The sequence below is a fragment of the Cherax quadricarinatus genome, unplaced genomic scaffold (assembly GCF_038502225.1).
Source record: "Cherax quadricarinatus isolate ZL_2023a unplaced genomic scaffold, ASM3850222v1 Contig1623, whole genome shotgun sequence".
In the NCBI taxonomy this organism is placed as follows: Eukaryota; Metazoa; Arthropoda; class Malacostraca; order Decapoda; family Parastacidae; genus Cherax; species Cherax quadricarinatus.
In genome coordinates, this window is record NW_027196649.1 from 1 (window position 1) to 72089 (window position 72089).

Consider the following 72089-nt stretch of genomic DNA (forward strand, 5'->3'; position numbering starts at 1 on the left):
ACCCTACATTAAGACTACAAATATTTTAAGGTAAGTAATGAGTGAACTGTATATACATTTTATCGCTCTGGGATGCTTAAATATCATAGAATAGTATGTGTGGGTGGGGAGGCCTGGTAAGGTAGCCTGGCTATTACCATACATACCACACTTGATTTCTTACAATAAATACTACTTGTCTCACCCTAGATTAAGACTATAAATATTTTATAAATATTTGATGAGTTTGTAACTAAAATATTCCTGAAACATTAAACACTAACATGTTTTATCTCTTGAATGAACTTGTGTATGTTTCACAAGATGGCTTTTTTGATTAAAACATTTCAGACACTCAGAACACTGATATGGTTTATCACCTGTATGTACTCTCACATGTTTCACAAGACTGCTTTTTACACTAAAACATTTCAGACACTCAGAACATTGATATGGTTTATCTCCTGTATGTACTCTCATATGTGTCACAAGACTGCTTTTTTGATTAAAACATTTCAGACACTCAGAACATTGATATGGTTTATCACCTGTATGTACTCTCATATGTGTCACAAGACTGCTTTTTTGATTAAAACATTTCAGACACTCAGAACATTGATACGGTTTTTCTCCTGTATGTACTCTCATGTGTGTCACAAGACTGCTTTTTACACTAAAGCAGTTCAGACACTCAGAACATTGATATGGTTTATCACCTGTATGTACTCTCATATGTTTCACAAGACTGCTTTTTACACTAAAGCATTTCAGACACTCAGAACATTGATATGGCTTATCTCCTGTATGTACTCTCATGTGTGTCACAAGATTACTTTTTTCACTAAAACATTTCAGACACTCAGAACATTGATATGGCTTATCTCCTGTATGTACTCTCACATGTTTCTCAAGATTACTTTTTTCACTAAAACATTTCAGACACTCAGAACATTCATATGATTTGTGTTCTTTATGGTTTTCCATATTTTATAAATGAAGGTATTTCATTTAAAATATTTTAGTCATACAACAGTGGTATAGTTAATCTTCCTAATATACTAACATTATTATTATTATTATTATTATTATTATTATTATTATTATCTGCTTTTGTGTTTCAACAAATTTCTCTGTATTCTTTTATTGGCCCTTTGAGGGTTCAAATCCCCAGTCTGAAAATTCCCCACAGGGTCTAAAAAATATTATTTTTTCTTAGGAAATCATAATCTTTTTCTAAATGTAATAAAATAAAATAATTTTATAAAGAAATGATGAAGTTATACTCTTGTAAATTTTGCTGTGCCAGATATATTTATGCATTGGCAATTTTGCCCATTTTGAGTCATGTTTTTTGCCAATTACATAGTTCCATGAGACCAAATTCTTAGCTATTTCACTAGTATGTGTTCTATATTATCTATTAAGCACATAAAATTGCCCAATTCAACTATTTCAACTTCCCAATAAAGTGATTGGAAAGTGGTAATATGGCCAATTTCACACAAAATTCAAAACATTCCAATTTCAAAATAGGATCCAGAATAATCAATGTAGGCAACCTGGCACTAAACTAACATTTCTACTACTTATTAATTATATTTGTAGGCTTTGCAGATGAATTTCATTTTGATTTTTTAATTCAAAAATTATTTTTATGCACACCAAAAAATAGAAAAGTTACTGTTATTCAATATTGTAATAATTGTATAAATAATATCAGTGCATTCAGCAGCACACATAAAACCCACCAGCTGACGTGTATTGGACACGTGATGTGGTTGTTTACCCTCTAATATTAGCAAAAACAGAACATTTCTACTACTCCGAACTCAATTTCAAGCTATTTTCAGTACTAAAATCCATCAAAGTCATTTCTGTAATACATCTTCTATTCTATCAAATGAGACCAAGAAACAGTAAATGCTACTATAAAAAACATATGAAAATACACCAGAAATTTTCTGTTTTAATCCAAAAACACAGTTGCACGTTTTTTTTCTCATTATGCACTGCCTGCTGCAGGATTTGTTTTATATAGTGCACACTTACCACACAGATGCATTCTCTCATATTTAGGCCCAAATTTACTACTCAAAGCTTATCTGAGTAAGCTGAGCTCATGATGTAGTAATGCAGCTTGGACCCCAGCTTAAAAGTCATAGAACTACAAAACGAACCCTCAAAGAATTAACTGCCATGAATTTTTAGATAGAATTCCCAGTATCAAACGCAAAATTGTTTAATTAGTAACAGCTAGTTAAAAATCCTCAAGAAGAACATCTGTTGCCTTTCTTGAAGTACTGAAGATATAGTGTCTGGTAAGACACAACCTGGTAGTCCTCCACAAAATACATCTGCAACAGAAACATGAGTCAGTATAGTACAATATTCCACAATTACCAACACAACATACTCAACCAATAAAGTTTTTTTCTCTATTGTCACAAGCTTCACTAAATAAAATTGTCACTTAGCCCTTTCAGGGTTTCTGACATACTAATACAGCTTATGCACTAGGGTTTTTGATGTACAGTGGACCCCCACCTTATGATGGCATCGCGTTACGTTAAATCTGCCATCCGATGCATTTGAATGCAAAAATTTTGCCTCATTCACGATGAGAAACTCGCCTCACGTGATTCGTCCGGGATGCGTCCCACGTGTGGCCTCAGCTGCCCCGTGGGTGCCAGTGTTTACAAGCCAGCCAGTGCAGTCGCATCTGAGCATACATTCAGTACATTTCATATTATCACAGTGTTTTGGTGCTCGTAGCTGCAAAATAAGTCACCATGGGCCCCAAGAAAGCTTCTAGTGATAACCCTGTGGTAAAAAGGGTGAAAATTACTATGGAAATGAAGAAGGAGATTGTGAATAAGTATGAAAGTGGAGTGCGTGCCTCTGAGCTGGCCAGGTTGTACAACAAACCCCAATCAACCATCTCTACTATCCTGGCCAACAAACAGGCAATCAAGGAAGCTGTTCTTGCAAAAGGTGCAAGTTTGTTTTTGAAACAGAGATCGCAAGTGATAGAAGATGTTGAGAGACTGTTATTGGTGTGGATAAACGAAAAACAGATAGCAGGAGATAGCAACTCTCAAGTGATCATATGTGAAAAGGCTAGGAAGTTGCATGACTATTTAATTAGAAAAATGCCTACAACTAGTGGTGATGAGAGTGAATTTAAGGCCAGCAAAGGTTGGTTTGAGAGATTTAAGAATTGTAGTGGCATACATAGTGTGATAAGGCATGGCGAGGCTTCCAGTTCAGACCAAAAAAGCAGCTGAAAAATATGTTAAGGAATTCAAGGACTACATAGACAGTGAAGAATTGAAACCTGAACAAGTGTTTAACCCTTTGAGGGTTTTGGTCGTACTAGTACGTCTAACGCATAGGGGTTTTTGACGTACTAGTACGCATAAATTCTAGCGGCCTCAAATCTCACAGGAAAAGGCTGATAAGCCTAGATGTGAGAGAATGGGTCTGTGTGGTGGGTGTGCGCAGTAGGAAAAAAATCTGGGACCCAGTGGTGCATTGTGGGAATGCCATCATAGTACACAATTTCCACCGTGCCCTGTGGTAAGAAGTTCCTCACTCCTCGGCGAATTGGGACACTTTTGTTCCCCAGTGACAGTTCTAATACAGATGGAAGTGACAGTGAAGATGAGTTTCATGGTTCTGGTGAGGTTTTGACCGAAACTAATGACCATAATATGGGTAATAGTGAGGAAAACCCAGACAACCCACAGCCTTCCACCTCTGGTGCTGGGCCATCTTGTTCACGTTCAGTTGTACCAGAATCAAAGAGGAAACTCCTATTTTCCAAAATCCCAGACTCAGATGTGAGCATTGGTGATGATAGTGATAGTGATTATGAACTACAAGCTCTTCAAACTTGTTCCAAGAATGGAGGAGGAGGAGGAGGCGGAGGAGGAGGAGGCAAGAGGAGGAGGAGGCAGAGGAGGAGGAGGAGGAGGAAGAAGAGGAGGAGGAGGAGGAGGAGGAGGAGGAGGAGGAAGAAGAGGAGGAGGAGGAGGAGGAAGAAGAGGAGGAGGAGGAGGAAGAAGAAGACTACGTAATGATAACAATAATACATAATAATAATAATACATAATAATAATAATACATAATAATAATACATAATAATAATAATCATAGGTAATAATAAATGTTCACCCATGACAGTAACAAGATAAGGGGAGATAACATCTGATAAGTGCTGACGTTTGATGAGGGTAAATGAGGGTAGAGCTGATGCCAAAAGATGAGATGAACATCGCCCTCCCTTTGTTTTTGCTGGTATACTAACATTTCTGTCTGTCTATTTGCCTGTCTGTCAAGCTCCCTGTCTATCCGTCTAGCTCTCTGTCTCAGAGAGCCACAAGACTGCGTCATCACTTTTACTCACATCTTCAAGCAGAGTATAGCACTTTGTCTGGGTTTCTTGGGTTATCCTAGGTAATATATACTATGTATACTTGTATTTATGTGTACCTGTGAGACAGAGATAAAAAGACAGATAGAATGAGGGAGAAAGATAATTAGATAGAATGGAGGAAGGGAAGCAGCATCCGACCCCATTGTTTTGACAGGCGGGAGGGGGGAGTGAGTAATGAGACAATATGTCATTTTGACAGCTGCCGACTCCTGGTAATTTACACTATGGAGGAGAAGGAGAAGGAGGAAGAGTAGGGGGAAGAGGAAGAAGAGGAGGAGGAGGAAGAGGAATAAGAGGAAGAGGAGGAGGAAGAGGAATAGTAGGAGGAAGATTAGGGGGAAGAGGAGGAAGAGGAGGAGGAGGAAGAGGAAGAGTAGGAGGAAGAGGAAGAGTATGAGGAAGAGTAGGGGGAAGAGGAGGAAGAGTAGGGGGAAGAGGAGGAAGAGGAAGAAGAGGAGGAGGAGGGTGGAACACTAGTACACTGGTACTGGTACACTAACATTTCTGTCTGTCTATTTGTCTGTCTGTCAAGCTCCCTGTCTATCTGTCTATCCGTCTAGCTCTCTGTCTCAGAGAGCCACAAGACTGTGTCATCACTTTTACTCACATCTTCAAGCAGAGTATAGCACTTTGTCTGGATTTCTTGGGTTATCCTAGGTAATTTATACTATGTATACTTGTATTTATGTGTACCTGTGAGACAGAGATAGACAGACAGATAGAAAGAGAGAGACAGATTGAAAGAGATAGAATGAGGGAGAAAGATAAAACACCATTGTGTATGACACCATGTTTCAGAGTTCCACAAGCTGCAGAACTAATAGGAATATGTTCAGTGACTGTATATTGGTATTATTATTATAATAAAAAAAGAAGCGCTAAGCCACAAGGGCTATACAGCGCTGCAGGGTAGGGAAGGAAGCAAGGGAATTGGATGGCAGAAGGGAGGGGGGGTGATCAGCAGGTTACAGAAAAGAGCGGGGCAGGGGATAGTACGGGGGTAGAGGGTAGCAAGAGATTGAAGTAGAAAGGGCTGAAAGTATCAGAATTTGTGAAGTAAGTCAGTTGTTGTCAAAAAGTCAATGAGAGAGTCCGGATGAAAGGTGGGTCCATCAGTGAGAAGGGAAGGTAAAGGGAGAGCAGCGGAGCGAAGACGACGACAGAGGTAAATTCTGCGTGCTCGTTGATAAAGTGGGCAGTCCAACAGAATGTGGCTGACTGATAATGGAGCTTGGCAATTCTCACAGAGAGGAGCAAGACGCCTCTCCATGAGATATCCATGAGTAAGACGAGTATGGCCAATGCGAAGACGGGAGAGAGTAGTCTCCCAACCTCGACACTGGTGATAAGAAGACGGCCAGTAACCTATACTTGGTTTAATAGACTGAAGTTTGTTGCCGAGCATAGTAGACCAACGTTGTTGCCAACGGGTGTGAAGGTGGGAAGATATTACAGCAAAATAGTCTGTAAATGGAATACCTCTATAAGAAACTGGTAGGTCATGTACTGCTGACCGCGCAGCAGTGTCTGCCTGTTCATTGCCCTGTACATCAACATGACCAGGGACCCAACAAAACACAATATCTTTATGCTTGGTAAAGATGCGGCTTAGCCAAAGTTGGATACGGAGGACTAAGGGGTGAGGTGTATCAAATTTTTGTATAGCCTGTAAAGCACTAAGGGAGTCTGAGACAACCACAAATGATGACACAGGCATAGATGCAATACGGATAAGTGCTGTAAGGATGGCATATAATTCAGCAGTAAAAATACTAGCCGAAGATAGTAAATGCCCTTGTACGACGCTGTCCGGAAACACTGCTGTGAATCCTACGCCATCAGAAGACTTAGAGCCATCTGTGTACACAGCAATGGCATGAGAATGACAGTGAAAGTGGTCAAGAAAAAGAGAGCGGGAAGCGACCGTAGACAGTTGGGCTTTCGAGCAAGGGAAGGAGAAAGAACAGACTCGAACAGCTGGAACTTCCCAGGGGGGTAGGGAAAAGTGAGATGCTACATGTACATAGAAAGGTGGTAGTTGAAGAGAAGACAAGAGCGAATGAAGGCGAAGAGAGAAGGGACGGAGTAAACAGGGGCGGCGAACAAATAAAGAATGTCTACTAATATCAGTGACCATTCTATAAATGGAAGGATTGCGGAGATCATGAGAGCGTACATAGTAGCGCAGGCAATGGGCATCACGGCGATCGGATAAGGATGGAACGTTCGCTTCTGCATAGAGGCTCTCGACAGGGCAAGAGCGGAAAGCACCAAGGCATAAACGTAATCCTTGGTGATGAATGGGGTTAAGACTAGAGAGAGTAGCAGGAGATGCCGCTGAATAGATCTGGTCACCATAATCAAGTTTCGATAAAATAAGGGTGGAATGTAGGCGAAGGAGGGTTCGACAATCAGCTCCCCACGAAAGATGAGCAAGGGTTTTAAGAAGATTCAGCCGGCTGTGACAAGTTGCCTTCAGAGAGGTAATGTGAGGTTTCCAGGATAACCTACGATCAAAGAGGAGGCCCAGAAACTTGACTGTATCACGTTCAGGGATACGGGAGCCATAGAGGTACAAAGGATGATCGGAGATGACAGAGCGTCTAGTGAAAGTGATTTGGTGGGTTTTAGTGCTGGAAAATTTAAACCCACGTGTGGTGGCCCAATTGGAAACACGGTCGACTGCATGTTGGAGAGAAACTGTAAGGAGGTGACAGTCAGCGCCTGCACAGGCAATAGCAAAGTCATCAACATAGAGTGATGACCAAATATTTGATGGAAGACTAGAGGCCAAATCATTAATAGCAAGGAGAAAAAGTGTTGTGCTCAGAACACATCCCTGGGGGACACCTTCAGCTTGGATAAAGTCCGGGGAGAGCACATTATTAACCCGAACACGGAAATGCCTGTCAGTTAAAAAGTTCTTAAGGAAGGATGGTAGATTGCCTTGAAGGCCTAAGGAGTGGGCTTGGGCTAAAATATTATACCTCCAAGTTGTGTCATATGCCTTCTCAAGGTCAAAAAATATGGCAATAACTGAGTGGTTATTCGCAAAGGCATTACGAACATACGTATCCAAGCGCAGTAAGGGGTCTATGGTAGAACGTCCCTTACGAAAGCCATATTGACGAGTGGAGAGACTGTTGTGTGTCTCTAAATACCACACTAAATGTCTATTTACTAGACGTTCCATTACTTTGCAAACTGCACTGGTAAGAGCAATGGGACGATAGTGGGAGGTTTCATGTCCCGTAGTGCCTGGTTTGCGGAAAGGGAGAACAATGGCGGATTTCCACAGCTGTGGAAGAACTCCTTGTGACCAAATAAGATTGTAAAGGCGTAATAGGACTGCAAGGGCTGACTGATGTAAATGTTGTAGCATACGAATATGAATGTCGTCGAGCCCAGCTGCCGATGATCGACAAGCTGAGAGTGTTGCCTCCAGTTCTTGAAGTGTAAAAGGCACATTATACTGTTCTTCTCTGAGAGAAGAAAAGTCCAAGGGTGCTAACTCTCTGGCAGACTTTGAGGAAAGAAATGAGGGGCATAGATGGAGTCCCTGAGAAATACGGACCAGATGATTGCCAATTTCATTGGCAACATCTAGTGGGTTTGCTATATCAACACCGGCAACCCGCAGAACAGGAGCCGGGTCAGGAGAATATTTATGACTCAGTTTTCGTACTTTTTTCCAGACTGCACTCATAGAGGAAGCAGAGGTGATGGTGGAGACATAATCTCGCCAGCAAGTGCGTTTAGCGTCACGGATGACACGGTGAGCGATCGCACGCTTCTGTTAAAAATCAAGGAGTCGCTCTGTGGTTCTATTGTACCGGTACCTGCCCCAAGCAGCGCGTTTCAAACGTACTGCACGAGCACAAGCAGGAGACCACCAAGGCACGCATTTCTGAGAATGCCTGCCCGAAGTTTGGGGTATAGAATGAGAAGCTGCGGTGAAAACGGAGGATGAGAAGAGGTGTAAAAGCTCATCAATGGAGGACGAAGAAGGAACCTCTTTAAAAACAGTTAGGTGTGAGTAAAGGTACCAATTTGCCCGATTAAATTGCCAGCATGGGGTGCGAAGAGGTGGCGAATATGAAGGGGAAGTAAGAATGATTGGGAAATGATCACTGTCATGTAAGTCCGGGAGAACAGACCAAGTGAAGTCTAATGCGGCGGAGGAAGAGCAGATTGAGAGATCGATGCAAGAGAGAGTATGAGTCCGAGGATCAAAATGGGTGTGAGTACCTGTATTTAAAACATGGAGGGGGTGGGTGGCAAGAAAAGCCTCTAACTGAATTCCACGGGAATCACAGTGAGACCCCCCCAGAGGAAATGGTGGGCATTAAAATCACCAAGTAACAGAATCGGTGGCGGTAATGACGAAACAAGGAAGGCAAAATCCAGAATAGATAATGCCCGAGAAGGAGAGAGATATAAAGAACAGAGCGTATACCACCTATGTAAGTGGATACGGGCTGCTGTGTAATGCAGCGAAGTATGAACAAATAGCTGAGGGTACGGAATATCAGTGCGGAGAAGAAGGGCACTTTCATTAAAGGTCCCATCAGGAAAAGGATCTGAAGAATACAATAAATTATAGCCTGAGATGTGAGAAATAACAGCTGAGTGTAATTTTGGTTCCTGTAAGCAAACACCAACAGGGGCAAACTGGGAGTGTAACATCTGAAGCTCACCCTGATTACCCCTGAGGCCGCGTATATTCCACTGTAAATAGGCCATGATTGGCAATGATAAAGATACTTGAAATCTTCAGGTAAGGGTTCCTACGGACTAGAAGGGTTAGAAAAGTCCACGTGCAGAGGCAGTGGAAAATGTTCAAGCAGCGAAGGAACCGTGCGCTGTGAAGAAAGGAGTTGCGCAGATGGAGCAGAGGAGAGAGAAAGAGTGGAAGGTGGATCAGTGTCCATTGATGGTTTGGTCTCTGCAATATATTCAGAGATTGCTTCAAGTGTTTCGGAATTCAGAGATGTCGTATGGGAGACAATATTGGGAATGGTAGGGGGAGGATGAGTAAAGATTGGAACTGTATTGGACTGTACCAAGGTAGGGGGGGGGCGAAAGGGTGGAGGGAACTGGAGAAGCGTGGCAGGGGACAGAAGAGGCAGGAACCTAGGAGGTGGCAGAAGAGGAAGAAACTTGGGAGGGAACAGGGGAGGAAGGTACATTACGAGGAGGAGGGTGAACCTCTGCACTTGTAACTGAGCCAGTGAGAGGGGAAGAACTAGGGACAGAGACAGGGAGGGTAAAATGAGGAGGTGGAAGATGGGTAGGAGGTGTTACCGGACCTTTTTTTGACTTTTGAGAAGTAGAGGGACGATTGGGAGGAGGTGTCGTACGAGGTCTCGTCGATACTGAGGCTTGTGAGAGAGAACTCGAAGAAGCGAGATTAGACTGAGGCGTTGAAGTAGGGACGTCTGAGCCGAGGACAGCAAAAGGATTAGATACAGGAGAGATTATGGGAGAGGTAACCACAGAGGTGGGTGTAGAAGATGGGATACCAGAAGTGGGGGGACGTTTTGAAACATGGGAATAAGAAACACGTGGGAGTCTCCCTTGGAGGCGGAGATGAGAAACTGCCATGGCATAAGGGAGACCTTCTGTCTCTTTGAGGTAACGGATTTCCCGCTCGTTTAAATAGACCTGACAACGGCGAGAGTACGAAGGGTGAGCCTCATGACAGTTAAGGCAAGAGGGAGATCGATTGCAAGACATATTAGAATGGTCATCGGCACCACAGACTGGGCATTCGGTGATAGATCTGCAATATTTCGCTGGATGGCTAAATCGCCAGCAATTTCTACACTGTTGTGGTGTAGGGATCACCTTTCGAACTTGTAACCGATGTCCTGCTATATAAACTGAGGATGGGAGTTCTCGGCTGTCAAAAGTTAAACGAGCCACATTGCTAGGGTATCGTCTCCGCCCACGGGCAGGAAGAACGTAAGTGTCTACCTTGAGGATTGGGAGAACTTGGAGTTCCAGCCGTTCTAGAATGTCAGTGCCACATGTCTGGAAATTTTGTTGAACTATGGTATGGGGCAGAATGACGGTACCACTACAAGAATTGAGGGAATGATGTTTTTCAAGAGTGACAGGAACAGTATCGATATGGGAAAGACGAGAGAGCTCATGAGCCTGGGTAGCATTCTGTATGGTAATGATGCACGTACCGCTCTTAAGAGCATGAAAAGAAATATCTTTACCAACATGGCGTAGGAGTGCCTTGCCAATACTATGGTCAGAAAGATAGGCAGTAGAGGAAGTTGGTCGTAAAGTGAAGAATTTAGTCCACTGTTCAGTCTGAAACTGAGCGTGGAAAGGTAGTGAAGGACGTGTCGATCGTTTCTGAGAAGAACGAGAAGGTGGAGAAGTATCATCAGCAGGTAATTGTCGTTGGCGTTTAGGCGTGGGACCAGAGTTGGTCCGACGTGGAACGGGTCGGCGATTTGAAAATTGCCGCACCGTAGAGGGAGAGGCCGGAAGCATAGTCAGAGGAGAGCGAAGGTCCGATAAATCGAAGGAGTCAGTCGAGGCCTCAGTACCTGAAGCGGGTGAGGAAACAGCACCAGCAATAGGTACAGAGGCATGAGGAATGTCTGAAGAGTGGTCCAAAGACGAGGCGGGGTCAGAACGGGGTGCGGTATCAAGAAGGGGCCCGGGGGTACCAGGTTCATGGACTAGGGCTGCCATGGTTAGGTTACTTCTTTCTTTTTGTTTTTAAGAAAAAAAAGAAAGAAAAGAAAATAAAAATAAAAAAAAGAAAAAAAAAGGGGGGACCGGGGAGGGATAGGTCCTAGGAGGAATGAAAGGGCCAGAAATCTCCCTCCGCGCCCAAGAGGACCTCAGCACCGCAAGTAGCACAGATGCAGCATGGAACCCATGCCATACCCTACCCATCATGCTAGTAAACTAACAATCCGAGATAGCAACCTCACATCTGCCGAGCTACCTCGGTGGACAAAAGAGAGGGCGGCCGGATATCCGCCACAAAGCATACCTCCTTCGGCCACCACCCCCAGAATCCGAAAGGTGGCTTCCAGAGATACATTCGTCGCCCGAAAGACACCCAAAGCTACTCCGGGATACCGGAGAGGGATCGGGACATCCCCAGGCGATCCAGATTCCACGGCAAACTACGCCACCGCTAAGAACCTCAACGGAATGGGATGGACCCCGGTATCCTTTCCTCTACCTAGGAACTAGCGCGCCTGTGGGAGAAATCCCAAAGGACAAAAAGACGAAGGGTAAAAGGGAGGGGTGGGGAGGGGGAGGAGGAAAGGAAAAAGGGGAGGATGGGGAGGATGGGATAAGGGAGGGGAGATTGGGGGGTAATTAGGTTCGGTCTGAGGAAGAAGACCGATAGGTCTAATTCCTCAGACCAAGAGCTTCTTCACCACGCCAAGGAGCCCCCCTTGAAGAGGTGTATATTGGTATATATATTATAGAACAATAATAATAAACAATGTTTTGTATTGTTTGTTTTTGTAAACAAGTTTTGTAAACAATATATTGATAATTATGTTTTGTGTGCTTATTGTGTTGTATACAACGAGTGTATATATGTACATTGCACCTTACTTTGGTCTCATAGGCCACATAAGTTATGTGAAAAAATAAAATAGTGAAAAAAACAACAAACCTTCAAATACAAGTAAACTAAAGTTTACCGGGTGAGCGGCAGTCGCCGCTGTTGCCATACGCGGCTCATTTTCTGCAAACTTCATGCATCCATATCTCCGTAAGTATTGATGGTAAATTTTTTTTGTTTATCCTATAATGTTTAGAAAAAAAAACTCTATTTTTTCATAAGAAAAAATAATTTTTTTTTTTTTTTGAAATTTGGCCGACCCTGAGAACGAGTTTCGGAGAGGGCCTGTCGACCCTCAAAGGGTTAATTGCAACATAACGGGCCTGTTTTGGAAGAAATTGCCAAGCAGAACCTATATTACTCAGGAGGAAAAGGCACTCCCAGGACATAAGCCTATGAAAGACAAGCTTACTCTTCTGATGTGTGCTAATGCTAGTGGTGATTGTGAAGTGAAGCCTTTATTGATGTATCACTCTGAAACTCCCAGAGTGTTCATTCAAAACAATGTTCTCAAGGCTAATTTGTGTGTGCTGTGGAGGGCAAACAGTAAGGCATGTGTCACTTGGGACTTTTTCTATGACAGTTACATATGCATTTGCCCACAATGTGAAAAATTGCCAAATGGAAAAGAAATTGGACCTTAAGTGCCTCCTGGTATTAGACAATGCTCCTGGTCATCCTTCAGACTTGGCAGAGCGACTTTCTGGGGACATGAGCTTCATTAAAATCAAGTTTTTGCCTCCTAATGCCACTCCTCTCCTGCAGCCCATGGACCAGAAGGTCATTTCAAACTTCAAAAAACTCTACACAAAAGCTATGTTTCAAAAGTGCTTTGAAGTGACCTTAGGCACTCAATTGACTCTAAGAAAGTTTTGAAAAGATCACTTTAGTATCCTCGGATCTGTAAACCTTATAGGCAAGGCTTCATAGGGAGTGACTAAGAGGACCTTGAACTCTGCTTTGAAGAAACTGTGGCCAGAATGTGTAGACAAAAAGGATTTTGAAGGGTTTGGGACTAACCCTGAAAAGTGTATGCCAGTTGTGGAATCAATTGTGGCATTGGGGAAGTCCTTGGGACTGGAGGTTAGTGGGGAGGATGTGGAAGAGTTGGTGGAGGAAGACAACGAAGAACTAACCACTGATGAGCTGCTAAATCATCTTCAACAGCAAGAAGCCAGACCTGAGGAAACTGCTTCGGAGCAGGGGAAAGAGAAATTGAAGAAGTTGTCTACTTCAAAGATTAAGGAAATGTGTGCAAAGTGAGTTGAAGTGCAAACCTTTATGGATGAAAATCACCCTCACACAGCTATTGCAAGCTGTGCTGGTGACTATTACAATGACAATGTTTTGAACCACTTTAGACAAATCATAAAGGAACAAGAGGTCCAGAGCTCTAGGGACAGATATGTTGTGCAATTGAGGTCCAGTGACTCTCAAGCTGGTCCTAGTGGCATTAAAAGAAGAAGGGAAGTAACCCTGGAAAAGGACTTGCTACCTCAAGTCCTAATGGAAGGGGATTCCCCTTCTAAACAATAACTCTCCCCTCCTCCCATCCCATCAATCATCACCAGATCTTCATTAAAGGTAAGTGTCATGTATTCTATTCTTAGTAGAGTAGTAACTGTGCATGTTTTCTTCAGTTTGTGTATATTAAAATTAATATTTCATGTGGTAAATTTTCTTTTTTCATACTTTGGGGTGTCAGGAACAGATTAATTTGATTTCCATTATTTCTTATGGGGAAAATTAATTCACCTTACGATAATTTTGGCATACAATGAACTCTCAGGAACGGATTAATAGTGTAAGGCGGGGATCCACTGTACTAGTACGCCTAAATTCTAGTGCCCTCAAATCTAGTGAGAGAAAGCTGGTAGGCCTGCATATGAAAGAATGGGTCTACGTGGTCAGTGTGCACAGTATGAAAAAAATCCTGCAGCACACAGTGCGTAATGAGAAAAAAAAAAAACTTTCACAGTGTTTTTGGTTTAAAACAGCTACTTTGCACTGTATTTTTGTATGTTATTTATGATGTTATTCTAGTTTTCCTTGTCTCATTTTACAGAATGGAAGACATATTGCAGAAATTGAGATGATTTTGACTGGTTTTAAAATGAAAAGTACCTTGAAATGGTCCAAGTCGGACCGAAGCATTGTCATAAGCTCCTCTCTTCAATGTGCGGGTTATTTGTGTATTGTTCCAGTCACGGTATTGTGCCTTTTTTTATTTATTGAGCTCACAGTAGCAGAAATCTTCGATTTTTGCCAAAGTTTAAAAGTAAACAAATCATGCCAAGCGTCAAATACACGTCAACTGGTGAGTCTGATGTTCTTTCACAAGTTCACTGATATTATTTATACCATTTCTACACTAATGTAGTAATCTGCATAACAGTAAATCTTCTATTTTTTGTGAGAATAAAAATTCAATGTGGAAAGCAAAAGAATGTAAGAGGGGCATGGGGACATAACTAATGAACAGAGGAAATATTGACAAAATTGCTAAATTCTGACTACTTTATTGGATAGTTGAAATCGGTAAATGAGCGGTTTCTTGTACTCATTTGACAGAAAAAATGGAGTTCTAGCAAAAGAGTTATGATTTTTGTCGACTAGTATACTGGAATTGGCTGAAAATAGGGCTCAATAGTCGCCGATACATAAACATTGTCGAGACCACTAACTTCACAAGAGTATAATTCCATAAGTTTTCCATCAGTTTCATACTTTTGGTGTCATTATGATCGGGAAAAGATTCCCTATCTTTTCATAAGAAAAAATAATTTATTTTTTTTTAATTTTGGTGACCCTGAGAACAAGTCTGGGCAAGGGCCTGGTGACCCTGAAAGAATTAAATGTTTATCTGTAAAGATCTTCAAGATTAATCAAAAGTTGTATATAATAATAATTATGTTAACTAATAATTGTGTAAACAATTTGACTTCAACACAACCATCTTTAATTTTTATTATATTCTTGGAGTATAATAATATTAACCCTTCCAGGGTTTTTGACGTACTAGTACGGCTTACGCACCAGGGTTATTGATGTACTAGTACGGCTTATGCACCAGGGTTATTGATGTACTAGTATGGCTTACACACCAGGGTTATTGATGTACTAGTTTGGCTTACACACCAGGGTTATTGATGTACTAGAACACCTAAATTCTAGTGCCTTCAAATCTAGCGAGAGAAAGCTGGTAGGCCTACATATGAAAGAATGTGTCTATGTGGTCAGTGTGCACAGTATAAAAGAACCCTGCAGCACACAGTACATAACAAAAAAAAAACCTTTGTGTTTTTGGATTAAAACAGCCACATAGCACTGTATTTTCATATGGTATTTATGGTTGTATTCTAGTTTTCCTGGTCTCATTTTATAAAATGGAAGACATTACAGAAATTGAGATCATTTTGATTGGTTTCACAGTGAAAAGTACCTTGAAATTGAGCTCAAAGTAGCAAAAATCTTCAATTTTTACCAAAGTTCAAAAGTAAACAAATCATGCCAAGCGTCCAATATACGTCAACTGGTGAGTCTAATATTCTTTCACAAATGCACTAATATTATTTATACCATTTTTACACTAATGCAGTAGTCTGTATAACAGTTAATCTTCTATTTTTTGTAAGAATAAAAATCCAAAGTGGAAAGCAAAAGAAATATACGAGTGGCCTGGGGACATGACTAACAAACAGAGAACTTGCTACTTTAGTGCCAGGAATGTCTTTTTTGTTTATTCTGAACCCTATTTGGAAATTGGCATCTTTTGAAATTTATGTGAAATTGGCAAAATTGCTAAATTCTGACCACTTTATTGGATAGTTGAAATAGCTAAATGGGTGGTTTCTTGTACTTATTCAATAGAAAAAAATCGATTTCTAGTGAAATAAATATGATTTTTGTCGACTAGTACACAGGAATTGGCAGAAAATAGGGCTCAAAATGGGCAAAATCGCCGATGCGTAAACATAGTCGAGACCGCTAACTTTGCAAGAGCATAATTCCCTAAGTTTTCCATCAAATTTCATACTTTTGGTGTCATTATGATTGGGAAAAGATTATCATTTTATAAGAATTTTTTTTTTTTTCCGAAAATTTTTTGACCCAGAGAATAAGTTTAGGAGAGGGCCTCTTGACCCTAAAAGAGTTAATGCAGCCTCTCCTCATTTAACGACATACTCGTTTACCGACACCTCAGACTTACGATGGGCTCTCTGACCAGTTTGCATACCTAAATAACGTATATTAGAGCTGATTTCCTGTATTCAGCTTATTACAATATACAGTACACTACTATATAAACATTTAAAAATATAACAGAAATGTAATAAATGGAGCAAAGGTGACATTACAACAATACCAAAGATGGTTGACACAAACCCACTATCATTATATTATGCTCCTCACATAGTGATAAATTTGTATACCGTCGTGGTCTAAGGAATGGAACTCTGTTGTTGAGTGAGGAGAAGCAATAATATAATCAAGGTGCTAAACCTGAAAAGGTTATAAAGCACTGCAGGGTGAATTGTGCTAAAGAAGGTATATACAAAGGTCAGAGACTAGTGTGTTGTAAGAGTGTGCAAAAGGTAGAGTTAGGAAAGGTTGTGACCCAAAAGCACAAAAATTTGATGGAAAACTTTTGGAATTACACTCTCACAAATTTAGTAGTCATGCTATATTTACTTATCAGTGATTTTGCCTCTTTTCAGCCCTAATTTGGGCCAATTCCAGTCGACCAAACTCATAGCTATGACGTTAGAACTCCTTTCATTCTATCAACTGAGTACAAGAAACTGCCCATTTACCTATTTCAACTACTTAGTAAAGTGATCAGAAAATCCTAATTTTTCCAATTTCACACAAAATTCAAGAAAGACCATTTTCAAAATAGGGTCCAGAATAAATAATGAAGACATTCCTGACACTAAAATAACATTTTCTCTGTTCATTATTCACCTCTCCAGGAGCTTCTTATATTATGCTTGCTTTTCATTTCAAATTTTTATTCACACAAAAAACAGAAGATTTACTCTTATTCATACAATTGTATAATTACAATAATTGTACTATTGAAACTATTGTACAACTTAAACTACAATAAATTTCTTAAGTATTAAGTAGTCTGTAAGCCATTAAATTAAGTCTGCCCAAAATGCCTAGACATGATAGTGGCTCTTTGTACTGCAACACATTACTGGAAATACAGTGGAATCTCAAATTTCGAACGTATCGCTTATCGAACACTTCAAAAAACGACCGCTTTTTTCGAACCAACTTTGTCCCTATTATTGAACTCGCCCCTATTTTCAAACTGCCGGGTACCAGATCTGTCTGCCAGCCCACTGTCCACGTCCCCGCGCAGGCACCGTGAGCCAGTCTGGCTTTGTTGATGCTTGAGTGAACACTAACCTGTCCTCTCATTTAAACATTTCACAATTAATTCATTGTGCTCAGTGCTTGTGGGACTGTGAAATAAGCTACCATGGGCCCAGAAGAAACTTCCTAGTGGTACCCCATGATAAAGAAAGTGAAAAACACCATAGATGTGAAGAAGGAAATATTACAGAGGTATTAGAGGAGTGTGAAATTTGTTGAGCTTGTCAGGAGGTATGGGAAATACAAGTCGAGCATCGCTTCTATCCTGGCAAAGAAAGAACAAATCAAGGAAGCTGATGTTGAGAAAGGTTTTTTTTTTATTGTTATTATTAACACACTAGCCGATTCCCACCAAGGCAGGGTGGCCCGAAAAAGAAAAACTTTCACCATTATTCTCTTCATTTCTGTCTTGCCAGAGGGGTGCTTTACACTAGAGTTTATAAAACTGCAACATTAACACCCCTCCTTCAGAGTGCAGGCACTGTACTTCCCATCTCCAGGACTCAAGTCCGGCCTGCTGGTTTCCCTGAATCCCTTCATAAATCTTACTTTGCTCACACTCCAACAGCACTTCAAGTATTATAAATTATTTGTCTCCATTTACTCCTATCAAATGTGCTCACACATGCTTGCTGGAAGTCAAAGCTCCTCGCAAACAACACCTCCTTTACCCTCTCCCTCCAACCTTTCCTAGGCTGACCCCTACCCCACCTTCCTTCCACTACAGATTGATACACTCTTGAAGTCATTCTGTTTCGTTCCATTCTCTCTACATGTCCGAGTAGGGTGGTAGACAGTAACCACCCAGGGAAGTACTACCGTCCTGCCAGATGACTGTGGAACAGAAACCTGTAACTGTTACATGATGGTACGATTGCTGGTGTCTTTTTCTGTCTCATAAACACGCTGGATAACAGGGATATCTTGCTACTTCTACTTAAACTTATGTTACACTTCACAGGCATGCATATGCATATAAATATATTATATATATATACAGTGGACCCCCGCATAACGGACGCCTTGCATAGCGGACAATCCGCATAGCGGACGCTTTGTTCGCTAAAATTTTGCCCCGCATAGTGGACAAAAACCCGCTCAGCGGCCTTCGTCCGAGACGCGTCCAATGTGCGCCCTCAGCCAGCCTCACATGTGCCGCCTGTGCCATTGTTTACCAGCCAGCCTCCGCGGTAACATTCAAGCATACAATCAGAATATTTCGTATTATTACAGTGTTTTCGGTGCTGTTTCTGGAAAATAAGTGACCATGGGCCCCAAGAAAGCTTCTAGTTCCAACCCTACAGCAATAAGGGTTAGAATTCCTATAGAAATGAAGAAAGAGATCATTGATAAGTATGAAAGTGGAGTGCGTATCACCGACCTGGTCAGGTTGTACAAGAAACCCAAATCAACCATCTCTTCTATTGTGGGCAAGAAAACGGCAATCAAGGAAGCTGTTCTTGCCAAAGGTTTAACTGTGTTTTCGAGACAAAGATCGCAAGTGATGGAAGATGTTGAGAGACTCTTATTGGTGTGGATAAATGAAAAACAGCTAGCAGGAGATAGCGTCTCTCAAGCGATCATATGTGAAAAGGCTAGGAAGTTGCATGAAGATTTAATTAAAAAAAGGCCTGCAACTAGTGATGATGTGAGTGAATTTAAGGCCAGCAAAGGTTGGTTTGAGAGATTTAAGAAGCATAGTGGCATACATAGTGTGATACGGCATGGTGAGGCTGCCAGTTCGGACCACAAAGCGGCTGAAAAATATGTGCATGAATTCAAGGAGTACATAGAAACTGAAGGACTGAAACCTGAACAAGTGTTTAATTGTGATGAAACAGGCCTGTTCTGGAAGAAAATGCCAAGCAGGACCTACATTACTCAGGAGGAAAAGGCACTCCCAGGACATAAGCCTATGAAAGACAGGCTTACTTTGTTGATGTGTGCCAATGCTAGTGGTGATTGCAAAGTTAAGCCTTTATTAGTGTATCACTCTGAAACTCCCAGAGCGTTCAGGCAAAAGAATGTCCTCAAGGATAATTTGTGTGTGCTGTGGAGGGCAAACAGTAAGGCATGGGTCACTAGGGAATTTTTCTATAACTGGTTACACCATGCATTTGCCCCCAATGTGAAAGATTACCTAACTGAAAAGAAATTAGAACTTAAGTGCCCCCTGGTGTTAGACAATGCCCCTGGTCATCCTACAGACGTGGCAGAGCGACTTTATGGGGACATGAGCTTCATTAAGGTGAAGTTTTTGCCTCCTAATACCACTCCTCTCCTGCAGCCCATGGACCAGCAGGTCGTTTCCAACTTCAAGAAACTGTACACAAAAGCTCTGTTTCAAAAGTGCTTTGAAGTGACCACAGACACTCGATTGATTCTAAAAGAGTTTTGGAAGGATCACTTTAATATCCTCAATTGTGTAAACCTTATAGGTAAGGCTTGGGAGGGAGTGACTAAGAGAACCTTGAACTCTGCTTGGAAGAAACTGTGGCCAGAATGTGTAGACAAAAGGGATTTTGAAGGGTTTGAGGCTAACCCTGAGAGGAGTATACCAGTTGAGGAATCAATTGTGGCATTGGGGAAGTCCTTGGGGTTGGAGGTTAGTGGGGATGATGTGGAAGAGTTGGTGGAGGAGGACAATGAAGAACTAACCACTGATGAGCTGATAGATCAACTTCAAGAGCAAGAGGCCAGACCTGGGGAAACTGGTTCAAAGGAGGGGAGAGAGAAATTGAAGGAATTGCCTACTTCAAAGATTAAGGAAATGTGTGCAAAATGGCTTGAAGTGCAAACCTTTTTTGATGAAAATCACCCTCACACAGCTATTGCAAGCCGTGCTGGTGACTGTTATAATGACAATGTTGTGAACCACTTTAGACAAATCATAAAGGAATGAGAGGTACAGGCCACTATGGACAGATATGTTGTGCGAAAGAAGTCCAGTGACTCTGAAGCTGGTCCTAGTGGCATTAAAAGAAGAAGGGAAGTAACCCCAGAAAAGGACTTGCCTCCTCAAGTCTTAATGGAAGGGGATTCCCCTTCTAAACACTAACACTCTCTCTCCCCTCCTCCCATCCCATCAATCATCACCAGATCTTCAATAAAAGTAAGTGTCATGTAATTGTGCATGCCTTTTTCAGTTTGTGTGTACTAAAATTAACATTTTTTTGGGGTAAAAAATTTTTTTTTTCATACTTTTGGGTGTCTTGCACGGATTAATTTTATTTCCATTATTTCTTATGGGGAAAATTCATTCATGTAGCGAACATTTCGCATAACAGCCAGCCCTCTTGCACGGATTAAGGTCGCTATGCGGGGGTCCACGGTATATATATATATATATATATATATATATATATATATATATATATATATATATATATATATATATATATATATATATATATATATATATATATATATTTTATTATTATCACACTGGCCGATTCCCACCAAGGCAGGGTGGCCCGAAAAAGAAAAACTTTCACCATCATTCGCTCCATCAATGTCTTGCCAGAAGGGTGCTTTACACTACAGTTTTTAAACTGCAACATTAACACCCCTCCTTCAGAGTGCAGGCACTGTACTTCCCATCTCCAGGACTCAAGTCCGGCCTGCCGGTTTCCCTGAATCCCTTCATAAATGTTACTTTGCTCACACTCCAACAGCACGTCAAGTATTAAAAACCATTTGTCTCCATTCACTCCTATCAAACACGCTCACGCATATATATATATATATATATATATATATATATATATATATATATATATATATATATATATATATATATATATATATATATATATATATATATACAGTGGACCCCCGGTTAATGATATTTTTTCACTCTAGAAGTATGTTCAGGTGCCAGTACTGACCGAATTTGTTCCCATAAGGAATATTGTGAAGTAGATTAGTCCATTTCAGACCCCCAAACATACACGTACAAACGCACTTACATAAATACACTTACATAATTGGTCGCATTCGGAGGTGATCATTATGCGGGGGTCCACTGTATATATATATATATATATATATATATATATATATATATATATATATATATATATATATATATATATATATATATATATATATATATTTATTTTTTATTTTTTTTATTATCACACTGGCCGATTCCCACCAAGGCAGGGTGGCCCGAAAAAGAAAAACTTTCACCATCATTCACTCCATCACTGTCTTGCCAGAAGGGTGCTTTACACTACAGTTTTTAAACTGCAACATTAACACCCCTCCTTCAGAGTGCAGGCACTGTACTTCCCATCTCCAGGACTCAAGTCCGGCCTGCCGGTTTCCCTGAATCCCTTCATAAATGTTACTTTGCTCACACTCCAACAGCACGTCAAGTATTAAAAACCATTTGTCTCCATTCACTCCTATCAAACACGCTCACGCATGCCTGCTGGAAGTCCAAGCCCCTCGCACACAAAACCTCCTTTACCCCCTCCCTCCAACCCTTCCTAGGCCGACCCCTACCCCGCCTTCCTTCCACTACAGACTGATACACTCTTGAAGTTATTCTGTTTCGCTCCATTCTCTCTACATGTCCGAACCACCTCAACAACCCTTCCTCAGCCCTCTGGACAACAGTTTTGGTAATCCCGCACCTCCTCCTAACTTCCAAACTACGAATTCTCTGCATTATATTCACACCACACATTGCCCTCAGACATGACATCTCCACTGCCTCCAGCCTTCTCCTCGCTGCAACATTCATCACCCATGCTTCACACCCATATAAGAGCGTTGGTAAAACTATACTCTCATACATTCCCCTCTTTGCCTCCAAGGACAAAGTTCTCTGTCTCCACAGACTCCTAAGTGCACCACTCACTCTTTTTCCCTCATCAATTCTATGATTCACCTCATCTTTCATAGACCCATCCGCTGACACGTCCACTCCCAAATATCTGAATACGTTCACCTCCTCCATACTCTCTCCCTCCAATCTGATATTCAATCTTTCATCACCTAATCTTTTTGTTATCCTCATAACCTTACTCTTTCCTGTATTCACCTTTAATTTTCTTCTTTTGCACACCCTACCAAATTCATCCACCAATCTCTGCAGCTTCTCTTCAGAATCTCCCAAGAGCACAGTGTCATCAGCAAAGAGCAGCTGTGACAACTCCCACCCTGTGTGTGATTCTTTATCTTTTAACTCCACGCCTCTTGCCAAGACCCTCGCATTTACTTCTCTTACAACCCCATCTATAAATATATTAAACAACCACGGTGACATCACACATCCTTGTCTAAGGCCTACTTTTACTGGGAAAAAAATTTCCCTCTTTTCTACATAGCTCTTGTTCTTCTTTATTTCTTGTATTGTCCTTGGGGAAGTGGAAAGGAATCTTTCCTCCATAATCCATGCATGTCGTATGAGGCGACTAAAATGCTGAGAGCAATGGGCTAGTAACCCCTTCTCCTGTAAACATTTACTAAAAAAAAAGAGAGAAGAAAGGTGTTAATATGCTATCCAAGAAAAGACCACAGACAATCGATCAGGTTGAGAGGTTGTTGCTTGTGTGGATCAAGGATAAAGAGATGGCATGTGATAGTGTTTCAGAGATGATTATTTGTGAAAAGTCAAGGAAGTTGCATGCTGATTCAAAGATTATGGAGATTTGCACCATGTGGAATGATGTCCAAATGTTTGTGGAGAAGTGTCACCCTGAGCAAGCTGAAACAAGCCATCTTTGCAACAAGTTCAGTGACAGAACCATGTCCCATTTTAGGGAAATCTTAAAGAGGTGCCAGAAACAGAGGACTGTGGACAGTTATTTTGTGAGACAGGGGATCAGTGACTCTCAAGCTGGTCCTAGTGGTATTAAAAGACAGAGAAGGGAAGTTACCCCAGAGAGGGTTTTGATACCTGAAGTCCTCATGGAGGGGGATTCTCCTTCCAAACACTAACCATGATAGTGTTTCAGAGATGATTATTTGTGAAAAGTCAAGGAAGTTGCATGCTGATTCAAAGATTATGGAGATTTGCACCATGTGGAATGATGTCCAAATGTTTGTGGAGAAGTGTCACCCTGAGCAAGCTGAAACAAGCCATCTTTGCAACAAGTTCAGTGACAGAACCATGTCCCATTTTAGGGAAATCTTAAAGAGGTGCCAGAAACAGAGGACTGTGGACAGTTATTTTGTGAGACAGGGGATCAGTGACTCTCAAGCTGGTCCTAGTGGTATTAAAAGACAGAGAAGGGAAGTTACCCCAGAGAGGGCTTTGATACCTGAAGTCCTCATGGAGAGGGATTCTCCTTCCAAACACTAACCCCAACTCTCTCTCTCTCCTCCTCTCTATCTTCCAGATGCCATCACCAATCTTTAATAAAGGTAAGTAGAAATATTATTTTCTGTTTATTTTAATTTTTTAATACATACATAATTGTACACTATATTTGGTGTATGTAAAACTATAATTTATCTCTATAAAATGTATTTTTTTGTGTGAATATTTTTGGGTTTCTGGAACAGATTAATTGTATTTCAATTATTTCTTATGGGAAATGTTGCTTCACTTTTCAAACTTTTCAAATTTTGAACTAGCTTCTGGAATGGATTAAGTTTGAAATTTGAGATTCCACTGTACATAATCTCAATGTACTCAGTTGAAAAGAAATAAAATTGACTATTGACTAATATCAATCCATTCATGACCTCATATTAAACCAGCCAGTTGCTTGTGTATTGGATGCACAACGTGATTTGTTTAGTCTTGAACATTGGGAAAAATTGAACATTTCCGCTACTTCGAACTCAATTTCAAGCTACTTTTAGTCTGCAAACGATTGACAATCATCCTCCATCTCAATCTCTCAAACCTGAGTGAAATTCAACTTAGCTTACAGAAACCTCTAATTCTATAAAATATTTTTCATTCTATCAAGGACTCCATGTACAGACAGTGTTTACAAGCTGTTTCATTCGATCCCATTATTATATCTTAGAAATTGGTCATCCTGTGTTATTTAACTATTGTAAGAGAAAATGTTCATCACTTAATATTATAGTGCGAAAGTCCCCGTTTATAGCTAAAATAGAGATTTTCGGCGTTATATTATTATCTGTTAATATATGAAAAATACCATGGTATTATCGTTATTATCGCTATTATTGTTATTATCACTATTTTGGTATTATTACTATTTTTTACTATTATCACTATTATTTTACTATTATGGTTAGGTAGGATTTCTTGTGTATATATCGAGTTTAAGTCTCGGAACCATCCGGTGAATTGTTCAATTGTTTATGTCCGGTTGGCTGACGTGGCTCAGCTGATCCAACCTGACGACACGTCAACAGACTGGCAAGTAGTCAGTCTGTTCCCAGCTCTAGCCCTGACAACTGATCGTATATTGGCTCTTGCGGTGTACAGTTGAATGGTTTTGAGAATTGGACTCTAGAGCTGACTCAATTTGTTCCTCATTGCTTTGAAAGACTCTTTTGATATTTATATTCTTGGTCAGTCCAGTAATCCATAGAGATACTGTATGGCCAGATTCAAAGGTCTTGTTAAATCTTGTACCTTTTGTATTTTGAGTTTACAGTCTTGTTAAGAAAGAGACGTAAATATTAATGAGGACTTAATTACAGGAAGAATAATTAAACTTCCTTATTAATGAAACATTTCCATGATTTTGAACTAAATGTATATACTAAATTTATTTGTACAAAGTATTAAGTTACATTAACTACAAAGAGAAGATAAAGTATTGTATTTAAATACTTTAATAAATTTGAATATTATTCTAAGGAGTTTCCCAGTTGAAATTATTTCCCCTAGACTCTATACCTTTAAATAACTCGGATCCAAAAATCTTGTTGCATAAGAAATAAATGGTAACAGGCCATATTCTGAAGTTCTTTAAAAAAAATCTTATTCGCAACAAATGGGTTACCCGTCCGGGAGCTCTGTTGTTCTAAGACATTGATCAAAAGAACAATATTAAAGTTATTTACTGGGAATTTATCTTTAGTTAATTTCAAAATATTGATCATGGAAGATCACATTAAAGAGTTATTTGAAGATTTAACATTGTCAAAGCTGGACTCCTTGAAACTTCAAACGTGCTGGCAGATAGCCCGTAAATTGGGAGTACCATACGATAGATATTACACAGCCAATACCGTAAGGGCAATAATTAGAAACAAATTGTTTCCAGGGGCCTCTAACCATCATGTAGCAGGAGATTCTGACTCTGAAAGTTTAGTTTCTCAAGTAAGCTACCAGTCGAGATTCGAAGAATTAGAAGAACAATTTCAAAGAGTTGATCTTGAAATTGAATCAGACAGATTAGGGCCCACTTTGGCCTCTAGTAAAGCAGATGAAGTACTGCAGGGTGCAGCCGCTGTTCGGCATTCGCCCGTTACTGAAGGAATTCCTATTAATGGTCAGCCTGGCCCTCACCAAGGTGCACGTCCAAAGGAATATCCACATACCGCCAGTTCAATTCCCTCGTTTTCGATACCATCGGGGCATATTTCTCAAAGTCAGTTTGAGAAATTAGAGAGACTATTTATTTTACAGACTGCTCAAATTGAGGCTCAGCATAAATTAAATGAAGAAGACTTTCAAAGGGAAACGCTCCGCTATATAAGACAACAACAAGGAAATGTGAATGAAAGGTGTACTGAATCCTCAAATGATTCTTTCAATATACAAAAAGCTGCATCTATGGTTTAGATTTAGATACTTATTTTGAAGTCTTTGAGAATCAAGCACGTGCTATGCGCTGGCCCCGACAACACTGGGCAACCTTATTACATACTTCGTTGTCTGGTAAAGCTCAAAGTTGTACGGCTACGTTACCTTTTGAGAAATATGTGGATTATGATTCCGTTAAGAAGGCTATCCTAAAGGCTTATGATCTCCTCCCAGTAAGTTATCAAAAAACCTTTAGAGCTTTAAAACGCCAGCCAACTCAGTCGCATGTAGATTTGGCGCTTGAAAAGAAAATCGCTTTTGAGAGATGGTGTAGAGCTTCTAACTGTAAATCTATGGAAAGTCTTTCCCAATTGATCCTGCATGAGGATTTCTATAATAATTTACTGGAAGACTTGCATATGTATTTGATTAATTGCCCCATAGTAAATATACTAGAAACAGCCTCGCTCGCCGATAATTATGAAATATCTCAACAATTGATTGGCGAAACAAAACGTAAGGAAACAGTGAATAAAAATGTCCCTAAGAAAGGACAATCCAATCTTACAGAGATGTGTCGCATACAGAATCCTTGCCCGACCTCCTATGATGCCTCCACGCTCATTAATAATAAATTTAGATCTAACTCTGGGAAAAGTTCAAAACCACTAAGGCATAACAGTGAGTTGAACTGCACTTATTGTAATAAGAAAGGGCATGTAAGGAAATACTGTTATTGGCTAGAGAGGGATACCAGGAACGAGCGACTTCGTTTCCCAACTCAAGTAATATCTTCATCGACAACTCAAAAGAAACTGAACCCTAGTACTGAACAAGGTTCGCAAGAGCGAATCAGTAGTCATTCTAGATGACTCAATGCTAGAGCTGTTTCAGAAAAAGATATTCACTCAGCTATGAGTCCCTACTTTGCTAAAGTGAAAGTTGGAATAGACGAGACTCAATTAGTTGAAATTAATTCCTTCCGTGATACTGGAAGTTATTTAACATTGTTGAAGCAGGACATACTTCCCGTAAGTGATATGACTCGCACAAAGCTAGTATTAAGTTACATTAACTACAAAGAGAAGATAAAGTATTGTCTTTAAATACTTTAATAAATTTGAATATTATTCTAAGGAGTTTCCCAGTTGAAATTATTTCCCCTAGACTCTATACCTTTAAATAACTTGGATCTAAAAATCTTGTTGCATAAGAAATAAATGGTAACAGGGCATATTCTGAAGTTCTTTAAAAAAATTCTTATTCGCAACACCCATGTGTATCTGCGATATGTTTTGTATTATTCCAGTGTTTTTATTGCTGGTAACTGCTAAATAAGCCACCATGGTCCCCAAGAATGCTTATAGTGCCAAGCCTGTGGTAAAAAGGGTGAGAATTACAATGGAAATGAAGAAAGAGATCACTGAAAAATATGAAAGTGGAGTGCGTATGTCTGAGTTGGAAAGCTATGTAACAAACCCCATCTAACCATCACTAATATCTTGGTGAACAGTAATGAAATCAAGAAAGCTGTTGTTGTGAAAGGTGCAAGTATGTTTTCAAAATGGAGATCACAAATAACTGAAGAGGTGGAGAGACTATTGTTGGTGTGGATAAACGAAAAACAATTATCAGGAGATAGTGTTTCTCAGACAGCAATATGTGAAAAGGCAAGGCAGTTGAATGATGATCTCATTAAGAAAATGCCTCCAAATAGTGATGATATTGATGAATTTAAGGCCAGCAATGGTTGGTTTGTGAGATTTAACCCTTTGACTGTCGAAAGGCCCAATCGTGAAGTGTCTCCTGGTGTCGCAAAATATTCGAAAAAAAAATATTATTTTTTCTTATGAAATGTTAAGATTATTTTTCTGATTGTTTTAGTCCAAAAAAAAAAAAATTCCCATCAGTACTTACCGAGATATAGAGTCCTGAAGTTTGCTGAAATTGATCTGAGAACGGCAACAGCGGCGACTGCCTCTGACCTGGTAAACTTTGATTTACTTGTATTCGATGGTTTCTTGTTTTTTCACTATTTTATTTTTTCAAATAACTTTTGTGGCCTGTGAGACCAAATTATTGTGCAATGTTCAAATATACACTCGTTGAATGTAACACAATTATAGCAAAAACACTCGTATCATTATAATGTTGCTAAAACTTGTTTACACAAACAAACAATGCAAACTAATGTTTATTATGATTGTTTTATTATATACATATGTACAATCACTGGACACTTTTCTAGAACTGCTGCTGCTTTTGGAATTCTTTGAAACATGGGTATAAGCACAATTGTGTCTTACACTCCTCACACATAAAACGAGTGTCTCTGCCTTTTTGTGGGCGTTTTGTGGTATGTCCACAGACAAAACACCTCTTCTGAGCATTTTTCTTGGCAGTAGTAGCAGGCAGTGGTATGGGGTAGTGATCACCAGTCCTCAGACGAGAGGACATGTGTTTATAATTTCGTGGGCGCTGGTCTATTGCAGGCGTTGTTCCTTGGTACTTGAATATTATTTGTCTGATGACTGACAAACAAAATTCACCATATTTGGGTTTTTTCTTGGTCTTCAACTTATACATATTGTAAGCATTCAGCATGGAAATGTCAAGAAGATGGAAAAACAGCTTTATGTACCACTTATAACTCTTGCGAACACAGTCAGCAAACCCAATCTGCATGTCACATTTGTCCACTAAGCACATATTGAGGTTGTAATCCATCACAGCTGCAGGTTTTACAATGGGTTCATTGGTCTCTCTATTCTGCTTGCCAGTGTCTACCATTTCGTGTAGGTGAACTGATGTCAGCAGTGTGACATCGCATTTGTCATGCCACCGAAATGTCATGATGTCATTGGCAGCAAACACCTGCACTTCACCTTTACGACTGCCAGCATCGAACTTAGGTATATGTTTACGATTTCCACGCACTGTACCACACACATCTGTCATGTTCACTCGCAAGAAATCACTGAGTATAGGGCTTGTGTACCAGTTGTCAGTATATAAAATATGCCTGTTACCAAGATATGGCTCCATCATTGTTCTAACCACATCACCAGAGATACCCAGTAACTTTCTGGTATCTTCCAATGTTTTACCGCCAGTGTACACAATTATATCCAAAACCAGACCAGTTTTGCAATCACACAGAACAAATAACTTTATACCAAAGCATTTCCTCTTGCTTGGTATATACTGCTTGAATGAGAGTCTTCCTTTGAACAAAATCAAAGACTCATCAATAACAAGCTTCCTGAAGGGATAAAAATACATACAGCACTTTTGTTTCTGGTACATAAACACACGTCTGATCTTATATAACCTGTCGCTTCTGTCAGGCCTGGTTTTGTCTGAAAAGTGTAACATACGTAACAGTAACACAAATCTCTTCACTGGTATAATGTCACTGAAAGCAGGGGTTGAAATCAGGCGGTCTGTCGCCCAGTAAGTATTGACACTATGCTTATACACATGTGGCATAAGCATTATTATGGCAAAGAACAGATACATCTCTGCCACAGTTGTGTCCTTCCACTGGTGTAGGCGTGATCTTGGTGACAGAATAGTGTTTGCCATGGTGTACTCATAGTATGTATTGCTTTCCCTGACAATAATGTCCATCAGGGGTTCATCGAAGAACAACTGAAAGCATTCCAGTTTAGTGGGATTTTTCCCAAGTGTACATGATGGCTGTATTCCACTTTTTCCTCCATCAAAGTCGTGGGATTGGGAAAAAACTCGTCATCTTGCAGCCAATCCTAGATGCGGTCAGCTGGTGCATTCTGGATATTGTAATGTGGTTGTGGTTGTGCAGGTTGTGGTTGTGGTTGTGGGAGTGTGGGGTCAGGTGAAGCTAGTTGTAGTTGTGCAGAGTCAGCAGCGCGGGTAGTAGCGTGACCCGCTGCTTGTGTCACATGCAACCATCACTATCATCACCACTGCCTGCTGCCTCACTTGCATCAATGATACCCATCGTAACAATATCGTCATCTTCACTATCAGGACGTGGTGTAGGGCCACGGGATGTGCTCCGAGATGTACTCCTTCCTCTTGGAAGAGCATATGGCACACTACCAGACCGCATGCGACGTCGTATATACTGCCGCTTCACTGGGGAATATTCACCCTCACTGTCACAACTAGAACTGCTTTCAATAACCTTGAAGTCACTATCACTATCACTTGCACTGCTCACATCTGAGTTTTGTGCATGGGCAAATAGTTTCCTCTTTCGTCCTGGTACAGGTGAACATGAAAGAGCCGGCCCAGCACCAGAGGTGGAAGGTTGTGGGTCATCTGGGTTTTCATCACTAATTATGTTATCCTGGGCACTTTTTTCGGTCACACCCGCTTCAAAACCAGGGAATTCACTTTCACTGACACTTTCATCACTGAGCTATCACTTGGGAACAAAAGACCTCCAATCCGCCGAGGAGTGAGGAACTTCTTACCGCAAGGCATGGTGAAAATGGACTACCAAGATGGCGTTCCCACAATGTATCGCTGAGTCCCAGATTTTTTTCACAGGGTGCACACCGGCCACTGAGACCCATTCTCTCTCATGTAGGCCTACCAGCCCTCTCCGGCTTGATTTGAAGCCGCTAGAATTTATGAGTACAGATACGTCAAACACAGTATCTCCCATGACGTATATATACGACCGTGACAGTCAAGGGGTTAAGAATCATAGTGGCATACACAGTGTGAAAAGGCATGGTGAAGCTGCCAGTTCAGACAAAAAAGTGGCTGAATAATATGTGCAGGATTCTAAGGAGTACACTGAGAGTGAAAACTTAAAACCCGAACAAGCATTTAATTGTGATGAAACAGGCCTGTTTTGGAAGAAAATGCCAAACAGTACCTACATTACTCAGGAGGAAAAAGCACTCCCAGAACACAAGCTCACACTTATGTTATGCAGTAATGCTAGTGGTGATTACAAAGTGAAACTTTTACTCATGCATCACTCTGACACTCCCAGTGTGTTCAGGAAAAACAATATCATCAAGGGTAATTTGTGTGTGAAGTGGAGATCAAACAGTAAGGCATGAGTCACTAAGGAAATTTTCCTAAGACTGGTTTTATGGTGTGTGGCCCCACTGTGAAAAATTACCTCCTGGAAAAGAAATTGTCACTTAAGTGCCTCCTGATAATGGACAATGCTCGTGCTCACCCTCACTATTTGCAAGAGCAAATTGCGGGGGAGTCTAGCTTTATAAAAGTTAAATTTTTGCCTCCTAATACAACTCCCTTCCTCCAGCCCATGGACCAGCAGGTCATTTCAAACTTTAAAAAACTCTACACAAAAGCAGTGTTTCAAAAGTGCTTTGAAGTGACCTCAGACACTCAATTGACCCTAAAAGAGTTTTCGTAAGACCACTTCAATATCCTCAGTTGTGTAAACCTTATAGGTAAGGCTTGGGAGGAAGTGACTTGCAGGACTTTGAACTCTGCTTGGAGGAAGCTGTGGCCACAATGTGTACAAGAGAGGGATTTTGAAGGGTTTGGGGCTAACCCTCAGGATCCTATGCATGTTGTGGAATCAATTGTGTCATTGGGGAAGTCCATGGGGTTGGAGGTTTGTGGCGAGGATCTGGAAGAGTTGGTGCAGAACAACAATGAAGAACTAACCATTGCAGAGCTGCAAGAGCTTCAGGTGCAACAGCAACAGATCACAGCTCAGGAATGTGCTTCAGAACAGGAGGAAGAGAGATGTAGGAAGTTGCCTTCGTCAAGGATTAAGGAAATGTGTACAATGTTTACAAAGGTACAAGCATTTATGGATGAATTTTATCCTGTCACAGCTGTTGCAAACCATATTGGCAACATGTACAATGACACTCTTGTGTCCCATTTTAGGGAAATCCTAAGGGCACATGAGAAACAGAGCTCTCTGCAAGATATTTTGTCTGACAGGGGTGCAGTGATTCTCAAGCCGGGCCTAGTGGCATTAAAAAACCAAGAAGGGAGGTAACCTCAGCAAAGAACTTGGTACCTGAAGTCTTTATGGAAGGGGATTCCCTTCCAAACAATAGAACAGCTGAATCTCCCCCTGCTGCTGGCACATCACTCATCAACTTCTCCACAATAAATGTAAGTGGCATTTAATTATTGTTTAGTTTGCATGTACCATTCATTTCTGTGTAGGGAAATGTATATTTCATGTAAAAAAAAATATTTTGTTTAATACCTTTGGGTGTCTGGAACGGATTAAAACTATTCCCATTATTTCTTATAGGGAAAATTAATTCGACTAACAGTTGATTTGACTAAAGGCTAGCTCTCTGAAATGGATTAAAGCCGTTGGTCGAGGTTCCACTGTACAATGCAAAGTCGCTGTTTCACACCAAAAACATGGTTGCTGTTTATTTTTCATTATGGATTATTTGCTGCAGGATTTTTTTTACTCTACACAGACTCAATCTATCATATATAGGATTACCACCTTTCTTCAGCAAGATTAAAAGCCGCTAGAATTTTGGTATAGTATTCGGGACCAACACTGGTATTACAACCCAGGAACTCAAAGGCCTGTTATCCTGGGTGTAAAGGGAGCAAAATAAACAGAAAATCTTTGACTTATATTATCCATGCTTCAACCAGCTCTCGAATGGAAATGACAAGGGCGAAAATGAGAGTGGTAGCCACATCACCTTCACAATTGCAAGATCCACTTTCTCATTGGCTGAACCTAGTTGCTGATCTGATGATAGGGCCCCATTGTCTGACCCTTAGTATCTGGCTTGCTGGTTGGGGAGGTAGCCTTTTAATGAGCGTGTGTACATGCGCCAAATAAAGGTTATGTACTCTTTGCATGTCACAATTGGCTTCAAAGGCATAATATTATGTCCCCAAAGTTAATATAATAAGATCATTTAAAAAAAATCATGCAGGGGATCTAAACAACCCTCTTATGCTAGAAGGCTTATTGAAACTGGATTTTTTTTTATTTTCCTGAAATTAGTGTGCAAAAATTGAAGAATATAATACTGTTTATAAAATGTAGTGATGGTGTGACTATTAGAACAATTTCTCATGATGGGAGAACCAACACTCACTGAGAGTGCAACATAAAATGGAGGACAAACGTAAAATGGAGGTGTATCGGCAATAACTGGGGCAGCAGAGGTAAAAACAAGATCCTTTCTTCTCTATTTTTCTTTCACCTGAGGTTCCTAACAACATTGTGATGACCTAGTAAAGTTCCACATAACACTGACATGTGTGGAGACCCACAATGATATAAATCAACTGCAGAAATCACCCAAAAATACACAATATTACCGTGTTACCGCCACCACCTACCCCACTGCCAGGTGAAGTGAAACTTCACAACATCTTTCCATTACCCATCACCTACAATTCATCTGAAACCACTGTGTACAGCCAGGGGTCGGGTAAACAAAGAAAGATCCAGTATCTGACCAAAGACTCCTAATACCACAGGTGAGAAAAGCATTACTACGAGTAAAATGTCTCCTACTGCCCACTACCACAACACTCGCCAAACAACAACAAAAATGGCTACCACCACAAACATCCAAGATAATTCCTCTCATGGATTTGATGATATGAACATTACTGACCCAGAAATAGGTAAACTCATTGTGATCCAGAACCAAACAATCATCAAGTTAACTCAGGAAATGTAGGAACTTCAAATGCTTAATGAGATGTTAACCTGGAAAGTTAAGAACTACAAACCTCCAACACTCAGTACCTTGGCAAGATCACAACTCTAGAACATAAACTAAATGCACTGGAACAACTAAGCAACACCCACACCAAGTCTGAGGACACCATCAACAGTCTAAAAGATCAAGTTACCCAACTAAATACCAACATCAAGAACAAAAGAGCAAGAGTGGACTTACAAATTACAATGTTATGAACAATTTTCAAGAGCACTTTGAAGAACAAAGTTGTCAGTTGTAGTAAATAACAACCTTCTACCACCAACTATATTTCAAGAAACATATAAACAAACCACCTAACAACTTATCCAAGACCATGTTTGTCTCAACATACTTAGTGATGACATAAAGCAGTGTCAAGTGATACATTATCAAACTGAGAAGAAATCACTGATACTAAAGTTTAACTATACCTGGAGTTTACCTGGAGAGAGTTCCGGGGGTCAACGCCCCCGCGGCCCAGTCTGTGACCAGGCCTCCTGGTGGATCAGAGCATGATCACCCAGGCTGTTGCTGCTGGCTGCACGCAAACCAATGTACGAGCCACAGCCCGGCTGGTCAGGAACCGACTTTAGGTGCTTGTCCAGTGCCAGCTTGAAGACTGCCAGGGGTCTGTTGGTAATCCCCCTTATGTATGCTGGGAGGCAGTTGAACAGTCTTGGGCCCCTGACATTTATTGTATGGTCTCTTAACGTGCTAGTGACACCCCTGCTTTTCATTGGGGGGATGTTGCATCGTCTGCCAAGTCTTTTGCTTTCGTAGTGAGTGATTTTCGTGTGCAAGTTCAGTACTAGTCCCTCTAGGATTTTCCAGGTGTATATAATCATGTATCTCTCCCGCCTGCATTCCAGGGAATACAGGTTTAGGAACCTCAAGCGCTCCCAGTAATTGAGGTGTTTTATCTCCGTTATGCGCGCCGTGAAGGTTCTCTGTACATTTTCTAGGTCAGCAATTTCACCTGCCTTGAAAGGTGCTGTTAGTGTGCAGCAATATTCCAGCCTAGATAGAACGAGTGACCTGAAGAGTGTTATCATGGGCTTGGCCTCCCTAGTTTTGAAGGTTCTCATTATCCATCCTGTCATTTTTCTAGTAGATGCAATTGATACAATGTTATGATCCTTGAAGGTGAGATCCTCCGACATGATCACTCCCAGGTCTTTGACGTTGGTGTTTCGCTCTATTTTGTGGCCAGAATTTGTTTTGTACTCTGATGAAGATTTATTTTCCTCGTGTTTACCATATCTGAGTAATTGAAATTTCTCACCGTTGAACTTCATATTGTTTTCTGCAGCCCATTGAAAGATTTGGTTGATGTCCGCCTGGAGCCTTGCAGTGTCTGCAATGGAAGACACTGTCATGCAGATTCGGGTGTCATCTGCAAAGGAAGACACGGTGCTGTGGCTGACATCCTTGTCTATGTCGGATATGAGGATGAGGAACAAGATGGGAGTGAGTACTGTGCCTTGTGGAACAGAGCTTTTCACCGTAGCTGCCTCGGACTTTACTCTGTTGACGACTACTCTCTGTGTTCTGTTAGTGAGGAAATTACATCTTGTTTGCAGAGAAAGGTGTACATTTCTATTTTTTTATATTTATAACTATCTTTTACCATCCTCCATTAATACAGAACTATATTTTTTGTACTGTCTAGTATGTGCAGTCTATAATAGTGCAATACAATCCAAAGTTAGCTACTACTGTTTTAAAACCTTCTTTTACTATCTACTGTATAAAGTTAATTATAGCATTAGTGCAATAACTGTTAGGTGCTATTGATATAACTAGTCTTAATAGTTCATTATACTTTACTACTACTATTTCACTATATGTTTATTAGGTTTTACAATCCACTGGAACAATATACACTTACACCATAATTGTTCAGTCACCCCCTTTTTACAGACATTAATATTACCACTTACCACCCTTCTGCAATTCATCACCATTTAAATATGTATATCAGTTAACCCCAAATGCTCAAAGCTAACATCAAACCCTGAACATAAAAGCAATTGCCTTTACTACACAGCAACAGAAGCAAGTACTGTCCTCAGCAATGCCAGAAATATCACAGTTTGGAATTACAATATTAGATCCCTAAGTAAACACTATCATGACCTCCTGGCACTCTTAGATTCATTAAAAACAAACTTCTCCTATTTTATTATTACTATAACCTGGGTGAAGCAAAACACAATATACATCTGCACACTACAGTGGAACCTCAGTTTTCATCATTAATTCGTTCCAGAAAGTTTAACAAAAACCGAATTCGACAAAAACTGAAGCAGTATTTCCCATAAGAAATAATATAAATCCAATTAATCCATTCCAGACACCCAAAAGTATTAAAAAAATACATTGCATACAGAATAACGATACTTAGAGAGAGTCGTGGGGGTCAATGCACCTGCAGCCTGGTCTGTGACCAGGCCTCATGGTGGATCAGGGCCTGATCAACCAGGCTGTTACTACTCGCTGCACATAATCCAATATACGAACCACAACCTGGCTGGTCAGGTACTGACTTTAAGTGCGTGTTCAGTGCCTGCTTGAAGACAGCCAGGGGTCTATTGGTAATCCCCCTGATGTATGCTGGGAGGCAGTTGAACAGTCTTGGGTCCCTGACACTTATTGAGTTGTCTCTTGTCGTGCTAATGGCACCCCCTGCTTTTCATTGGGAGAAAGTTGCACCATCTGCCGAGTCTTTTGCTTTTGTAGGGAGTGATTTTTCGTGTGTACATGGGCTTGGCATCCCTTGTTTTGAAGGTTCTCTTTATCCATCCTGTCATTTTTTCTAGCAGATGCAATTAACATAATATTATGGTCCTTGAAGGTGAGATCCTCTGACAGGATCACCCACAGGTCTTTGATGTTAGTTTTACATACAGAAAACAATGAGTGTGAGGGAAAAGTTTAACAGATAGGAGTAGCAAGCAAGTATATGGTGACTATAGTCTGACTGCTTGTTAAGGTAGGGTCAGTCTAGTTCCCGCTATCCCCTCCCCCCCTTTTCTCCACCTCGAAAGGTGACGTGTGGGGCTCGGACCAAACAGTAATCACTTGGCTCACAGCTCCCAGCACAACTGTAAGTAAATACCTCTGCTCCTATTCTAGCGGATATATTGGTTGAAAGCTTCACTTCTGACCAATAATAAACTTAGTCCTTTCAGTCTTAAGTCCCATGTAATGTTTTAGTTAATCACCCCGTCTTTTAGGTATTGCACTTATCATGATCAGTGATTTCTTAAGCAGTGGGTAACCTTTGTCTCTTTCTAGCTTGGAATGACAGCTCGGGTCATCTGCCAACCAAAGAAATGTGAAGGAGATGGATTAAAGTCCTGAGACTTCACTTTTTGATCTACCTACCTGATTAATTGTAGGCCACCGCAGGCAACTACCCCTCATCTTTGCAGTGGTAAAGAACCTGTGTTCCTGTCATCTGGACTGACTATTCAAGGCTATAGACTCTGTGAAGAACTAGTCGTTGGGTTGTCACTCAACACCTGTGACCCCCCCCCACATCATCAACAATGGCTACAATTTCTACAAGACGGTGTCAACCTCAACCAGACACCCCAGTATAACTGTACATATTAGCGTTGAATTCAAATGTCATTTTTCCATTTCATATTTCATTTTTCTTTAAAGCAGGATACACATTCATGTTTCAATGTTTTATCTTTGCATTACTAAATAATAAAGTGTTTATCTTTGTGAATTATTTCTTGTTCTATTCATTAATTTTGGTGAGGAGGAGCCAGCCTTGGTAATACTGTGTGAAGTTGTTACACGGCTGAATAAGTCTTCACAATGAGAAATAAATATAAAGAACTAATGAAATGAACATTTAACATCACTTTTATCTTTATAGAAGACTCTTGTTGGCGTATGGAAGATGGCAATGAGGGGAGAGGAATGAGAGGTTATCTCTACCACCATCACTACCACCTTCTACCACCATCACTACCACTCTCTACCACCTTCACTACCACCCTCCACCACCATCACTACCACCCTCTACCACTATCACAACCACTATCTCCCTCTACCACCATCACTACCACCCTCTACCACCATCATTACCACCCTCTACCACCATCACTACCACCCTCTACCACCATCACTACCACCATCTACCACCATCACTACCACCCTCTACCACCATCACTACCACCCTCTACCACCATCACTACCACCCTCTACCACCATCACTACCACCCTCTACAGATGAGAAACAAAGCTAGACTGAGTCAGAATGCATGGGATGCTTTGAGTGGGCGCTGGCGGACACGTTTGGTACAGTTGACCACTGTCAACTACCCCTATTACCAATGATCATTTATACATTTTATTAGTGCTTTACATTTATTTGGCATTCGTTTCTGCATGTAAATCTATATTTAAGCTTGGGAAGTGACCCCTGAAGTGACCTAGAGTCCTTATGGAGGGGGATTCCCCTTTCAAACAATAACCTATCTTCCCTCTCTCCTCCTCCCTGTCTTCCATTCATCAACAACAGCCTTCAACAAAGGTAACTGTCATGTTGAATGTTCATTCTTTTGTGCATGTAAATCTATCCTTAAGGTAAAAAAAAATTGTTGTTGATACTTCTGGGTGTCTGGAATGAATTAATTGGATTTACATTATTTATTATGGGGAAAATGGATTCGAAAATCGTCAATTTCGATAATAGTCACACTTCCAGGAGCAAATTAATTATGAAAAACGAGGGACCACTTTACTCAGATATGGAAAACTAAAAGAAATTAAAAATGTGTCAGGGTATACCACAAATTCTAACCATACAATAGAGCAGGAAAGTAATGTAAAGGACCTGTGAGTGATAATGTCAGAGGATCTCGCCTTCTAAGACCACAGCAATGTATCTACCTCATCCACTAGAAAAATGATAGGATGGATAATGAGAACTGTGGAAAATTGCATTTACTTGGATGTATAATTATATACATAACAGTAAATGAACAATGATAACTATTATTTATCAGTTAGACAAGTAGGAATTTGGGACACTTAGGTCGCAAAAAATGTCCCCCTTCGATACCTACCACTGTCATATCCACAAGTTGCTCTGGACCTATTAATTAAATGAAATACACATACACCAGGAATGCTGGTAAATATATAAATTTGTGGACTGTATATTAAAAATAATAAATGGTTATATATATACACAATTACATAACAGAAGGAAAATATATCTTAATATCACTCACCAATTTGACTGGAGATTAATGTGTCATGTACAGGACCCCTCCTTTTGCCTACATTTATGAAAATTTTTCTGGCCAGAAATTAAACATAAATTAGACAGCTTATCTGAGGTTCCTGGAGTTGTCCTGTCCTGTCGCCTGATATCTCAAGTTATGCAGGAATGCACATCCAACAATTTTGCCTCCTATTTGAGAGGTGTCAACCAATTTTAACCTCTAGAGCACGAAAAATTCTTCCCATTACACTAACGTTCTATTCAATTCAAAACCAAGATGGCGAGTGTCTCTTCTTTTGTTCGATAACATACTTCTTTTAAAAATACAATATAGGGCATCTATTTACCTATAAATTACCGTATTTCCGGAAAATATATACAGTATTTTCCACAAGAACCTTCAAAACTAGGGATGCCAAGCCCATGATGATATTCTTCAAATCACTTGTGCTCTCTAGGCTGGAATACTGCTGTACACTAACAGCCCCCTTCAAGGCTGGTGATATTGCAGACCAGGAGAGTGTACAAAGAACTTTCACGGCACACGTAAGTGTGATAAGGTACCTAATCTATTGGGAACAGTTGAAGGTCCTTGATCTGTATTCCCTCAAATGCAGGTGAGAGAGATACATGATTATATACACTTGGAAGGTCCTGGAGGGATTGGTACCAAACCTGCAGATGAAAATCACTCCATATGAAAGCAAAAGACTCAGTAGGAGATGCAACATTCCCCCAATGAAAAGTAGGGGCGCCAAGAGTACACTGAGAGACAACACAATAAGTGTCCGGGGCCCAAGACTGTTCAATTGCCTCCCAGCATATGTAAGGGGGATTACCAATAGACCACTGGCTGTCTTCAAGAAGGCACTGGACAGGCACCTAAAGTCAGTACCTGACTAACTGGGCTGTGGTTCATACATCAGCTTGTGTGCAGCCAGCAGTAACAGCCTGGTTGATCAGACTCTGATCCACCATGAGGCCTGGTCTCAGACTGGGCCACGGGGGCATTGACCCCCAAAACTCTCTCCAGGCAAACATTGGGGTATGAGTATTTTGCAGTCTCACTGTGCATAGCTAAGCATGTATTGCAAATAGCATGTTACGTTGGGGTATGCTGCCTAGACGAGTCAGACGTCTAGTGTCTGAACACACTTTATTAAACTTGTCTAAATTTTCTCTACAGCGTTGTTGGCAAATTGCTCATTCCATTGGCATTGATTACGAATGCACTCTTACAGCTGCGCAGCTTTGTACTCTTATAAGTATCAAACTTCGAGAAGAGGAGATGGCACACAAAACTCCTCCCTCTGCAGAAGCCATGAGGTGGTCCCTCCAGCTGCAACTGTATAATATCAGGGTAAAACTTATACCTGGTAAAGAAAATAAGTTGGCAGACTCACTATCTAGAGTCTAGATTTTATATGTATTTGGTTAGGATGTGTTAGGGACCTGTGGTACCCGGTTTCTAGCTCTTTTTTGCCCCCTTTTATATATGTTGTGTATTTTTTTTTTTTTTAGTGAGGGGATGTCGTACTTCCATCTGCAGGTATTTTGGACCCCTGAAGCCCCTACTGGCCTACTTGGCCTAGTGGCCTACTTGACCTACTGGCCTACTTGACCTTGCCTAAACAGTGTTGCACACATACATTTCCAACTGTATATAGTGTACATATGTGTAAATATCCACATTGCTCTTGGCGAAGAAAAACATATTTCAAAGTCATTCACCTAGCAGCAAATAGGTACCTGGGTGTTAGTCGACTGGTCTGGGTCATATACTGGGAAACAAGATTGAGGACCCCAATGGAAATAAGTTAGACAGTCCTCGATGATGCACTGACTTTCTTGGGTTACCCTGGGTGGCTAACCCTCTGGGGTTAAAAATCTGAATGAAATCTTATTTTATGTCTTAACCCAAGGGGGCTACATACTACGTGTACCTACATCTACCGCTGCCTACACTGACTTCCTACAAATACTACTCACCTCTTCCCCTACATTAAGACTACAAATATTGTAATGTAAGTAATGAATGTACTGTGGCAGTATATGACAAAGAAGGGAAGTAACCCTAGAGAGGGTTTTGATAATTTAAGTCCTTATGGAGGAGGATTCCTAACTCCAACTCCCCTCCTCGCCTTCTTCAATATAGGTATGTAATGTTTGTTTATCATTAAAATTTTAGCTTTATATTTATTTCTCATTGTTTTCTGTATGTAAAACTATAATTAATCTTCAAAACATGTAGTTTTTGTTAATATTTTTGGATGTCTGAAATGGATTACACGTAACTGGATTTACATTAATTCTAATGGGAAATATTATTTGGGTTTTCAGCTTTTTCGGGTTTAGGCCGACCTTCTGGAATGGATTATGGCCGATAACCAAGAGTCCACTGTACTATTTCTACAAATACAGTGAACCCTCACCTAACGAATCAGTCGCATAATGTTAAATCCTCCTAACGAAGCGTTTGAGTGTAAAAATTTTGGCTCTCCTAACTATAAAAAAATCGCCCAATGTGATTCCTCCTGAACCCATCCATCCAGCCTGAGTGCCTCAGCTGCCCTGCTATCATTGTTCACAAGCCAGGGTGGGCGGTTGTATGCATACATTCAATACATTTTGTATTATTCAATTGTTTATAGTGCTTGTAACTGCTACATAAGCCACCATGGGCCCAAAGAAAACTTCTAGCGCCAACCCTGTGGTACAAAGGGTGAGAAATAGTATCGTATCATGGTCAGCTGCTGCTGCACCACCATCAGCTGTTGATGCACCACAGTCAGCTGTTGCTGCACCACAGTCAACTGTTGCTGCACCACAGTCAGCTGTTGCTGTACCAGTCAGCTGCTGCTGCACCACCATCAGCTGCTGCTACACCACCATCAGCTGTTGCTGCACCACGGTCAGCTGCTGCTGCACCACGGTCAGCTTCTGCTGCACCAGAGTCAGCTGTTGCTGCACCATGGTCAGCTCTGTCTGCACCACAGTCAGCTGCTGCAGAACCACTTTCAGCGGCAGCTGCACCACCGTCAGCTGCTGCTGAACCACGGTCAGCTGCTGCTGATCCACGGTCAGCTGCTGCTGATCCACGGTCAGCTGCTGCTGCACCACAGTCAGCTGTTGCTGCACCACAGTCAGCTGCTGCTGCACCACAGTCATCTGTTGCGGACCAACATGATTTGTCCCGAACCTGTCCGTCCAGTCTGAGCATCTCAGCTGCCCTGCCATCATTGTTTACAAGCCAGGGTGGCCGGTTGCATGCATACATTCGATACATTTTGTGTTATTCCATCATTTTTAGTGCTTGTAACTGCTAAATAAGCCACCATGGACCCAAAGAAAGCGTCTCTTGCCAACCCTGTGGTAAAATGGGTGAGAAATACTATTGAAATATTATCGTATCATGGTCAGCTGCTGCTGCACCACCATCAGCTGTTACTGCACCATGGTCAGCAGTTGCTGCACCACAGTCAGCTGTTGCTGCACCACAGTCAGCTGCTGCTGCTGCGCCACCATCAGCTGTACTACTCGAAGATGTGGAGAGTGTGTTGTTGGTGTGGCTTAACGGGAAACAATTACCAAGAAGCAATTAACCCCAAAGGGTTAGCCACCCAGGATAACCTAAAAAAGCCAGTGCATCATTGAGGACTTTCTAACTTATTTCCATTGGAGTCCTTAACCCTTTCAGGGTCAGTAGGGCCTCTCCTAAACTTGTTCTCAGGGTCTGAAATTTTTCGAAAAAAAATTATTTTTTTCTTATGAAATGATAGAGAATCTTTTCCCAATCATAATGACACCAAAAGCATGAAATTTGATGGAAAACTTACGGAGTTATGCTCCCTCGAAGTTAGCTGTCTTAACGATGTTTACGCATCGTCTATTTCGCCCACTTTGAGCCCTATTTTCGGCCAATTTCAATGTACCAGTTGACAAAAATCATGCCTATTTCACTTGAACTCCATTTTTTCTATCGAATGAGTACAAGAAACCACCCATTTACCGATTTTCACTATCCAATAACGTGGACAGACATTTCTGGCAATTTTGCAAATTTCACACAAATTTCAAACGATGCCAATTTCCAAATAGGGTCCAGAATAAACAAGACAGACATTTCTGACACTAAAATAACATTTCCTCTATTCATTACTCATGTCCCCAGGCCTCTGTTACATTTCTTTTGCTTTCCACTTTGAATTTTTATTCTCAGAAAAAATAGAAGATTTATGTTATGTAGACGTCTGCATTCGTGTAAAACTGGTATAAATAAAATCAGGGCACTTGTGAAAGAATATTACACTCACCAGTTGACGTGTATTGGACGGTTGGCATGATTTCTTTACCTTTGAACTTCGGCAAAAATCAAACATTTCTGCTTCTTTGAGCTCAATTTCAAGGTACTTTTCATTGTGAAGCCAATCAAAATCATCTCAATTTCCATAATATGTCTTCCATTCTAAAAAATGAGACCAGGAAAACTAGAATACAATCATAAATAGCATACAAAAATACACTGAAAAGTTGCTGTTTTAAACCAAAAACACAGAGTTTTTTTCTCTCATTATGCACTGTGTGCTGCAGGATTTTTTTATACCATGCACACTGACCACATAGACCCATTCTTTCATATGTAGGCCTACCAACTTTCTCTCGCTAGATTTGAAGGTGTTAGAATTTGTGCGTACTAGTACGACACCAACCCTGGTGTGCAAGCCGCACTAGTATGGCACGAACCCTGAAAGGGTTAATCTTGTCCTCCAGGATGCGACCCACGACAGTCGACTAACACCCAGGTGAACAAGAAAAAATGCCTGAAACTAGTGCTCATATTGGTGACAAATTCAAGGCCAGCAAAGGTTGGCTTGAGAGATTTAAGAATTGTAGTGGCATACACGGTGTGATAAGGCATGGTGAAGCTGAAAAATTCCAACCCCAACAAGTGTCCAATTTTGACGAAACAGGCCTGTTCTGGAAGACAATCCCAAACAGGACCTACATTACTCAGGAGGAAAAGGCACTCCCAGGACACAAGCCTGCGAAAGACAGGCTAACTCTCATGTTTTGTAATGCTAGTGGGGATTTCTAAGTGAAGCCTTTACTCATGTATCACTCTGAAAATCCCAAAGAGTTTAAGAAAAACAGTGTCTCATCACTCAACACTCTTCAATAAATGTACGTGTCATTTTAACATTTATTTATGTAGTTATTGTGCATGTCTCATTGTTTTCTTTGTAGGGAAATGTATATTTCATGAAAAAAAACAAAAAAAATTAATACTTTTGGCTGTTTGGAACGGATTAATTGGATTTCCATTATTTCTTATGGTGAAAATTAATTCGGCTGACAGTGAGTTCTCAGGAACGGATTAATATCGTTAGGCAAGGGTCCACGGTACAATATTTCCAAAATTACAATTTTCACAAGGAATATTCATTGTGTTATATACACAGGTTATGTACATAACAGTTGGCATTAAGATAAGTAAAAAAAAAATTAAAGAATAGACTTTATATAAACCAGTTCATAAAGAGCCGAAAAAAATATAATGAATAAAGAATATGACTGAGATGAAAATTACTCTTATACAGTGGAACCTCAGTTTCTGTTTGCCTTGGTTTTCATCGAATTCAGTTTTCAGTGATTATTATCATCAAAATTTTGTCCCAGTTTTCGTTCATCACCTCAGTTTTCATCGAGTTGACAGTGGTCCGCTGTACCGAACGTGTCCACCCACACCCACACAAAGCATCCCAATGAAAATAAGTCACTATGACTTTTTGGGTTATCCTAGGTACTTTACACATATGTAACTGTATCTGTGTATACCTAAATAAACTTACTTGCATTCTGGCTTTGTTTCTCAGTTTCTCGTCAGTAGGGGGTGGCAGTGATGGTGGTAGTGATGGTGGTAGTGATGGTGGTAGTGATGGTGGTAGTGATGGTGGTAGTGATGGTGGTAGTGATGGTGGTAGTGATGGTGGTAGAGGGTGGTAGTGATGGTGGTAGAGGGTGGTAGTGATGGTGGTAGAGGGTGGTAGTGATGGTGTTAGAGGGTGGTAGTGATGGTGGAAGTGGTAGAGGGAGATAGTGGTTGTGATGGTGGTAGAGGGTGGTAGTGATGGTGGTAGAGGGTGGTAGTGATGGTGGTAGAGGGTGGTAGTGATGGTGGTAGAGGGTGGTAGTGATGGTGGTAGAGGGTGGTAGTGATGGTGGTAGAGGGTGGTAGTGATTGTGGTAGAGGGTGGTAGTGATGGTGGTAGAGGGAGATAGTGGTTGTGATGGTGGTAGAGGGTGGTAGTGATGGTGGTAGAGGGTGTTAATGATGGTGGTAGAGGGTGGTAGTGATGGTGGTAGAGGGTGGTAGTGATGGTGGTAGAGGGTGGTAGTGATGGTGGTAGAGGGTGGTAGTGATGGTGTTAGAGGGTGGTAATGATGGTGGTAGAGGGAGATAGTCGTTGTGATGGTGGTAGAGGGTGGTAGTGATGGTGGTAGAGGGTGGTAGTAGTGGTGGTAGAGGGTGGTAGTGATGGTGGTAGAGGGTGGTAGTTATGGTGGTACAGATAACCTCTCATTCCTCTCCCATCATCGCCATCTTCCATACGCCAACAAGTCATCAATAAAGGTAAAAGTTATGTTAAATGTTCATTTACCCATTTCATTAGTCCTTTATATTTATTTCTCATTTTATCTGTATTTAAAACTATTGTTATTCTCTATAAAATGTATTTTTTGTCAATGCTTTTGGATGTCTGGAATGGATTATAATTGGATTTACATTATTTCTTTTGGGAAATATTGCTTCAGTTTTCGTCGAATTCAGTTTTCGTTAGATTTTCTGGAAAGAATTAATGACGAAAACCGAGGTTCCGCTGTATTGGTAATATGGTAGCAATATGGTACCATATTGTTAATATGTAACCTAACCTAATATATTCAACTGAATTGAATTTCACTGTTACAGTAAAGAATGTATTTACATGACTATGTAAATTACTAGTTACTATAATGTAAACAAGTTCCTATTACTGTAAGTTGACCATCTTTTTAATGTTAATGTGAATAACTCGGTTTAACTTAAGATAAGATTTTGTTTGGATTTTTAAATCTGGAGGGTTAGCCACCAAGGATAACCCAATGTCTGTGCATTAAAGAGGTCCTGTTACAAAAAACGCGATTCTAAAAGCTTAGAGATCTCCAGTGAATACTAGAAAGGACTGCCCTTCTAGCATCCAGCCTGTTACTGGGTTTTCGTAACAAGTAGTCAGTATCCTTGTCCAATTATCCATTAAAATTCAGTATTATTCAATAGTGCTTCAGGATTACAACTGGTAGGCTACTAACTAGAGAAATTAAAATTTAATAAATTTATTAAGTCTAGAGGTATATTATCAAAGTAAATTAAATCAATCACAGTAATGAAAATAATATCAATCTCTCGAGTTCAATATTATTGTGCTGAAAGCACATATCACATTTATAATTCTTAAGTACCGTCTGGTACATTAACATTTAATAAGATATTACAAATATGTACAAGTGTGTATGTATGTGTGTAAGTGCTCTAAGTAGTTCGCTATGTCTCACGACTCGACTAGACTTAAGCAAGTGACTGACAAAGTCCTCACATAAACTAACTTCTTGACCGACTGGCAACCAGAACAGTCTGCTTGAACAATGAAAAGAATGCTAAGCCCAATAGCCATATAACAAGCGACTGCGACACAATCAGGATCAAGGAGATAATATAACGACACTAAGTAGGGACCATCAGCAGATCCTCCACAAAAGTTACAAAACTCCCATACTACTGAATCTAAGTTCAGCATAGGAAAAACCCGACTGTGACAATACACAGAAACCAGTACAAAATTAGGTCAGAAGCTATAGCTAAGGACCTGAGATGTTCAGAGTGTCTAAGCGACACACAACCTCAGTACAACGTCGAAAATCACTAAGTCTATACAAGGTTCTGTGAACAGAGTTCTACAGAACTAACAAGAATAATGAGACAGACAATCTGTCCAACCACCAAGAGAGTCTAGAGCAGACTCAATACTTCACGAGAGGTGAGGACACCCCCCCCCTCGATCACGTGATAGCCCCGTGGACAGCACAGCTCAGAAGCCGGCAGTATAACGAGCGACAAGCGATAATTACAGTAGTTTGACAATCAAGACTTGAACTGAGCACATATGTACATCCTAACAACATAAGTCAAATAAGAATATAAAGCAATATATTTACGATTTAGCTATTATCGCAAATATAAGCAATATAAAATTATATGAAAAGATAATATACATTATATATATACATAATAATCATTGTAACCCATTCAGGGGTTGCAACACCCCCCCCCCAACACGACAGACGGTCGCACTAGGAGTTGCATTAATGTCTTTCACATTATTACTGATTACTCATATCAATACAATTTAATATAAATATTAATCAAAGTCTCTCTTGTGCCAAGCACCTCTACAATTTCACAGCGTCCGTCACTAGGATATGCCCCTAGTACTAGGGCAGTACACAGTATCGTATCTCTGCATACTCGTGGTTATGTACATCAGTGTAGAGACAGGATAGCGCTGACAAGGAGGGCACGTTGAGGCTCGATCATAGTAGAGGAGACTGCATTCCACTCTTAAGTAGTGGTTGTGGAATGCGAGGCAGTATGAATATCTGAGTATGAAACAGCTTAAGGTGTGTAGTGAGGGGGGGGTCTGCGGCAGGACAGTGTTGCGTCACGCAGTACATCACCCACACCACACTACCCACTCAACACTCAGCTTGTCTCCTTCTCACACAACAATACTGTGAATACATAAATATAATAATTAGACATGACATGAGTATATATAGTTAATATGGGCTGGAGGGATTAAGTTACTTTACTGAATTTGACATAGCAAGTAACAAAAGGTATTTGGGCATAAAATTACGTAAATTTTAAATGGGGAAGTGCCCAAATACTCTTCAAAATGTTCAAAGGACACCACAAGAGCTAGAGCCTCTTTCTCAATAGTGGCATAATTTTTCTGGTGTCGTTTAAGCTTAGATGAATAGTAACATATAGGATGGAGAATATCAGTGGATGTTGACTGTTGGAGCAGCACAGCGCCCAGTGCATAACCACTCGCATCTATATGTAAAAAGAAGGGAAGATTGAAATTAGGACTCAACACTGGAGCAGAGGAAAGCAGATGCTTCAACCTTTTCAACAAATCTGAACAATGTCTAGTCCAGATTTGCTACTAGAGCTCATACTGAGAGGTGTAGGTGGAGGTGTGCGCGCTGGCTTGCCTGTCACTTGACACACGTGGCAACGTCGCACATGATCAGCTACTGTTTCCTTCATCTTTGGCCAAGTAAAATGTTTTGCCAGTTTACCGAGTGTCTTCTTGACACCCAAATGTCCTCCTATGGGACTATTGTGAGCAAAATCAATGGCTTGTTCACGAAATGTAACTGGTAACACTACGAAATGCTTGACTGTGGTGGAAACACTATCAGCTGACAACTTACATGTATTTTTCTCCATCAGTACACCGTTACTATAATAGTAACAATTATCGAGATCCTTTGCTTCACTCTCAGTAACTGCTATATCTCTCAGTCTTTCCAGTGACTGATCAACAAACTGATCCTTGATTAAATCATCATGAGTAAGAAATTTAACGTCAGTTGTGTCTTGACTAGGTTGATGACCAGGGGGAGTTAGTGTTAATGATCCTGGGCGCAGAGCGTCACTAAACAACATATTCAACCCCAAATCATTGTCATCAACTAATTCAACAGGAGACAAGGATGGTTGTTGTATCTTTGACATAGCTCTAGTAATTGCGCTGAGAGGAAATAAAATAGGTTTCTCTCTACAAGCTTTAATGGCATAATTATCATCAGTGTTGTTATCAATCACAAGTGGTTCTTTACATATACCAGCATGAAGGATATCATTCCCTATCAACAAGTCCACTGACCTGATGGGAAATACATCACTGGATATACCCACTGAAATATAACCAGTATAATAGCTTGTTTGAATATAAACTTTGTGCAGAGGCACTTTTATAACAGCCCCACCATAGGCTTCTAACAATACATCTATCTTGCAATAGGTATCATCAGTTATGGGCAGTACATCTTCTCTTAATAACGTGAGATAACTGCCAGTGTCTCTGAAAGAAATTATCTCAGTTAGATGTGATTCGTCAAATCCTACTTTATCTCTCGAAAAGTAAGGACTCATCGCTGAACGAATCTTTTCGTCAGATACACTTTCTGGTGCTAGTCATCTATCCTGAGTAACATTATCTAAAACAGTAGGATAAGAGGAATTGCTAGGATTTTGGTGCCTTTGTTGCTCGGAAGAGGATACGACTTGAGTGGGGGCGCCAGCCGCACGACTGTTTCTCGTATCTCTTTCTAACTTATAGCAATACTCTCTAGTATGTCCTTTTCTGTTACAATAGGTACATTTAACTTTCTTCTTCTCGATATCAGATTTCTGTCTAGCCACAGAGACAGATTCAGGATTGTGAGTTTTCCTGGTAAAGGTACGAGAAGTTACAGTAGCAGGTACATCAGGCCGGCAATGAGCAGCTGATTTAGGTTGCCAACTTCTAGGACAATCTTTAGTTACCTTGTTTCTTTGTGTTTTAGTACGTATAAGTTTGTGAGAAATCTCGTAATTGTCTGCTAATGCTGCAGTTTCCAGAATATCCAAGGCAGTATGATCGATCAGATATTCTTGTATGTCAGCAGGCATACAGTTGTTAAACTCTTCGTGTAGCAACAACTTAACAAGGCTGTTGTAGTTGTTACACTTGGCAGCTCTAGACCATCTCTCAAAAGCAACTTTTTTCTCACGAGCAAATTCTACACAAGTTTGATCTTGTCGTCGTTGTAACGTACGAAATGCTCTTTGATAACTTACAGGTAACAAGTTATATGTCTCTAGAATTGTTTGTTTGACAGCGTCATAACTAATGTACTTGGAAAATGGCAAAGCTGCAGTACAGGTTTGAGCTCTTCCCGTCAAAGCAGTATGCAACAATGTTGCCCAGTGCTTACGTGGCCAGTTCATAGCACGTGCCTGGTTCTCAAACACATCAAAATATGTGTCTAAGTCACTTTCAAAAAACTTAGGAACCATAGATGCAGCTTTCTGCACATTAAATGTGTCCTGTGATCTATCAGTCTGTTGTCTTAACAGACGAACATTTTCTCTTTGGAAATCTTCTTCGTTCAATTTCCTCTGTGCCTCTATTTGTGCAGTCTGCAACATAATGAGGCGTTCAAACCTCTCGAACTGTTCCTGAGAGACAGGACCAGTAGGTAATGGAGGAGTAAGGAATCTAACGTGGTCTGGACGTTCCTTAGGTCGGACACTTCGTCCAGCCGTCTCTAGAGAGTCTAGATCTGGTCTAGGATAAGTAGATACAGATGTATCATACACTGTACTAGTATTAGGCTGAGTCACCCAACCAGCTACACTCTGTACTATAGTGTCAGTGAGGCGGGAAGGTGTGAGCGAGAACTGAGCTACACTAGGCTCAGACACAAGGCTCACTTCTGCCTTAGTTGCTCCTTCTTCTAAGTAATCAAATAGGGTCATACTTCCTAATTGTGACACTAGGCTTTCTGAATCTGAATCATAATCAGACATCTCTGTATGAGCAGGAAACAATATATCTTTAATTAATGCTCTGACAGTTTCAGCTGTGTAATTCCTGTTATACGTCACACCGAGATACTTGGCTACTTGCCAACAAGTCTGAAGTTTTAATGTACTTAACTCAGACAAAGTCAGAGTATCAATTAACTGTTTCACTTTGGCATACATCACGAAAATAATTGTACTACGAGAGAGTGATTATGGGAAATTATAATCCTAATAGGAATTTTAGTGTTGGTTGTCTTAGAGTTAGAACTCATAAACAGTATTTCCATCTCCTTGGATCAAGAGACTCAGTCAGGTACATACATCCATCTGGTATGTTGTACAAGACTAAACTCAAAGTCTTCAGATTAGGAAAGTACTCAAAGTGTTTGATCATAGAGTTACTAGTATGTCAAACTGGACAATTTCTCCAACACCTTGGATCAAGAGATCCCGGACAGGCCCCCATTTGTTACAAAAAATGTGATTCTAAAAGCTTAGAGATCTCCAGTGAATACTAGAAAGGACTGCCCTTCTAGCATCCAGCCTGTTACTGGGTTTTCGTAACAAGTAGTCAGTATCCTTGTCCAATTATCCATTAAAATTCAGTATTATTCAATAGTGCTTCAGGATTACAACTGGTAGGCTACTAACTAGAGAAATTAAAATTTAATAAATTTATTAAGTCTAGAGGTATATTATCAAAGTAAATTAAATCAATCACAGTAATGAAAATAATATCAATCTCTCGAGTTCAATATTATTGTGCTGAAAGCACATATCACATTTATAATTCTTAAGTACCGTCTGGTACATTAACATTTAATAAGATATTACAAATATGTACAAGTGTGTATGTATGTGTGTAAGTGCTCTAAGTAGTTCGCTATGTCTCACGACTCGACTAGACTTAAGCAAGTGACTGACAAAGTCCTCACATAAACTAACTTCTTGACCGACTGGCAACCAGAACAGTCTGCTTGAACAATGAAAAGAATGCTAAGCCCAATAGCCATATAACAAGCGACTGCGACACAATCAGGATCAAGGAGATAATATAACGACACTAAGTAGGGACCATCAGCAGATCCTCCACAAAAGTTACAAAACTCCCATACTACTGAATCTAAGTTCAGCATAGGAAAAACCCGACTGTGACAATACACAGAAATCAGTACAAAATTAGGTCAGAAGCTATAGCTAAGGACCTGAGATGTTCAGAGTGTCTAAGCGACACACAACCTCAGTACAACGTCGAAAATCACTAAGTCTATACAAGGTTCTGTGAACAGAGTTCTACAGAACTAACAAGAATAATGAGACAGACAATCTGTCCAACCACCAAGAGAGTCTAGAGCAGACTCAATACTTTACGAGAGGTGAGGACACCCCCCCCCCCGTCGATCACGTGATAGCCCCGTGGACAGCACAGCTCAGAAGCCGGCAGTATAACGAGCGACAAGCGATAATTACAGTAGTTTGACAATCAAGACTTGAACTGAGCACATATTATGTACATCCTAACAACATAAGTCAAATAAGAATATAAAGCAATATATTTACGATTTAGCTATTATCGCAAATATAAGCAATATAAAATTATATGAAAAGATAATATACATTATATATATACATAATAATCATTGTAACCCATTCAGGGGTTGCAACACCCCCCCCCAACAATCTTTTACCCCAGGATGTCGCCCACACAACTCCACTAATACCCAGGTACCTACTTGCTTGGTAGGTGAACGGGACACCTGATGTAAGGATACACCCCTAAAGTTTCTACCCTTGCCAGGTCATGAGTCACCCTTATTCCTAATATATCTTCCTGTGGCCTAGCTGGCAAAGCTCTCACTTCACACACTGAGAGTCTGGCTTGGATTTGCGGTGGAAGTGGAAACTTTTGATGCATTTCTTTACACCCGTTGTCCTGCTACCTACCAAGTAGGTACCTGGGTGTTAATTGACTGGTGCGGGTCGCATCCTGAAGGACAAAATTATGGTTACAATGGAAATAAGACAGAGTCCATCAATGATGCACTGACTTTCTTGGGTTATTCTGGGTGGCTAACCCTCTGAGGTTAAAGATCTAAACAAATTCTTAACTGATTTTCACACAGTTGAGTTACTTAGTTGTTTTAAGGTTTATATAATAAGATATTACAAGGAGTGCAATTAAGTCATTAAGTTTTTTGAGTTACCCTGGTGGTTACCATGTATGATAATTTTTGTGTTACTCTGGTGGTTACCATGTATGATAATTTTTGTGTTACTCTGGTGGTTACCATGTATGATAATAAATAACAAAAAGGCACAATACCGTGACTGGAACAATACACAAATAACCCGCACATAAAAGAGAGAAGCTTACGACGACGTTTCGGTCCGACTTGGACCATTGACAAAGTCACACTAACAGAGGTGGAGCAGGACGGCTATATATAGGCAGGAAGAGGTGGTAGTAGTAGTAGTAGTAGAGGTGGTACTACTACTACTACCACCTCTTCCTGCCTATATATAGCCGTCCTGCTCCACCTCTGTTAGTGTGACTTTGTCAATGGTCCAAGTCGGACCGAAACGTCGTCGTAAGCTTCTCTCTTTTATGTGTGGGTTATTTGTGCATGTATGATAATTTTTGTGTTACTCTGGTGGTTACCATGTATGATAATTTTTGTGTTACTCTGGTGGTTACTATGTATGATAATTTTTGTGTTACTCTGGTGGTTACCATGTATGATAATTTTTGTGTTACTCTGGTGGTTACTATGTATGATAATTTTTGTGTTACTCTGGTGGTTACCATGTATGATAATTTTTGTGTTACTCTGGTGGTTACTATGTATGATAATTTTTGTGTTACTCTGGTGGTTACTATGCATGATAATTTTTGTGTTACTCTGGTGGTTAATGTACATGTTACTATGTATGATAATTTTTGTGTTACTCTGGTGGTTACTATGTATAATAATTTTTGTTACTCTGGTGGTTACTATGTATGATAATTTTTGTGTTACTCTGGTGGTTACTATGTATGATAATTTTTGTGTTACTCTGGTGGTTACTATGTATGATAATTTTTGTGTTACTCTGGTGGTTACTATGTATGATAATTTTTGTGTTACTCTGGTGGTTACTATGTATGATAATTTTTGTGTTACTCTGGTGCTTACCATGTATGATAATTTTTGTGTTACTCTGGTGGTTACTATGTATGATAATTTTTGTGTTACTCTGGTGGTTACTATGTATGATAATTTTTGTGTTACTCTGGTGGTTACCATGTATGATAATTTTTGTGTTACTCTGGTGGTTACTATGTATGATAATTTTTGTGTTACTCTGGTGGTTACTATGTATGATAATTTTTGTGTTACTCTGGTGGTTACTATGTATGATAATTTTTGTGTTACTCTGGTGGTTACCATGTATGATAATTTTTGTGTTACTCTGGTGGTTACTATGTACGATAATTTTTGTGTTACTCTGGTGGTTACTATGTATGATAATTTGTGTTACTCTGGTGGTTACTATGTATGATAATTTTTGTGTTACTCTGGTGGTTACTATGTATGATAATTTTTGTGTTACTCTGGTGGTTACTATGTATGATAATTTTTGTTACTCTGGTGGTTACTATGTATGATAATTTTTGTGTTACTCTGGTGGTTAATGTACATGTTACTATGTATGATAATTTTTGTGTTACTCTGGTGGTTAATGTGCATGTTACTATGTATGATAATTTTTGTGTTACTCTGGTGGTTAATGTACATGTTACTATGTATGATAATTTTTGTGTTACTCTGGTGGTTAATGTACATGTTACTATGTATGATAATTTTTGTGTTACTCTGGTGGTTAATGTACATGTTACTATGTATGATAATTTTTGTGTTACTCTGGTGGTTAATGTACATGTTACTATGTATGATAATTTTTGTGTTACTCTGGTGGTTAATGTACATGTTACTATGTATGATAATTTTTGTGTTACTCTGGTGGTTAATGTACATGTTACTATGTATGATAATTTTTGTGTTACTCTGGTGGTTAATGTACATGTTACTATGTATGATAATTTTTGTGTTACTCTGGTGGTTAATGTACATGTTACTATGTATGATAATTTTTGTGTTACTCTGGTGGTTAATGTACATGTTACTATGTATGATAATTTGTTTAAGTGTATTTATGTGTACTTGTACCTAAATAAACTTAGTAACTTATTGGGTTATTCTTGGTTAAATAATTAACCTTGTATATGAATGTTCTGCCAACAATATTGTTTATTATGTAACATAAACCTTAAAACTTACTAACTTAAACCTGCTGCTTCTGCCTCAGCACCTAACACCTGCTGCTGCTGCCTCACCACCTAACACCTGCTGCTGCTGCCTCACCACCTAACACCTGCTGCTGCTGCCTCACCACCTAACACCTGCTGCTGCTGCCTCACCACCTAACACCTGCTGCTGCTGCCTCACCACCTAACACCTGCTGCTGCTGCCTCACCACCTAACACCTGCTGCTGCTGCCTCACCACCTAACACCTGCTGCTGCTGCCTCACCACCTAACACCTGCTGCTGCTGCCTCACCACCTAACACCTGCTGCTGCTGCCTCACCACCTAACACCTGCTGCTGCTGCCTCACCACCTAACACCTGCTGCTGCCTCACCACCTAACACCTGCTGCTGCTGCCTCACCACCTAACACCTGCTGCTGCTGCCTCACCACCTAACACCTGCTGCTGCTGCCTCACCACCTAACACCTGCTGCTGCTGCCTCACCACCTAACACCTGCTGCTGCTGCCTCACCACCTAACACCTGCTGCTGCTGCCTCACCACCTAACACCTGCTGCTGCTGCCTCACCACTTAACACCTGCTGCTGCCTGACCACCTATCACCTGCTGCTGCCTCACCACCTAACACCTGCTGCTGCTGCTGCCTCACCACTTAACACCTGCTGCTGCCTCACCACCCATCACCTGCTGCTGCCTCACCACCTAACACCTGCTGCTGCTGCTGCCTCACAACCTAACAGCTGCTGCTGCCTCACTGCCTAACACCTGCTGCTGCTGCATCTCCACCTAACACCTGCTGCTGCCTGACAACCTAAAACTTGCTGTTGCCTGAGCACCTAACAACTGCTGCTGCCTGAGTACTGAACACTTGCTGCTGTCTGAGAACCTAACACCTGCTCTTGCCAGAGAGCCTAACACCTGCTCCTGCCTGAGCACCTAACATCTGACACACTCAACACATGAGCACCTAACACCTGACACACACTCAACATCTGAGCACCTAACACCTGACACACTCAACACCTGAGCACCTAACATCTGACAGTAAATACATAAGCACCTAGCACACTCAACACCAGAACACCTAACACCTGACATACTCAACACTTGAGCACCTAACACACTCAACACTTGAGTGCCTAACACCTCACACACCCAAAACCTTAGCAGCTAACACCTAACACAATCAACACCTGAGCAGCTAACAGTCAACACCTGAGCAGTTAACAGTCAACAGCAGAGCAGCTAACACAGTCAACACCTGAGCAGCTAACACAATCAACACCTGAGCACCTAGCACAGTCAACACCTGAGCAGCTAACAGAGTCAACACCCGAGCAGCTAACACACTCAACAGCGGAGTAGCTAACAGTGTCAACACCTGAGCACCTAACACCTCACACAGTCCACACCTGAGCAGCTAACACCTCACACAGTCAACACCTGAGCAGCTAACACAGTCAACAGCATAGCAGCTAACACAGTCAACACCTGAGCAGCTAACACAATCAATACCTGAGCACCTAGCACAGTCAACACCTGAGCAGCTAACACAGTCAACAGTGGAGTAGCTAACACAGTCAACACCTGAGCACCTAACACCTCACACAGTCCACACCTGAGCAGCTAACACTTCACACAGTCAACACCTGAGCAGCTAACACAGTCAACACCTGAGCAGCTAACACAGTCAACACCTGAGCAGCTAACACAGTAAACACCTGAGCAGCTAACACAGTAAACACCTGAGCAGCTAACACAGTCAACACCTGAGCAGCTAACACAGTCAACACCTGAGCAGCTAACACAGTCAACACCTGAGCAGATAACAGAGTCAACGCCTAAACACCTAACACCTGACACAGACGACACCTGAGCAGCTAACACCTTACACAGTCAACACCTGAGCAGCTAACACCTCACACAGTCAACACCTGAGCACCTAACACAGTCAACACCTGAGCAGCGAACATAGTCAACACGTGAGCAGCTAACACAGTCAACACTTGACCAGCTAACACAGTCAACACATGAGCAGCTAACACAGTCAACACCTTAGCAGCAAACACAGTGAACACCTGAGCAGCTAACACAGGTAACACCTGAGCAGTTAAGACAGTCAACACCGGAGCAGCTAACACAGTCAACACCTGATAACATAGTTAACACCGGAGCAGCTAACACAGTCAACACCTGAGCAATTAACACAGTCAACACCTGAGCAGCTAACACAGTCAACACGTGAGCTGCTAAGACAGTCAACAACTGAGTAGCTAACACAGTCAACACCTGGGCACCTAACACAGTCAACACCTGAGCAGCTAACACAGTCAACACCTGAGCAGCTAAAACAGTCAACACATGACCAGCTAACACAGTCAACACCTGAGCACCTAACACCTGACACAGACAACATATGAGCAGCTAACACCTTACACAGTCAATATCTGAACAGCTAACACGTCACACAGTCAACACCTGAGCAGCTAACACAGTCAACTCCTGAGCAGCTAACACAGTCAACAACTGAGCAGCTACCACAATCAACACCTGAGCAGCTAACACAGTCAACACCTGAGCAGCTAACACAGTCAACACCTGAGCAGCTAAGACAGTCAACACCTGAGCAGCTAACACAGTCAACACCTCAGCAGCTAACACAGTCAACACCTGAGCAGCTAGCACAGTCAACAGCTGAGCAGGTAACACAGTCAACTGCTGATCAGCTTACACAGTCAACACCTGAGCACCTAACACCTGACAGAGTCAACACCTGAGAAGCTAACGCAGTCAACACCTGAGCAGCTAATGCAGTCAACACCTGAGCAGATAACACAGTCAACCCCTGAGCAGCTAACACAGTCAACACCTGAGCAGCTAACACAGTCAACAACAGAGCAGCTAACACAGTCAACACATGAGCTGCTAACACCTCACACAGTCAACACCTGAGCAGCTAATGCAATCAACACCTGAACAGATAACACAGTCAACACCTGAGCAGGTAACACAGTCAACAGCGGAGCAGTTAACACAGTCAACACCTGAACAGCTAACACAGTCAACACCTGAGCAGCTAACACAGTCAAAACCTGAGCAGCTAACACAGTCAACACCTAAGCACCTAACACCTGACACAGTCAACAACTGAGCAGCTATCACCTAACACAGTCAACACCTGAGCAGCTAATGCAATCAACACCTGAGCAGATAACACAGTCAACACCTGAGCAGGTAACACAGTCAACAGCGGAGCAGTTAACACAGTCAACACCTGAACAGCTTACACAGTCAACAGAAGAGCAGCTAACACAGTCAACACCTGAGCAATTAACATAGTCAACACCTGAGCAGCTAACACCTCACACAGTCAACACCTGAGCTGCTAACACCTCACAAAGTCAACACTTGAGCAGCTAACACAGTCAACACCTGAGCAGCTAACACCTCACACAGTCAACACCTGAGCAGCTAACACCTCACAATGACAACACCTGAGCTAACACCTCACAGCCAACACCTGAGCAGATAACACAGTCAATACTTGAGCATCTAACACAGTCAACACCTGAGCAACTAACATAGTCAACACCTGAGCACCTATCACTGTCAACACCTGAGCACCTAACACAGTCAACACCTGAGCAGCTAACATAGTAAAAACCTGAGCACCTAAAACAGTCAACACCTGAGCAGCTAACACAGTCAACAACTGAGTAGCTAACACAGTCAACACCGGAGCAGCTAACACAGTCAACACATGAGAAGCTAACACAACCAACAGCTGAGTAGCTAACACAGTCAACACCTGAGCAGCTAACACAGTCAACACTTGAGAAGCTAACACAGTCAACACCTGAGCAGCTACACAGTCAACACCTGAGCACCTAACACCTGACACAGACAACATATGAGCAGCTAACGCCTTACACAGTCAACATCTGAACAGCTAACACCACACACAGTCAACACCTGAGCAGCTAACACAGTCAACACCTGAGCAGCTAACACCTTACACAGTCAACACCTGAGCAGCTAACACCTCACAAAGGCAACACCTGAGCACCTAACACAGTCAACACCTGAGCAGCGAACATAGTCAACACTTGACCAGCTAACACAGTCAACACATGAGCAGCTAACACCTCACACAGTCAACACCTGAGCAGATAACACAGTCAACACCTGAGCAGCTAACAAAGCCAACAGTGGAGCAGCTAACACAGTCAACACCCGAGCAGCTAACACCTCATGCAGTCAACACCTGAGCAGGTAACACAGTCAACACCTGAGCAGCTAACACAGTCAACACCTTAGCAGCAAACAGAGTGAACACCTGAGCAGCTAACACAGGTAACACATGAGCAGTTAAGACAGTCAACACCGGAGCAGCTAACACAGTCAACACCTGATAACACAGTTAACACCGGAGCAGCTAACACAGTCAACACCTGAGCAGTTAACACAGTCAACACCTGAGCAGCTAACACAGTCAACACGTGAGCTGCTAAGACAGTCAACAACTGAGTAGCTAACACAGTCAACACCTGGGCACCTAACACAGTCAACACCTGAGCAGCTAACACAGTCAACACCTGAGCAGCTAAAACAGTCAACACATGAGCAGCTAACACAGTCAACACCTGAGCACCTAACACCTGACACAGACAACATATGAGCAGCTAACACCTTACACAGTCAATATCTGAACAGCTAACACGTCACACAGTCAACACCTGAGCAGTTAACACAGTGAACACCTGAGCAGCTAACACAGTCAACTCCTGAGCAGCTAACACAGTCAACAACTTAGCAGCTACCACAATCAACACATGAGCAGCTAACACAGTCAACACCTGAGCAGCTAAGACAGTCAACACCTCAGCAGCTAACACAGTCAACACCTGAGCACTTAGCATAGTCAACACCTGAGCAGCTAGCACAGTCAACAACTGAGCAGGTAACACAGTCAACTGCTGATCAGCTTACACAGTCAACACCTGAGCACCTAACACCTGACAGAGTCAACACCTGAGAAGCTAACGCAGTCAACACCTGAGCAGCTAATGCAGTCAACACCTGAGCAGATAACACAGTCAACACCTGAGCAGCTAACACAGTCAACACCCAAGCAGTTAACACAGTCAACAACAGAGCAGCTAACACAGTCAACACATGAGCTGCTAACACCTCACACAGTCAACACCTGAGCAGCTAATGCAATCAACACCTGAGCAGATAACACAGTCAACACCTGAGCAGGTAACACAGTCAACAGCGGAGCAGTTAACACAGTCAACACCTGAACAGCTAACACAGTCAACACCTGAGCAGCTAACACAGTCAAAACCTGAGCAGCTAACACAGTCAACATCTAAGCACCTAACACCTGACACAGTCAACAACTGAGCAGCTATCACCGAACACAGTCAACACCTGAGCAGCTAATGCAATCAACACCTGAGCAGATAACACAGTCAACACCTGAGCAGGTAACACAGTCAACAGCGGAGCAGTTAACACAGTCAACACCTGAGCAGCTAACACAGTCAACAGAAGAGCAGCTAACACAGTCAACACCTGAGCAATTAACATAGTCAACACCTGAGCAGCTAACACCTCACACAGTCAACACCTGAGCTGCTAACACCTCACAAAGTCAACACTTGAGCAGCTAACACAGTCAACACCTGAGCAGCTAACACCTCACACAGTCAACACCTGAGCAGCTAACACCTCACAATGACAACACCTGAGCTAACACCTCACAGCCAACACCTGAGCAGATAACACAGTCAATACTTGAGCATCTAACACAGTCAACACCTGAGCAGCTAACATAGTCAACACCTGAGCACCTATCACTGTCAACACCTGAGCACCTAACACAGTCAACACCTGAGCAGCTAACATAGTAAAAACTGAGTAGCTAACACAGTCAACACCGGAGCAGCTAACACAGTCAACACATGAGAAGCTAACACAATCAACAACTGAGCAGCTAACACAGTCAACACCTGAGCAGCTAACACAGTCAACACTTGAGCAGCTAACACAGTCAACACCTGAGCAGCTACACAGTCAACACCTGAGCACCTAACACCTGACACAGACAACATATGAGCAGCTAACACCTTAAACAGTCAACATCTGAACAGCTAACACCACACACAGTCAACACCTGAGCAGCTAACACAGTCAACACCTGAGCAGCTAACACAATCAACACCTGAGCGGCTAACACAGTCAGATCTGAGCAGCTAACAGAGTCAACACCTGAGCAGCTAACACAGTCAACACCTGAGCAGCTAGCACAGTCAACAGGTGAGCAGCTAACACCTCATGCAGTCAACACCTGAGCAGGTAACACAGTCAACACCTGAGCAGCTAACACAGTCAACACCTTAGCAGCAAACAGAGTGAACACCTGAGCAGCTAACACAGGCAACACCTGAGCAGCTAACACAGTCAACACCTGAGCAGCCAACACCGTCAACACCTGAGGAGCTAACACAGTCAACACCGGAGCAGCTAACACAGTCAACACCTGAGCAGCTAACACAGTCAACACCTGAGCAGCTAACACAGTCAACACGAGCAGCTAACACAGTCAACACGAGCAGCTAACACAGTCAACACCTGAGCAGCTAACACAGTCAACACCTGAGCAGCTAACACAGTCAACACGAGCAGCTAACACAGTAAACAACTGGGCACCTAACACAGTCAACACCTGAGCAGCTAACACAGTCAACACCTGAGCAGCTAACACAGTCAACACCTGAGCAGCTAACACAGTCAACACTTGAGAAGCTAACACAGTCAACACCTGAGCAGCTAACACAGTCAACACCTGAGCAGTTAACACAGCCAACACAAGAACAGCTAACACAGTCAACACCTGAGCACCTAACACCTGACACAGACAACATACGAGCAGCTAACACCTAACACAATCAACATCTGAACAGCTAACAAGTCACACAGTCAACACCTGAGCAGCTAACACAGTGAACACCTGAGAAGCTAACACAGTCAACACCTGAGCAGCTAACACAGTCAACAACTGAGCAGCTAACACAATCAACACCTGAGCAGGAAACACAGTCAGATCTGAGCAGCTGACACAGTCAACACCTGAGCAACTAACACAGTCAACACCTGAGCACCTAACATAGTCAACACCTGAGCAGCTAGCACAGTCAACAGCTGAGCAGGTAACACAGTCAACACCTGAGCACCTAACATCTGACACAGTCAACACCTGAGAAGCTAACGCAGTCAACACCTGAGCAGATAACACAGTCAACACCTGAGCACCTAACATCTGACACAGTCAACACCTGAGCAGCTAATGCAGTCAACACCTGAGCAGCTAACACAGTCAAATCCCAAGCAGTTAACACAGTCAACATCTGAGCTGCTAACACCTCACACAGTCAACACCTGATCAGCTAACACAGTCAACACCTGAGCAGCTAACACAGTCAACACCTGAGCACCTAACACCTGACACAGACAACACCTGAGCAGCTATCACCTCACACAGTCAACACCTGAGCAGCTAATGCAATCAACACCTGAGCAGATAACACAGTCAAACACCTGAGCAGCTAACACAGTCAAAAGCTGAGCAGCTAACACAGTCAACACCTGAGCAGTTAACACATTCAACACCTGAGCAGCTAACATAGTCAACACCTGTGCACCTGTCACTGTCAACACCTGAGCAGCTAACATAGTCAACACCTGAGCACCTAAAACAGTCAACACCTGAGCAGCTAACACAGTCAACACCTGAGCAGCTAACACAGTCAACACTTGAGAAGCTAACACAGTCAACACCTGAGCAGCTAACACAGTCAACACCTGAGCAGCTACACAGTCAACACCTGAGCACCTAACACCTGACACAGACAACATATGAGCAGCTAACACCTTACACAGTCAACATCTGAACAGCTAACACCTCACACAGTCAACACCTGAGCAGCTAACACAGTCAACACCTGAGCAGCTAACACAATCAACACCTGAGCAGCTAACACAGTCAGATATGAGCAGCTAACAGAGGCTACACCTGAGCAGCTAACATAGACAACACCTGAGCAGCTAGCACAGTCAACAGGTGAGCAGGTAGCACAGTCAACTGCTCAGCAGCTAACACAGTCAACACCTGAGCACCTAACACCTGACACAGTCATCACCTGAGCAGCTAGCGCAGTCAACACCTGAGCAGCTAATGCAGTCAACACCTGAGCAGATAACACAGTCAACCCCTGAGCAGCTAACACAGTCAACACCTGAGCAGCAAACACAGTCAACACCTGAGCAGCTAACACAGTCAACAACTGAGCAGCTAACACAATCAACACCTGAGCACCTAACATCTGACACAGTCAACACCTGAGAAGCTAACGCAGTCAACACCTGAGCAGCTAATGCAGTCAACACCTGAGCAGATAACACAGTCAACCCCTGAGCAGCTAACACAGTCAACACCTGAGCAGCTAACACAGTCAACACCTGAGCAGCTAGCACAGTCAACAGCTGAGCAGGTAACACAGTCAACTGCTGAGCAGCTAACACAGTCAACACATGAGAACCTGACACAGTCAACACCTGAGCAGCTAATGCAGTCAACACCTGAGCAGATAACACAGTCAACACCTGAGCAGCTAACACAGTCAACACCTGAGCAGCTAACACAGTCAACACCTGAGCAGCTAACACAGTCAACACCTGAGCACCTAACACCTGACACAGACAACACCTGAGCAGCTATCACCTCACACAGTCAACACCTGAGCAGCTAATGCAATCAACACCTGAGCAGATAACACAGTCAAACACCTGAGCAGCTAACACAGTCAAAAGCTGAGCAGCTAACACAGTCAACACCTGAGCAGCTAACACAGTCAACAGCAGAGCAGCTAACACAGTCAACACCTGAGCAATTAACACAGTCAACACCTGAGCAGCTAACACCTCACACAGTCAACACCTGAGCTGCTAACACAGTCAACACCTGAGCAGCTAACACCTCACAAAGTCAACACTTGAGCAGCTAACACAGTCAACACCTGAGCAGCTAACACCTCACACAGTCAACACCTGAGCTAGCACAGCCAACACCTGAGCAGCTAACATAGTCAACACCTGTGCACCTGTCACTGTCAACACCTGAGCGTCTAACACAGTCAACACCTGAGCAGTTAACACAGTCAACAACTGAGTAGCTAACACAGTCAACACCTGAGCAGCTAACACAGTCAACACTTGAGAAGCTAACACAGTCAACACCTGAGCAGCTAACACAGTCAACACCTGAGCAGCTACACAGTCAACACCTGAGCACCTAACACCTGACACAGACAACATATGAGCAGCTAACACCTTACACAGTCAACATCTGAACAGCTAACACCTCACACAGTCAACACCTGAGCAGCTAACACAGTCAACACCTGAGCAGCTAACACAATCAACACCTGAGCAGCTAACACAGTCAGATATGAGCAGCTAACAGAGTCTACACCTGAGCAGCTAACATAGACAACACCTGAGCAGCTAGCACAGTCAACAGGTGAGCAGGTAGCACAGTCAACTGCTCAGCAGCTAACACAGTCAACACCTGAGCATCTAACACCTGACACAGTCAACACCTGAGCAGCTAGCGCAGTCAACACCTGAGCAGCTAATGCAGTCAACACCTGAGCAGATAACACAGTCAACCCCTGAGCAGCTAACACAGTCAACACCTGAGCAGCTAACACAGTCAACACCCAAGCAGCTAACACAGTCAACAGCAGAGCAGCTAACACAGTCAACACCTGAGCTGCTAACACCTCACACAGTCAACACCTGATCAGCTAACACAGTCAACACCTGAGCAGCTAACACAGTCAACACCTGAGCAGCTAACACAGTTAACACCTGAGCAGCTATCACCTCACACAGTCAACACCTGAGCAGCTAATGTAATCAACACCTGAGCAGATAACACAGTCAACACCTGAGCAGCTAACACAGTCAAAAGCTGAGCAGCTAACACAGTCAACACCTGAGCACCTAACACCTGACACAGTTAACACCTGAGCAGCTATCACCTCACACAGTCAACACCTGAGCAGCTAATGTAATCAACACCTGAGCAGATAACACAGTCAACACCTGAGCAGCTAGCACAGTCAACTGTTCAGCAGCTAACACAGTCAACACCTGAGCACCTAACACCTGACACAGTCATCACCTGAGCAGCTAGCGCAGTCAACACCTGAGCAGCTAATGCAGTCAACATCTGAGCAGATAACACAGTCAACCCCTGAGCAGCTAACACAGTCAACACCTGAGCAGCAAACACAGTCAACACCTGAGCAGCTAACACAGTCAACAACTGAGCAGCTAACACAATCAACACCTGAGCACCTAACATCTGACACAGTCAACACCTGAGAAGCTAACACAGTCAACACCTGAGCACCTAACACCTGACACAGACAACACCTGAGCAGCTATCACCTCACACAGTCAACACCTGAGCAGCTAATGCAATCAACACCTGAGCAGATAACACAGTCAAACACCTGAGCAGCTAACACAGTCAAAAGCTGAGCAGCTAACACAGTCAACACCTGAGCAGTTAACACATTCAACACCTGAGCAGCTAACATAGTCAACACCTGTGCACCTGTCACTGTCAACACCTGAGCAGCTAACATAGTCAACACCTGAGCACCTAAAACAGTCAACACCTGAGCAGCTAACACAGTCAACACCTGAGCAGCTAACACAGTCAACACTTGAGAAGCTAACACAGTCAACACCTGAGTAGCTAACACAGTCAACACCTGAGCAGCTACACAGTCAACACCTGACCACCTAACACATGACACAGACAACATATGAGCAGCTAACACCTTACACAGTCAACATCTGAACAGCTAACACCTCACACAGTCAACACCTGAGCAGCTAACGCAGTCAACACCTGAGCAGCTAACACAATCAACACCTGAGCAGCTAACACAGTCAGATATGAGCAGCTAACCGAGGCTACACCTGAGCAGCTAACATAGTCAACACCCAAGCAGCTAACACAGTCAACAGCAGAGCAGCTAACACAGTCAACACCTGAGCTGCTAACACCTCACACAGTCAACACCTGATCAGCTAACACAGTCAACACCTGAGCACCTAACACAGTCAACACCTGAGCAGCTATCACCTCACACAGTCAACACCTGAGCAGCTAATGTAATCAACACCTGAGCAGATAACACAGTCAACACCTGAGCAGCTAACACAGTCAACACCTGATAACACAGTCAGCACACCTGAGCAGATAACACAGTCAACACCTGAGCAGCTAACACAGTCAAAAGCTGAGCAGCTAACACAGTCAACACCTGAGCACCTAACACCTGACACAGTTAACACCTGAGCAGCTATCACCTCACACAGTCAACACCTGAGCAGCTAATGTAATCAACACCTGAGCAGATAACACAGTCAACACCTGAGCAGCTAGCACAGTCAACTGCTCAGCAGCTAACACAGTCAACACCTGAGCACCTAACACCTGACACAGTCATCACCTGAGCAGCTAGCGCAGTCAACACCTGAGCAGCTAATGCAGTCAACACCTGAGCAGATAACACAGTCAACCCCTGAGCAGCTAACACAGTCAACACCTGAGCAGCAAACACAGTCAACACCTGAGCAGCTAACACAGTCAACAACTGAGCAGCTAACACAATCAACACCTGAGCACCTAACATCTGACACAGTCAACACCTGAGAAGCTAACACAGTCAACACCTGAGCAGCTAATGCAGTCAACACCTGAGCAGATAACACAGTCAACCCCTGAGCAGCTAACACAGTCAACACCTGAGCAGCAAACACAGTCAACACCTGAGCAGCTAGCACAGTCAACAGCTGAGCAGGTAACACAGTGAACACCTGAGCACCTAACATCTGACACAGTCAACACCTGAGAAGCTAACGCAGTCAACACCTGAGCAGCTAATGCAGTCAACACCTGAGCAGGTAACACAGTTAACCCCTGAGCAGCTAACACAGTCAACACCTGAGCAGCTAACACAGTCAACACCTGAGCAGCTAACACAGTCAACACCTGAGCACCTAACACCTGACACAGACAACACCTGAGCAGGTAATGCAATCAACACCTGAGCAGATAACACAGTCAAACACCTGAGCAGCTAACACAGTCAAAAGCTGAGCAGCTAACTCAGTCAACAGCGGAGCAGTTAACACAGTCAACACCTGAGCAGCTAACACATTCAACACCTGAGCAGCTAACACAGTCAACAGCAGAGCAGCTAACACAGTCAACACCTGAGCAATTAACACAGTCAACACCTGAGCAGCTAACACCTCACACAGTCAACACCTGAGCTGCTAACACAGTCAACACCTGAGCAGCTAACACCTCACAAAGTCAACACTTGAGCAGCTAACACAGTCAACACCTAAGCAGCTAACACCTCACAGAGTCAACACCTGAGCTAGCACAGCCAACACCTGAGCAGCTAACATAGTCAACACCTGTGCACCTGTCACTGTCAACACCTGAGCGTCTAACACAGTCAACACCTGAGCAGCTAACATAGTCAACACTTGAGCACCTAAAACAGTCAACACCTGAGCAGTTAACACAGTCAACAACTGAGTAGCTAACACAGTCAACACCTGAGCAGCTAACACAGTCAACACTTGAGAAGCTAACACAGTCAACACCTGAGCAGCTAACACAGTCAACACCTGAGCAGCTACACAGTCAACACCTGAGCACCTAACACCTGACACAGACAACATATGAGCAGCTAACACCTTACACAGTCAACATCTGAACAGCTAACACCTCACACAGTCAACACCTGAGCAGCTAACACAGTCAACACCTGAGCAGCTAACACAGTCAACACCTGAGCAGCTAACACAGTCAACACCTGAGCAGCTAACACAATCAACACCTGAGCAGCTAACACAATCAACACCTGAGCAGCTAACACAATCAGATATGAGCAGCTAACAGAGGCTACACCTGAGCAGCTAACATAGACAACACCTGAGCAGCTAGCACAGTCAACAGGTGAGGAGGTAGCATAGTCAACTGCTCAGCAGCTAACACAGTCAACACCTGAGCATCTAACACCTGACACAGTCAACACCTGAGCAGCTAGCGCAGTCAACACCTGAGCAGCTAATGCAGTCAACACCTGAGCAGATAACACAGTCAACCCCTGAGCAGCTAACACAGTCAACACCTGAGCAGCTAACACAGTCAACACCTGAGCAGCTACACAGTCAACACCTGAGCAGCTAACATAGTCAACACACGAGTAGCTAACACAGTCAACAGCAGAGTAGCTAAGACCGTCAACACATGAGCAGCTAACACCTCACACAGTCAACACCTGAGCAGCTAACACCTCACACAGTCAACACCTGAGCAGCTAACACAGTCAACACCTGAGCACCAAACACAGTCAACACCTGAGCAGCTAACATAGTCAACACCTGAACACCTATCACTGTCAACAACTGAGCACCTAAAACAGTCAACACCTGAGCAGCTAACACAGTCAACAGCAGAGTGGCTAACACAGTCAACACCTGAGCAGCTAACACCTCACACACTCAACACCTGAGCAGCTAACACAGTCAACACATGAGCAGCTAACTGTTATATCTTGGAGATTGGTCATCCTGTGATATTTAACTATTGTAAGAGAATATGATCATCACTTAATATTATAGCGCGAAAGTCCCCATTTATAGCTAAAATAGAGACTTTCGGCGTTATATTATTATCTGTTAATATATAAAAAGTAGTGGACGTGTCAGCGGATGGGTCTATGAAAGATGAGGTGAATCATAGAATTAATGAGGGGAAAAGGGTGAGTGGTGTACTTAGGAGTCTGTGGAGACAAAGAACTTTGTCCTTGGAGGCAAAGAGGGGAATGTATAAGAGTATAGTTTTACCAACGCTCTTATATGGGTGTGAAGCGAGGAGAAGGCTGGAGGCAGTGGAGATGTCATGTCTGATGGCAATGTGTGGTGTGAATATAATGCAGAGAATTCGTAGTTTGGAAGTTAGGAGGAGGTGCAGGGAGTGTATCAGTCTGTAGTGGAAGGAAGGCGGGGTAGGGGTTGGCCTAGGAAAGGTTGGAGGGAGGGGGTAAAGGAGGTTTTGTGTGCGAGGGGCTTGGACTTCCAGCGGGCATGCGTGAGCGTGTTTGATAGGAGTGAATGGAGACAAATGGTTTTTAATACTTGACGTGCTGTTGGAGTGTGAGCAAAGTAACATTTATGAAGGGGTTCAGGGAAACCAGCAGGCCGGACTTGAGTCCTGGAGATGAGATGTACAGTGCCTGCACTCTGAAGGAGGGGTGTTAATGTTGCAGTTTAAAAACTGTAGTGTAAAGCACCCTTCTGGCAAGACAGTGATGGAGTGAATGGAGGTGAAAATTTTTCTATTTTGGGCCACCCTGCCTTGGCGGGAATCGGCCAGTGTGAGAGAGAACCCGCAGTAATGGATTTAAATTAGATAAGTTTAGATTTAGAAAGGACATAGGAAAGTATTGGTTTGGAAATAGTGTAGTTGATGAGTGGAACAGTCTACCTAGTTGGGTTATTGAGGCTGGGACTTTGGGTAGTTTCAAATCCAGGTTGGATAAGTACATGAGTGATAGGGGTTGGATTTGAGTGGGACTTTCACATCAGAGCCTATTTCTTGGGTGGCATTGAAAATTGGGTTGGGCAAATGTTTTGTTAGTGGGATGAATTGTAAAGGACCTGCCTAGTATGGGCCAGCAGGCCTCCTGCAGTGTTCCTCCTTTCTTATGTTATGTTATGTTAAAAAAATATATAAAAAGTACCATGGTATTATCACTATTATTTATTATTATTACTATTATTATTATTATTATTGTTACGTAGGATTTCTTATGTATATAGAACATATGCCTAGAACAGATTAACTCGGTAGCACTCGATGTATGCACAAGGCTTATTCCTCTAAGAAAAAGGAGGAGTAGATGTAAAACAGAAAGAGACAGGCGCTCCCTTTACGGGCGACGGAAAAGAATAACAGAGCGGCTAAAAGAGGTCAATATATCTGAAATGCGTAGGGAGACACTGGTCAGAGAAATAGCAAGCATCGAACTTAAGCTAAAAGAATCCTTTAGGAGTCAGGAATCACGGGAAGAACTAAAAGCCATAAATGAAATCGAAAGAAACCCAAAGTATTTCTTCTCCTATGCCAAATCAAAATCGAGAACAACGTCCAGTATTGGGCCCCTACTTAAACAAGATGGGTCCTACACAGATGACAACAAGGAAATGAGTGAGCTACTCAAGTCCCAATATGACTCAGTTTTTAGCAAGCCGCTAACCAGACTGAGAGTCGAAGATCAAAATGAATTTTTTATGAGAGAGCCACAAAATTTGATTAACACAAGCCTATCCGATGTTATCCTGACGCCAAATGACTTCGAACAGGCGATAAATGACATGCCCATGCACTCTGCCCCAGGGCCAGACTCATGGAACTCTGTGTTCATCAAGAACTGCAAGAAGCCCCTATCACGAGCCTTTTCCATCCTATGGAGAGGGAGCATGGACACGGGGGTCGTCCCACAGTTACTAAAAACAACAGACATAGCCCCACTCCACAAAGGGGGCAGTAAAGCAACAGCAAAGAACTACAGACAAATAGCACTAACATCCCATATCATAAAAATCTTTGAAAGGGTCCTAAGAAGCAAGATCACCACGCATCTAGAAACCCATCAGTTACACAACCCAGGGCAACATGGGTTTAGAACAGGTCGCTCCTGTCTGTCTCAACTATTGGACCACTACGACAAGGTCCTAAATGCACTAGAAGACAAAAAGAATGCAGATGTAATATATACAGACTTTGCAAAAGCCTTCGACAAGTGTGACCATGGCGTAATAGAGCACAAAATGCGTGCTAAAGGAATAACAGGAAAAGTCGGTCGATGGATCTATAATTTCCTCACTAACAGAACACAGAGAGTAGTCGTCAACAGAGTAAAGTCCGAGGCAGCTACGGTGAAAAGCTCTGTTCCACAAGGCACAGTACTCGCTCCCATCTTGTTCCTCATCCTTATATCCGACATAGACAAGGATGTCAGCCACAGCACCGTGTCTTCCTTTGCAGATGACTCCCGAATCTGCATGACAGTGTCTTCCATTGCAGACACTGCAAAGCTCCAGGCAGACATCAACCAAATCTTTCAGTGGGCTGCAGAAAACAATATGAAGTTCAATGATGAGAAATTTCAATTACTCAGATATGGTAAACATGAGGAAATTAAATCTTCATCAGAGTACAAAACAAATTCTGGCCACAAAATAGAGCGAAACACCAACGTCAAAGACCTGGGAGTGATCATGTCGGAGGATCTCACCTTCAAGGACCATAACATTGTATCAATCGCATCTGCTAGAAAAATGACAGGATGGATAATGAGAACCTTCAAAACTAGGGAGGCCAAGCCCATGATGACACTCTTCAGGTCACTTGTTCTATCTAGGCTGGAATATTGCTGCACACTAACAGCACCTTTCAAGGCAGGTGAAATTGCCGACCTAGAAAATGTACAGAGAACTTTCACGGCGCGCATAACGGAGATAAAACACCTCAATTATTGGGAGCGCTTGAGGTTCCTAAACCTGTATTCCCTGGAATGCAGGAGGGAGAGATACATGATTATATACACCTGGAAAATCCTAGAGGGACTAGTACCGAACTTGCACACGAAAATCACCCACTACGAAAGCAAAAGACTTGGCAGACGATGCACCATCCCCCCAATGAAAAGCAGGGGTGTCACTAGCACGTTAAGAGACCACACAATAAGTGTCAGGGGCCCGAGACTGTTCAACTGCCTCCCAGCACACATAAGGGGGATTACCAACAGACCCCTGGCAGTCTTCAAGCTGGCACTGGACAAGCACCTAAAGTCAATTCCGGATCAGCCGGGCTGTGGCTCGTATGTTGGTTTGCGTGCAG

The 72089-nt window shown here is 42.1% G+C and overlaps 1 long non-coding RNA gene across 1 annotated transcript; it reads right to left on the minus strand.

Moving 5' to 3' along the window:
* Positions 1-244: 244 nt before the first annotated feature.
* LOC138851689 (uncharacterized) lies at positions 245-53100 on the minus strand. Its single transcript, XR_011391350.1, has 2 exons — positions 52444-53100; positions 245-2333 (listed from the first exon to the last, which is right to left on the minus strand). It is a non-coding gene; the product is annotated as an uncharacterized lncRNA (long non-coding RNA).
* Positions 53101-72089: the final 18989 nt, after the last annotated feature.